The sequence below is a fragment of the Tasmannia lanceolata genome, unplaced genomic scaffold, assembly GCF_043159265.1.
Source record: "Tasmannia lanceolata isolate RefF3 unplaced genomic scaffold, GAP_Taslan_0.1 ptg000037l, whole genome shotgun sequence".
NCBI lineage: Eukaryota > Viridiplantae > Streptophyta > Magnoliopsida > Canellales > Winteraceae > Tasmannia > Tasmannia lanceolata.
In genome coordinates this window covers 27,221,291-27,290,665 of record NW_027518714.1, presented here as the reverse complement: position 1 = coordinate 27,290,665, position 69,375 = coordinate 27,221,291, and the positions used below count along the sequence as shown (strand labels likewise).

The window sequence follows — 69,375 nt, the reverse complement described above, 5'->3', positions numbered from 1 at the left end:
CAGACACGGTGAAATCTCCATTTGTTAATGGTTTTATTGCTAAATCAGACCCCACTTTAATATCATTTACTTTCTCTCTCACCCTCTGCAATTCATGGATTTTCTCATTCCTGAGATTTACTAATTTGTCAATATATGGGTTACAAAATTCTGCGTAGTCATAAAGGCTTTTGATGTATAACAGAAAATTACCCTTTTTATGTAAATATTAAGAGCAATGCTATAAACCATTTCATATACTCTATCTCCTTCGTCCAATTTTTTGAAAAATGTCCAGTTTTTAAATTGTACTACTGCAACAAATATGACTTACTATCTAATTTCATAGGTGATCATTGTTTTCATAACCAATGTTTAACTCTTTGTTTTCATAACCAATGTTTAACTCTTTGCTTTTGCCATGTAAATGTGACTGAAACATTTCAGAGTAGTATGATGATATTGTCCATCATTCAGAGTATTTGTAATTGGAAACAAAATATCTTTTTCCACTTGAAAAACCTGCAATTTTGTTCACAGGTGGATATTGGAGGCCTCCCTAGCATTTTCACCTGTTTGACATAGGAAAAAGAGGAGTCAGATTGTAATGGAGGAGGTTGTACAAGCTGTTGAGAATGTGATAAAAGAGTGGTGGGATCAAACATCAGGAAGTGGATCAGAGGAAGCGAGTTCGCTTCCCACATTGAATTACTGGCGAAGAACATGGGCGTTTTTGGATTATGCGTATGCATTGTACATAAAGGATAAAAAATATGTTTATAGCCATTGTTCAACTTGCTTCATATAGATTTGCGTCTTTTATTTCTGTCGCTAACTTTTAAGTAAATCAAGATCTTAGGTAGTCATGTTTGAACATAATATGAAATGGGTAAGGAAATTGGACTTTACAAATGGTTCATGGTGCAGGAAAAAAACAATCTATTTGCTGGTTTAGTCTCTCTATTTTGGAGTGCATGGAAAATATTCATAATGTCTTATAAGCTATATTCTTCTAATCAATCCTGACATTAATAAATACGAGCGAGACTATATAGAGATGACAAGCGCTTGCCCATGCCCTATTCTCTGCTAACATGCCAACAGCTAGGAATGCCCTGGGTCCGTGAGAGGCATCTGTTATTAAATCCTCTATTTATCGATGTTTTATCTTGAAAGGTTGCTTGTGTGCTTTAGGCGTGATGGGGTATGAAAAACAGCAGCTAATTAGCTGTCGACACGTGGCCCCAGGATGGCTCACCACAAATCCAGCGTCGGCCCAGGGGTGGTCTAGTAATTACCTAAGAGTAAGTAAACTTAAACCCGTAAGAGGCCGACACCTGTCCTGGGGTAGGTAATCCAACCACCCCAGGTTTCCCTCTATAAAAGGCCTTTCAGGGCTTAGACCGAAGGGTAATAACTTCTCAACCAACACTCTTAAAAACTCGCTCTGCACTCCTGCTTGTACTGACTTGAGTGTCGAAGGGTCTGTCCGGAGTAACGACTCCGGGTTGGTCTTCTGACCTCGTTTGCTCCTGTGTAGGGCTCACCTCCTTCACTTCGGCTCCTCGGGTCCTCCAGCTCAACTCTTACGTCACTGCCGTATCTGTTACTGATTTTAGGCCTAACAAGGCGTATACTAATCATTGATATTCCCCCTTGGAGTTGTGAAACGCAAGTGACCCATAAAGTTTACTTCTTGAAGAAATGGAAGGAAACAATAGTAAACCTTGCAATTGGAGTTGAGGACAAAATTACATTGCATTTGGACACATTTTTGTAGCCCAAATGTGGAGTTTTTGTTTTTGGGTAGTTGCTGCAAAATCGTATGAATGTTATCTATTTCAACATGTATTTTTCACTTTTATGTAGTAAAATACCTCAGCGCACGTGCACTTTTACTAGTTGGAGTGTATGGTGGAGTTGGAGGAGCGTTTCCTCCCTTTTTTCTCGTGTATAAGCTGATAAATTCGCACCCACTGGGATAATTCGCACCGTTCATAACGTGTGGCAGACTTTTAAACGTTTTTTTGACGTCAAATCATGTTACAAAGGTGCGAATGATCCTAAAGGGGGTGTGAATTTATTATCATTACACTTTGCTTTTTTTCTTTTTGCTAGACTTCCACTGTTCTCTTGTCTCTTCGCGTTGAGATATATGCCCACGTGGGCCAGCAGACGAGGTTCTATAAGATCAACGGTTTTGATTGCATATAGATATGAATCCTGAAATGATTCACCGTTGATCCTAACGGTAATGTCTACGTTAGTCTCCCTCGTGTACTAAAACACTATTTATTTTGAATAGAGTACTTTTTCTTTTCCCAGCCACCTTGCTCCTCCTACCACTTGATATACCAAAATTCCATGGAAAAAAATATTTTATAGCTGCTAATCATGGCCTTAATGGGGTTCGGTTCCCATAGAAAAATAAATGGATAATTACATTTACACCCCCTCTAGTTTCTGACATATCCACTTCCACTCCTATAGTTTAAAACGTGACAAATACACCCCTGTAGTTTCAATTTGTTTAAGGTTTGCCTCTTCAGCTGAAGGTTCGTCCATAGATTGAAGGGTTAGGATGATCCGATGGAGCTGATTTTTTGGGTACACCCTATCTATGTCAGGACTCATCAAATGAACGCTTTGGATCATCCAAATAATGTGGGTCCATACCCGAATCCAAACACTACCCAAAAATCATCCAAATAATGTGGGCCCACATTGTTTGGATGATCCAAAGCATTCATTTGATGGGTCCTGACATAGATAGGGTGTGCCCAAAAAATCAGCTCCATCGGATCATCCTAACCCTTCAATCTATGGACGAACCTTCAGCTGAGGGGGCCTACCTTAAACAAATTGAAACTACAGGGGTGTATTTACTATAGGGGTGGAAGTGGATGTGTCAGAAACTAGAGGGGGTGTAAATGTAATTTTCCCAAAATAAAACCATTGATTTTTATAGTCTTCCACCACTTGATAAACCAATATTCCATGGAAGAAAAAAAAAAAAACTTACATGGCTCCCAAAAAGGCCTTGGGATTCCTCAGGAAAAATAAAACCATTGATTTTTGTAGTTTGTTATCTTACACATTGGAAGGCCACATGGATCCCCCCACATGATATTGTACAAGATCAAAGATCTTGATTGCTCATACAAAGGATCATTAGTCTTGGTCCCGGTGATGATTGACTTCACAATCGTCCTTTTTGTCTTAATTAAGATGGGGTCTATGACCAAAAAAACTTGATCAGCAAGAAAACATTTAACAATAAATTGGTCGTAGTCGAATGTAACGTATTGTTGGGCCCACCTGTTCGGATGATCTAAACCATTCATTTGTTGGTCTTTGTCATACAAAGGTTGTGCCACAAAAATATTTTCCATTGCATGATCCTAAATTCCTAATCATCCCTATGAAATATTCGGTAAAAGTTTATACGGCGAAGACCGTGTTTGGCTGCCATGAAAAACTTTCCCATGGAATTTTAGTTTATTAAGTGGTGAGAGAGGGTTAGGGAGGGCTGAATAATAAGGAAAAGAAAAACTCTAATCAAAATACAATTTATATTTTTACCTAGTTTTTATCTGCTTCTTATCTTCTGATCGCTAATGCAATCTCAATTATCTTCATCTACTTCCTTCACTAGCCTTCTCTAACCACTTGATAAACTAATAATCCATGTAAAAAAAAAAACATGGTTGTGAAAAGTGGCCTCAATAAACCAAAATAAAAAATAAAAAATCAACGGTTTAGCTTAATCTTTTCTATTGGAGCTGGTGAGTTTTTATTCTTTCCCTATTTTTTTTTGTTTGTTAAAAATTGTATTTGAGAGTCTTAGAAGATCTATAATATTGCCTAACCAAACACTTGATTTTTTTAGGCTCTGTTCACTTGCGTTCCCGAGAAAGCAAATCCCTGGAAAACAACCTCTTTTTTCCTTGACAAGACAGAATTCTGGTGTTCACTTGCTTTCCTGAGAAAGTAACAAGCCTAGGTCGAAAATGTCAAGTAATGACATGAAAATTGCCAAAAATGATGTAGAAATGTCTCTTTTCTCACAAGTGTGGGAAACCAAATCCCACTATTTTGGTCGGATTTGCTTTCCAGGGAAAACTAGTGAAAAAAAGTTGGCAAGCAGTTTCTCGGGAAACCTTTTCCTGCATAGTTCCTGCGCACGTGAACAGGCGCGGGAAACCTTTTCCTACACAGTTTCCCTGGATTTCTTTTCCTAATGCCACGTCAGATTCCCGGGAAACCTTTTTTTTTCCTTTCCCGGGAAAACAAGTGAACATAACCTAGGGAATATTTTTTCCAGAAAAGAAATCCCTAAATCCAAATATGTCCTTGTGAAATTCAAAATATTCATTCTGCATGGCATTTTTTTTTTTTTTTTTGTGTGATTTTAAGAAAGAACTGACCCTATATAGCTTATAAAAATGCGGCATGGTTTGAGATAAATCGTGGCCCCACCCGCTCTGAGGCAATTGAAATGTTTCAATTTGTGGATCTTGGGTCCGGTTTGACGGGCCCCTACTGAATGAAAATTTCTCTACTCGTGAGTCAACCCAATAACTCGGACGATCTTGGAGCTAACCTGAATGGACATTTAATTGCTTAAGATAATTGACTACAAAAAAGAAACGGTTAAACTTTTGCTAATGTAATCCTTAATCAAGATTTGATAGATTAAGGGTCAAGATCATCCCACCAGGGTGTTCCTAACCGCATTTGGATGGACATGGTTGCCATTTGGATGAAAGAATCCAATTATAGAGACAGAGGCAGAAACAAAGGCGGGCCCTATCACTTCTCTCAAAAAGCATATGGTAAAAAAGAAATTTTGGGTCGCACAAGGGGAAATACTCTGTGCAATAAAGACCGTTGATCTTCCGATCAGATCAGCCATCAAATATTTCCCATTTAATAGGATCCTTCCAAAGGGTAGTTTTGCCATTTATGAAAAAAAAGAGAGTTGTTGATACCGTTTTAGAAGCCGCACTTCTACAGCTGTCGAGTACGAGTGCAAATCCCGCGTGCAAAATCTCTCTCTCTCTCTCTCTCTCTCTCTCTCTCTCTCTCTCTCTTCTGAAGCTTCTTACGTTCAAAAACCCTGTACGAGTGCAAAATCTCTCTCTCTCTCTCTCTCTCTCTCTCTCCTGAAGCTTCGTATGTTCAAAAACCCTAAAAATCTGAAAGACAGAAATCTAGGAGTGAAGGAAATCACACCTCTCTCTCTCTCTCTCTCTCTCTCTCTCTCTCTCTCTCTCTCTTCAGAAGCTGTAGAAATCTGAAACATTGAAATCCATGGCACCCCCAACAAAAGGAGAAGCGAATTCCTCCGGAAGAAGATACGGATGTAGGAAAATCGAGTTAAAGCTAATTGAGGATAGAAATCGGCGCAATGTCTGTTTCTCAAAAAGAAGATCAGGGTTGTTCAAGAAATCCACAAAGTTGTGTCAAATCTCTGGTTCTAAAATGGGTGTAGTTGTTTTCTCTCCCGCAGGTAACCCATTTGTATTTGAAAATCCTTCTATGGATTTGGTCTTGGATCTCTGTCTCAACAACACCAATTCCCCCTCCACCACCATGGAATTCACTGGGGTTCACATTGCCCAACTCGAGCATCAAGCCGAAGATCTCAAACGCCAGTTGGATGCCGAGATTGAAACAGAAACCCGTTTAAAATCGATTTTGAACGGTCATTATTTGGGGAAGATCGAAGGTTTTGATCATGAACATGGTCTAGTAAAATCCTCTTCTGACCAATTTGATGATGTTTGTAGGGTAGATCTCCCATTTTATGCAATTTTGGATGATCTCGATTTTGGAGAGATGGATGAATTACAGGGTGTTGATGTTGGGGAGATTAAGGAATTGGACGGTCAGGATTTGAAGGAGGCAGAGCAATGGAAACCCGAAGCAATGGGTCCCACCACAACGTCAGTAATGATTACCGGAAAATCCTCCTCCACCGAATTTGATTATGTTTGTATGGCAGATCTCCCATTTTATGCAATTTTGGATGATCTCGATTTTGGAGAGATCAAGGAATTGGACGGTCAGGATTTGAAGGAGGAAGAGCAATGGAAACCTGATGCAATGGGTCCCACCACAACGTTGGCAACTGGAAAATCCTCCACAGAATTTGATGATGTTTGTAGGGCCGATCTTCCATGGATAGACACTGATGAGGGCAAGAAATTTTGTGAAGAAATTTTGGAGGGATTCGATTTTGGAGAGACGGGGGAATTGGACGGTCTGGATTTTTCGGCCACGGAGAGCTCAGATGATGATGTGCATGAAATTTTTGGTCAGCTTCCTATGATCGATTGTCGTAAATTTTGTAATTGGGATTGATTATTCAATTTTCTTTTTGTTCAGTTTTGGCATTTTATGTAATTGATTTTTTATTTTGTTTGTGATGGATATGTTTTTCTTGTTCTGTGTATATAGAAAGTGTAAACAGCTTGTTATTTACGGGTAATTTTTTACATTTAATGGAGATAATTCTTTTGAGTTTTTATACCTTGGCCTTGATAAAGATCCACGTAAACCAGCTACCTTATCTCTTGCAACTGTTGATAAAGCTCATCACCAAAAATCCCAAAAACCTGTAATCTGTTGTAATATCCTAAGGAGATCAAACTCTTGTACTATTGTTATAAATACATGCACTCTTTGATGGAAACTCTCTTCATAGATTTCATTCTATTTTCATGGTATGAAAGGCAGACTTGACTTCCTACTAGTTCCTAGCCTGCGGGTCCATCACCAAGATTCAATCTCTGCAACAACCCTTTCTTTCCTAGAGAACTTCATTTCTACTTTATCTTCTCTCTTCTCACACCTCTCATCAGATCTCATTTTGACATTCACTTCTCTTTTCTCTACCATAGATACTACTTTTCTATTCTACCCTTTTGTCTTCCTCTTAGTAACCTATTCGTCTTCTTCTCTAGAGCACATCAACATTCTACTTTAATTTCAAATTTATTCTCATGGCCTCTTCAACTCCTGTCTCCTCTCACCATTGCTTCCGAGTCATCAGTTCTCCCTCTCCTCACAATGGATTGCTCACTAACATTTCCCACTTAGTATCGATCAAAGTATCTCTTATGGCGCAGCCAAATGCTGCCGATCCTAAAAAGCCAGGATCTTCTCAAGTATGTTGGCGGTACCCTACCTGCCACATCTCCTGTTATTACCCAAACCCTTACACAATCATGTCCTTTGAGGGTTTAGAGCTTGAGTGGAATCTTGGTTTTAGTTTTCTTTTTTTTAATATTTTTCAATGGGAAATTATAGCAAGAATTTTGCCAAAATCATGAGGAGAACATCACATGACATTTACAGAGCATTATTAGATCAATGGTGCAGATTTATTCAGCAGTGGACCCACCTTTTTTTCATTACAATCTAGGAGATCAACTGTCTTGCTTACACGTATGTGTTCCCCGTCTGGGTCCCAAAAATCATTTGATAGGATCGATCTTGATAATCATCCTTGTGGGAAGGACTCATTTCAAATTTAGACAAATGGCACAGCCCTCTCTAGTGTATTTGTCACTTCTCTTTTACAATAGGGTGGCTGTCCAAAGTAGAAAAAAGGGACCCATATATCATTTCCCCCAAAAAAATTATAAGTTAATGGAAAAAGGAGGGAGAGAGAATCCAATCACAACATTGTCCAAACCAATTAATCTGAACCGTTCATGCACAACCAAAATGGTCATGATAAAACACACATAAACTATACAATAACTAGTGTTAAAATTGATAATAAGAAGAAAACAAATTAAATAGAGATTGTATTAGGAATTCCCTTCCCAGTGATACCTAGTGCACTCACATTGGACGAATCAGCGTACAAAAGAGTGTACCCTGATACGTCTCTAGTCTTCAATCTAGAATCTCTATTCCTCGCCAATATTCGATTTTCCACCCGTAGGAGATTCTCCTTGAACTTCTCCATTCTCCGACGAACCTCTTCATTATCCGTCCACTCCGGCTACATCCTCTGACCTAAGTGTTTCTCGTCCGACATGCGCGGTGAGAGAACTTCAATCAACGCTACTCCAAGTGTGGTAGTGAATCACTGAAGCAACATTTTAAGTACTACTTATCGGGGTCCTGTAGGAACTCGGAGAATTCCGGTGTCCCCTCTAACTGGATGAATTTCCGGCATAATGTGGGACAGTTCGGAGGGTACCCTGCGTAGCCATACTGCCCAAAGTTGACGGAGGGTCAATTTTTATATATCTTTATCTTATGCTGGAGATGTCCATTTGAGATGGGATTATGGACATGTGTGTTTTCTAATGATTTTCTAATGGATCAAGGCAAGGAATTTGATGAAATTTTTTACGCTCTCAATTTTGGAGTGATGGATGAATTTTAGGGTCTCGATTTTGGAGAGATGAAGGAATTGAATGGTCAGGATTTCAATGCGAAATTACATAAAGAATTTTGCAAAAAACTCGAGTAGATCATCACAAGATATTTGCAAGCAATGGATCCACGGTGCAGGATTCAATCTGCCAGGTTTTGTAAAACGATCTCCATGCTATTAAGAAGAAGAGACTATTTCTTAAGTTATTAGCTTGATTGATCATCTCCATTCATTTTTCCTGCCAATGAGAGATTATTTCTTTAAGTCGAATATTAATTTTAGATTTCCTTTCTTTTTCTTTATGGGTGTATGCAAAAGAACAAAGAAACTAGAAAAAGGATTCTTCAATCCAAAACATATAAAAAAATTCCACCTTGTGCGGCATGGTCGTGATCAAATCTAATGATCTAATGATCAAGGTTCGTTGTAGGATACTGTTGATTTTTCAGTTCATCTTATGCATGGGATATTCCAATCACAACATTGTCCAAAGCAAATCAATCTCAGTTGTTCATATACAATCAAAATGGTCATGATAAAGCACACATTAACCATAGAATAATTACAACATAGTCCAAAAACCAATCAATCTCAACCGTTCATATACAATCAAAATGATCATGATAAAACAATGCATAAATTGTAGTATAATTACTGCTAATAAACCAATAATGGAAAAAAGAAATTAAATAGAGACGCTATTAGGAATTCCCTTCCCAGTAATACCCGGTGCACTCACATTGGATGTATCGGGCCCGGGGTACAAAAGAGTGTATGGAACCTTTGCCGGGCCCAACCTATTCTTCAATCTTGAATCCCTATTCCTCTCCAAGATTCGATTCTCCACCTGCCGGAGATTCTCCTTGAACTTCTCCAATCTCCGGCGAACCTCTTCGTTATCCGTCCACTCCAGCGACACCCTCTGACCTAAGTACTCCTCGTCCGACATGTGCGTTGATAGAACTTCAATCAATGCTATTTCAAGTGTGGTAGTAAATCTCTCAGGCAACATTTTTAAGTAGTATTGATCGGGGTTCTGTAAGAACTCGGCGAATTCCGGTGTCCCCTCAATTGGGATGAATTCCCGGCACATTGTAGGACGGTTCGGAAGAAATCCTGCGTAGCCATATTGCCCAAAGTTGACGGAGGCGTGGAGGGCCGAGGCGACCCAAATAAGGATGGTAAGGGTTTGGATCAAGTCCGAAATAGTGTTCATTTGGTACCACCACTTCTCGTCACGTTTGTCACCATGACCCACTTTTCGGATTTCTAACCACCATGCCTGAATTTCGACGTCTGAGATGACGGCATAATCGGTCGGATAGAAGATGGAGCAAAAATCGGTGACCCATGTCTTGATGGCTGTCCAGATCTCAAGGCCGTCTACTGCATATGGATAGTCCTCGAAAAGCATCCGCACGCCGGAAGGTTCGTGGGGGTCTTCAAGTGCCATTCTTCTGAAATTTTTTCCAGTTGGCTAAGTCGGAGGTGGAATTATACACAGTGGTTGTCCAAAGAGGTACTAAGCGTAATAAGATCTTGCTTGCGTTGGGTGATTCATTCATACTTAGGGGCCGTTCGGATACGCGGATTTTAGAATTTTGGATTTCCTCAAAATCCTAGATGGGAGACAAGAGAAGAAGGAAACCGTTCGTTTCACTTCTCTTTAGAATCTTGGATTTTAAGGAAGAAATCCAAGTTTTAGAAATCACTCCCCCAACCTGAGATTTCTTAAACCTGAAGATGTGGGATGATCTCCTACTCTCTTGCTGACGGAAAAAAGGGCGAGAAATCAGAAAACAACGGCTGGTCTCACTCTCTCGCGTCTCCCATCTACGATTTTGAGGAAATCCAAGATTCTAAAATCCGTGTTTGGATAAAGAGCCCCTTACCCTTTTATGCTTCTAGAAATCTTCTTTATGAGGCATGTAGTCAAAGTGCCAGTATTGATATTTGATCCAACAATGGGCGACTTTATAAGTCAAACAACTACTTAAAAATTATGTCCTACCCCTAATTTCTCCTACTTTCGCGGTTTGTCTTTGTAATAAAATCCCATCATTTCAAATAAAAAATATAATTTCTCCAACTTAAAAATATGTTTAAAACTTTGGGCCAATTTGTTGAATTAATTAGTTATATCCTCTTGCACTTTTCTTAGTGCATAAGTCCATTTGGCCCCTCTTTGGATTGTAAGAATTTTAAGAAAAACTTTATGAAAGAAAAACTTCTCCAATTTCATGCTTTTCAACTATTTGATTGCATATGAAAAAAGGAGATTTTATATGGTGTAAGCCCATACTTCAGTATTTTTCAAAAAGTAATGTACTGCTTACACAAAAGATGATTGAGCCCAAAAAATCATGTCCATAGGATGATCCTAGCCCTCTGATCTATAGAGGAACTACATGTTATGGAAACCTTTATAGATGGAAGGGCTAGCTAGCATCATCCTATGGAAATAATATTTTGGGCACAACCTATTTAAGTTGTGGCCCATCAAATGGACGGTTTGGATCATCCTATGGTGTAAGCAGTACAATACTTTATGAAAAATACTGGACAATATGGGCTTAAACCATACAAAAACTCTGAATATATATATATATATATATATATATATATATATATATATAGAGAGAGAGAGAGAGAGAGAGAGAAAACGGTTCCTACACATATGTGTAGAGAGTTCTCTACACACTAGCTTAAAATACAGTGGGGGCCCACATTGTTTGGGTGATCTAAGCCATCCATTTTAAAGGCCCTCACATAGATAGGGTGTCTACAAAAAATCAGATCCATAGGATCATCCCAACCCTATGATTTGTGGAGGTAAAATGGATGTCTTTAAACCTTCACAAATTAGTCCATTTTTTGCTTCCACAATTCGAATGGTTAGGATGATCCTATGGATCTGATTTTTTATGGACACCCTATCTATGTGAGGGCCTTAAAAATGAATGGTTTGGATCACCCAAATAATGTGCCCCCCACTGTATTTTAAGCTAGTGTGTAGATAACTTATCTACACATATGTGTAGGAATCGTATTCTCATATATATATATATATATATATATATATATATATAGAGAGAGAGAGAGAGAGAGAGAGAGAGAGAGAGAGAGAGAGAGAGAGAGAGAGAAGTGTTGGTGAGCTTAAGCGCCCAATCACATTGGGGCCTACTTTGTTAGGATGATCCAAAGCATTCATTTGAAAGGCCCTTACATAGATGGGGTGTGTACCAAAAATCAGCTCCAGAGGATCATCCTAACCCATCCATTTGTGGAGGTCAAAATGGACAGACATTATTTGTCCACAAATCTGCCCATTTTTGTCCTCCACAAATAGAGGGGTTAGGATGATCCTATTGAGCTGATTTTTGGTACACACCCTATCTATGATAGTGCCTTGCAAATGAATGGTTTGGATCACCACAGAAAATGTGGGACCCATGTGATTGGGGCGCTTAAGCTCACCATAAGTTTGGTGAGCTTAAGCTCACCAACACTTTCCTCATATATATATATATAACTTATACAGGCACGACCCGAGTTTTATTTAGAGGGACCTTCAATTTATGTTGATATCCCACTAAATAAATCTTTAACGACATCACTTCTCTCAAAATTGTGTATAGAAATTTTTTTCTTTTTGACAGATATTTTTTCCATTTTTTTTTAAATGACTTCCTTTTTCTCTGAAATGGCAGAAGTTTTTTTTTCCTGCAATCCGAAAAGGGCTTAATTAGAGGGTGGTTGGACCATGATTAAAAAAAATTATGATATTTTTCAAGGAAAATAATATTCTATTAAAATGTTAGTATCTGGTAGGTTTGCAATTTTTTTCTAAAGACAGGAAAATTTATAGAGATTATCTAATATAGTTAGTCATGATTTAAAAGGAAGGAAATTACTTTAAAGAAGATGAAATACCTCTTGAGAAGATCTGCAGGGAGAGCCTGTTCATCGAACCTCCAATCTTTGTAGAACGTCGAAGAGAGCTCCAGGGAGAACCTGCCGGGAAACATGGTCCTCTCTAAGATTCCGCCGGAGTTTAAGAGTAGGGCCCGGGCGAGTGCATTTATGTGCATGTTGTCCTTGAAGTGGGGGTCTAGCAATCTATGAACTGGGTGCATTGAGCTCAATTGTCTTCTTGTAGCGATAATGAAGGGCTCCACCACTGCATGAGTATGGAGCCTGAAATGGATTCCATCATACTCATTAACTCTTTAGACATGGCTGTTGCTATCAAAATCATATAGAGATTTTTGCTTATAAAATAAAATCCGCCACTATAAAGTGTCTATAGTGACTGAACAAAAATGACGGTTAATTTTCCTCTGCCATAAGTACTTATTCTTGTAATGTCAAAATAAAATAGATTTTTGCGTATATATCTCTAATTTACGAAGTATTTTCAATTACCCAACCTCTGCTTCTTTCGACGTTGTAAAATGAGTGTAAGTAAATATTATGCCCATTTCAAGTGGGAAAGGGTGTAAAATTTGTTTTACGGTCATTTTACGTCAAAAGCAACAGAGCCTCATAGAAAATCATGAAATGAAAAATAAGTTTTGAATAGAAAATCATGAAATGAAAAATAAGTTTTGAATAGAAAATCATGAAATGAAAAATAAGTTTTGAGGCCTCTCGGCGAGCAACCAAAGTTTGTTTTTAATTTTTGAATATAGTTATTTTAGTTTAATCATATTCATAAATGGGACATTAATACCTCTTTGGAAGTGATTACTTATAATAACCTTAAACTCTTTTACTTGCAAATAATCATATTTAATGTCAAGAGAGAAGAGTTTCTACACACTAGTGTTGATAAGTTATCAACACTCTAGCTTAAAATACAATGGGGGCCACATTGTTTGGGTGATCCAAAGCATTATTTTGATGGGCCCTCATATAGATAGGGTGTACCCAAAAAATCAGCTCCATAGGATCATTCTAATCATTCGAACCGTGGAGGCAAAAAATGGACAGAATTGTGAAGGTTTATACACGTCCATTTTACCTCGACAAATCGTAGGGTTGGGATGATCCTATGGAGCTGATTTTTTGGGCACACCCTATCTATATGAGTAGACCTGGCAAACGGGCGGGCCGGGCCGGATTTGACCCGGCCCGTACGGGTCCGGGTCAAACGGGCCGGGTCAAAGTGACCCGGAAAATTCTACGGGTCATTGACATTGGACCCGCACCCGGCCCGTACGGGCCGGGTCGACCCGCGGGTCACCCGGATTGTTGACGTTTTTTTTAAGAGTTTTTTTTTTATTTAGGGATTTGCTAGCCACCTTCTCCTGGGCTATTTTTCGGCTTGTAGCCTCTCCTTTGCTGCAAAGATTGGGTGAAGTACGGTCTGCGGCAAAGGTGGCTAGCAATACAGAGAATAAAGAGAAGTAATCATTACGGATTTTTAAAAGATTCTCAGAATTTTGTAAGTTTGAAATGAAAAATTACCGCAAAAAGGTCAGAAGTAAAATAATTACATATAAAATATGACAATTACCGAGAAAACTACGGAAAACAGTAAAACAATATGACAATTATAAGAAAAAAACAGTCTTTTGCACTTTTTTTACGGGCACCCGCGGGTCCACTCGACCCGGCCCACTTTTGACGGGCCGGGTGGACCCGCGGGTCAATTTCTAACGGGTCACCAATAGGTGACCCGGACCCGGAAATTTACGGGCGGGCCGGGTGGACCCGCGGGTCCAGGTCACTTTTGCCAGGTCTATATATGAGGGCCAATCAAATAAATGCTTTAGATCACCCAAACAATGTGGCCCCCACTGCATTTTAAGCTAGTGTGTAGATAACTTATCTACACTAGTGTGTATAAACTCTTTTCTCATAATGACGTCAAAACAATTTGATATAAGATTACAAATAATTTTTGGAGCTATCCAAAGAAACGCTAGCTCTTTCGAAATTAAGAAAAACTCCCAATGTCCCTAAATACTGCACCAAGCTCTTGTTCAGAAAAAATCTTAGCATTTTTCGTATTAACGTAGTTCAATTTTATTTGACTACAACAGACATAATTATTTTGGCAAAACAATTTCCTATCTTTAGACATACTTAAAGGGAATTTCTGTCAAAAAAGAGCTTAGTGTCGAACATCTATTAATATAAGTGCTATTAAGGGGCTTGATTGAAATATTTCTAAAATATAAGCAGTATTCAGGGACTTGTTTGAAATATCTTATAAGTAGTATTAAATGCTTCACATTCACGAGGATATTAACTTTAATTATTTCATGGGCTAAGATCCTCCCTTGCTTTCAGTTTTATTCAGCCGCCGATATCGAATGGTGTGGGACTGTGGGAGAGATTGTGCAACCAAAGAATGGTAGGTGGTTATGACTCCTAGGTGAATCCCCCTGATCTTGGTTGCTTGAAGTTAAACTTGACAGTTCTAGAGTTTTGTAACTAGGCCCGATTGATATTGGAGGCTTTCTTAGAGACGGGACACGTTCGATTGGATGGGCTTTCTCTGGCCCTATTGGAGTCATGGATTCTAACGAGGCGGAAGTGGGGGCTATTCTTCAGGGCATAATATTGATGGAAAGAACAGATTTGGACAATCTTGTTGTGGAGAGCGACTGCCTCAACGTTGTTAGATGGTTGGATAATAGGCATCCTCACCCTCGGAGATTCTCAGAGATGACAGATGAGATCCTGGACCGTATGGAGGGCCATCCTGTGAGGTTCCATCATATCCCACAATCGGTGGCGAACCACCATGCTAGTGTGAGGGTTGTCCATTTCTAGAGATTTTCGATTTCCTTCCCCTTTGATGATTGTATTTCTTGTAGCTATTTGATCCCCTTTGTATTCTCTATGTTCTCTCAACCTCCTCGGTTGTGAGATCTTTTCTTTCTTTTAATAAAATTCATTTTTTTATTATACCAACAAGGCTTTGCGTAGAGGCTTTTTGGTCTGAGAAAGAGGGATGGTAAGTGAAACAACCAATTACTCCAAAAGCTTAAGCTTAAAGAGTTGGCGTTACTTAATCATTTATATTTCAACACACTCCCCCTGACATGAGGCCCCCAAAACCCCTCACATGAGGCCCCCCATTTTGGGTTAGCCAAACACGGGGCACATGTGGCTCCTCTTTTGGGTTGGCTTTACATGTTGATTTTTTTTAAAATATCAAAGAGTTGTTGGGTTTTGAACCCAGTCCCTGCCGTGAAGCAAGTGACCTAATACCATGTGGAACAACCAGTAATTCAAAAAAGCGTAAGCTTTTAGAGTTGGTGTTATTTAGTCATTTATACTTCAGCCAGTCCCATTTTTAAATTTGAAATAAACCTCAATAATTTACTCACCAATGGCTTATTAGTTGATGGTGACCTGAGTCATTAACAACAACGTGAGCTTTGGCAAGGTTCCATAATGCCGCCGGGGTGCCTTGAGTTGCAGGGCAGATGACCATACTGTGTTCCTCCTCATCGTGCCCTGGCAAGCTCAATTCTATGGCCACTGGCTTCAAGGTGGAATCGTTCCTTAGAAACAAAAGCGTTCGAGTCGCATAAATGCACATCCCTCGAGAATTAATCCGGTCCAGATACGGCATGAGATAGTCGTGGTGATCCAGGATGAATATCCTCCATTGTTCCATTGCCTGCAACCAAAATGAGTGACTAAAATGTTACCATTTGTTTTTGTTCTTATGATGTTAACACTGGGTTTATCTTAAAAATAATGGCTAATCTTGTAAGAAATCCATAAGGTCTTTAATTGATCCGAGTAACCCCGCTGAGTTTCCTAGTTGACTCAATCAGTAGTTCTCCATTCATGGTTCCAATTGTCTTAATAAGTTTTCATAGAAACTCTCACAATTAACAATCTCAGCCCTCAATTTGTGGAAATCTTCCCACTGAATATTGAAAGGCTAATGTGGTCTAATGGAATTTTTATTTATTGCATGGTCTATTTATGATGGGACCCACCAGTGAACTATCCGGAATCATCAAAGAAGAGGACTTACTATTCTACTTTTGCCTACTCATAAGGTGCGTGTGCCTCGCAGCCGATCAAAGGCCGGATGATCCATGTTGGTGATCAGATTGATCGGATCATGTAGATCATTGGCCGAAAATTTCAAAGTCATGATTGGAGCACTCAGGACCGTCGGGTCATCGATCCGGCACTCAGTGCCGGATCGTAAGTGCCGGATCGTTGATTAATAGATTAAGCCTAGGCTATGCCATAAGCGTACCATGGAAGTCTAATCATATCTTTCACAGTGGGTAAACAAATATTCCATGAATTTTATTTTCATGGTTGCCAAACATTAGAGTTTAGGAAGAAGAGGAAGAAGAAGAAATCAGAAGCTTACACTTTGAAGAGTGAGGCCGTCTAGATTATGCTCAATGTGAGAGGCTGTAATCGAACTTCTTTTCCCTGTTTTGCTTTCTGGTGGAAATTGCTGCAATACAGCCAAAGATCAACAAATTATTATTTTTTCAAAAGTAGGCATTAGGCCTTGTTTAGATTCCAGGAAAAACATTTCTTGTGGAAAAAATTTTTCCTTACAAAATTTAGAGGGAAAGCTTAGCAGACACCATTACTAAATCTCCCAAAATTATTAAAAAAAAAGTGAGATATTTTTTTTATTTTTACCTTCAAGCTTTGGATTACTGCCGGATTAATTCCTGAAAGCATTTCTCGTCCAAATTCCTCGTCCTCTTTCCATGCCCAATTTTCCTCTGCAGATAAGAAATAAAAATATTTAAAGTATAGAGGGAGTGCCCTGTCAATAGTCAAAACGAGAGGAGGTGTAAATATTACTTCATTCAACAATGGGTCCACCCTATTGCTTTGCAGTTTGTTTTAACACACTTCATTTTTCCTCCCGGTCTAGATTTAGGGCTAAACTTTTCTAAACAATAAAATTTCCAAAAGAAAAAGAAATTCCATGATAAAAAATGGTAGATGATATTTTCACCCCATCTGCAATACGCATTCGCCCCCCTTATAATGTGAACAGTGGGCAACTTTAACGCTTTTTGGCGTCAAATCAAGTTAAAAGGAGGGCAAATTTGTGCTGCCGGGGGGGGGGGGGGTGAAAATATCTTCGCCCTAAAATAAGGTAAGTGATATATCCGCCCCTTTTGATTACTTAGGACAACCAGCAACAGGGTATCAATAATTACTGCAGAGGGACTGATGTACTTCACGTCAGAAGGATTCAATGGAGTTGATTGGCACGTACACTGCTGCTAGGTGTCCCAAGTAATCAAAAGAGGTGTATATATCACTTCCCAAAAAGTAATGTGGATTTTTTTTGTTTTTTAATCTGGCTCTTTTTCTTTTGATATAAAATGGGCATAAAACAAAATTTACACCCCACTTTCAACTTAAAATGGGCGAAAAGTTAGTTTCACACCCATTTTACATTGAAAGAAACGGTGCCTCTGGACTAAGTTTCATGAAAAAAATAGGCCAATCAAACATTAGAAAATTCAATTTTCCAAGGGAAACTACATCCAAGAAAATTTCTGGGCTAGGGGTCGCTAGGATGTAAGAAAAAAATTTATAGACTAGACACTATTTTCCAGCAGCCCTAGGCTAGCAAGGTGATGTTTCAATATGCTGATCCTTAGTCTACTTTTAAACTGTCTCATATATCTCCGATATTTTCAAAATATAGCGATTTTATCACAAAAATTTAATAAAACGATAAAATCATATAATAATCTCGAGGATTTTAAAAATATAGTGATGTTTATTTTTACGTATCGCGATAATATCACAATTTGTTTACAGTATTTGTACCATTTATTTATTTATATATTTTTAAATAGTTTTATTTTTACTATTTTTCCTATATAAACCTGAAAAAAAAAAATTATACATCCCGAGATTTCTCCCCTTCGAGAAATTCCCTAGAATGATATTTGTGACTTAGATTTTCAAAACACGGGTTATTGCTGCTGCTACCATTGTTTTTTGTATTTGTAATACAGGTTGCTTATCCATTTAATAAAAAAAGTTATGAATTCTGATACTAAAAGAAGAGACTCACTTGCTATAATTTGAGGTAGAGGGAATTTTCTGGGATTTCTTTTGCTTAATTTAACAATTTCTCGGAAAAGACGATCTGGGACCAAGTTCTTCAATTTATCTGCCGTCCAACTATCGATGACATTGCGTCGATCGTGCGAATACATCTCATATAATTGATCGAATGATTCAAAGTTTTTCCTGTCCTTCTGGAAGAAAGATTTGGCTTCTGGAATCAAGAAATGTACGATTGCTCCAATTGAATTTGATATGAATTCTGACATTTTCTTCGGACTAAAACGCTCATCTGGAGGAACATAGATATCCAAGTTGATAATTGAGGGCTGGCTCTCTGTGTGAGTGTCTGAACATAAAAAATGGTACACATTTTATTAGGAGGATTAAGAACAGTTGATCTTCAATTTTAGAAAAAAATGATAATAGAACTTATGGATTGTTCAATTTTCTTTCTACCCTTTGAAAATAGCCTCACAGCCTTTTCCCCATAATTTTGAAAATTTCTTAGAAAATACGAAAATATTTTCGATTTTAAGAAAAATTCAATGGCAAATGAGTTAACCATATGCTAAGATTTTTATTTTTCATGTAAAAAATTTCCAATAATGTTTTTTCATGCATCCAAACAGACCCAAATTTTTTTCCATAATTTTTCCCTTAGGCCCTGTTTGGATTGCAGGAATGTTTTGGAAAGGAAAAAATATTTCTAAATTTTTTTTTTTTCATCTGTGAAAAAGATAATTTGAACCAAACCTGTTCAATTTTTATTTGGATGGACCTTCAACTTATGATAATATCCTTCGATGTTAACTATAATCATATCATTTCGCTCTAAATTGCGGAAAAAAATTCCCAGAATTTTTTTTATGTCAGAAATGTTTTTCTAAATATACCATTAGATCAAAACAACCACTATAATTACAACAGAAAAGGAAAAAATTACCTTTACTGTTAGGAGGGCGACCTGTTCTTCCTCGACGGGGATACGGGTATGCCGAGGTCCCACCCAGTACGGGCCTGGCATGTCCGTGGCCTTTATCAGGATTTCCAAGATCATTGTAGCAATCATAGTCATATATCCGCTCCCATTCCTTTCTCTCCCCTCTTCCATCTCCTCTCAAAGCGACTAGCTCTTCCCTTCTCAATTCTCTTAGGGCCACCGGTGTTTGATTAGGAAGATAACTCTACATTCACATAATTATAATTAGGTGAAATTCAATCGTCACGGACCATTCAATCTTGATCCGACGCTTGTTACATGTGGGGAAGTCACTTCAAACAGATCTTCCATTGGAACTATTGATCTAATTAGAAGCTAATTCCAATTATGTAACAAACCGTGCGGTTCATTCACATAAACATACTCAACCCCTAAGTTACTTAATATATCATTATCGTTAAACTTGAAATAAGAATCTTAACTCCTTCCATTTACCAATTCAATGATGCTGGAGAAATTGAAGAAGATTTTCAAAAGAATCATTGCCGCCCAGAAATCCTAAAAACATCTTATATAGGTTGGAGGAAAAGAATGGGAAAAATTCATTGTTTACATATGATCTGGTCAGAAGCCCAATCAATGGGCCAAATCATCGATCTAGAGACGACCGTAGGGTCGAGATGGACAAACTCAAATATTGATCGATGGACAATAAAAGCACAATGCATGTTAGCATTGGCTAATGTGCCCATCAATCAATGGAGCATAATAACGATCGACAAATATATATGTCCATCGATCTTTGGCTGTGGCAAAACAATGGTGCCATACGTAGTTTACTTACTTTTACTAATGTTAACTTGGGCCGTTCTCAACCCAAAGCCGATGAGTTCAACCCAATTTTGGCTCGGATTGGGTTGGGTTAGGGTTGGCGAAGCCAAACCCAATTTAATTTCAGGTTTGGTTAGGGCTGAGGCCTTGGGCAACCGATCCAACACAGACCAACCCAATTTAATTGGAAAAAAAACAGGTTAGATGGGCTGGATTAGGTTTGAGAGTTAGAGGCAGGTTGGGTTAGGGTTGACCATTCTTGACTCGATGCCCAGGTTGGGTGGGGTTTGGGTTAAGAATATTGAAGTATAAATGATTAACTCTTAACAGTTAAGCTTTTGGAGTAATTAGTTGTTTCACATGGTATCAAAGCTATTGCTTCCTGAGAGGTCCTGAGTTTTAAACTCAAGAACTTGTTGATAATAAAAACCCACGTGTACAGCCAACCAAAAAGAGGTCCACATGTGCCAAAGCCCACGTGTACGGCCAACCCATAAAAAAAGAGGGACCACACGCGAGGGGTAGTGTTGAAGTATAAATGATTAAATAGCACCAACTCTAACAGCTTAAGCATTTGAAGTAATTCGTTGTTTTATTCTTATTCCACCATATCTTAACTTAGATAAAACATATAGGCAGGGAAAATGTTATACCGTATGAGAGAAGAATATGCGGTCGATTTCCGTCTTACTGATGGGATAAACCCATGAATGGCAATCAAAGTGGATATTCCGATTGCCCGAAATTTCAAGAGTGGCAGAATGAAGGAAGAACTCATGATTGTGCTGATTTTTTACTATCAAAACTCCCGGAATTCCGAACTCTGGATCCACATGGAATGTGACATGGTAAGTTGTGAAACGTATGCCATTTTCTTTGCTACTCTTGCCATCTTTCAAATTTGATTTTTCGCTCAATTTCCCTCTCCCTGTATCTGGGAAGAAGAAGGTTGCAGAAGAATTAATATAAATAAATATGTTAATTAAGCCATTTTTTAGAAAAATTCAATAAAGTTATCAAATTTTTGGTATAACAAATGAGAAATGACTATCAAGACGGTATACAATATTCATGAAAGAAAAGTAAAAAAAGGCCATTGTGCGTGGGGCATATGTTATGAAAACGTCGTTCTGAAGCTTGATCGAGACAAATAAATGGAGAAATAAAACAAAAGCAAACACAAGTTATTTACATGGTTCATCACATTCGGTAGCTACATTTAGGCCATGTTTGCTAACCATTCAAAACTATTGCATGGAATATTAGTGGGTCTAGTTGGGAGAGATGGGTTGAGAGGGAGAGACTTGAGAGTGTGGGAGTCTCGAGAGAATGAAAAGCCTTGGATAAACATGGAAAAAAAAAAAAACCCAATTTGAAGTAGTGTATTTTTTCATCGTTTTTTAATGATTTCCATGTTCTCTCCATATGTGGATGGGCATATAAGGGATTGGGTACCCTCCCCTTAACGGCTAACTTTTAACAGTGAGATCTACTCTGATCCCAACAAATGGCATCAGAGACGGGGTGTGGTAAACTCTGGTGTGCCCTCGAGGACAAAGAAAATCCCTATCAACGAAGATCTTCAAATTCCCACGTTGCTCCTTCGTTGAGGGGGGAGATTGTTGGGGTTTAACGCGAAAGCAAAGATCAAACACCTCCTTTGAAGCCCATCTGTCACAGTTGGTTCCACCAAGATTTCATGGCATAATTTCTCATGGTTGCCAAACATGCCCTCAGTTGAATGGTACATATTAAATGTAGGAAAATGATATGGAGACCGAGAGGATGGGGAGAGCAACAATGAGATTGCATCATGTGTGCGATAAAATATTACTTTTTTGTTGATTTTCCTAAACCTAAGTAATGCTCATGTCACTTATGATTTTTTGGCGGGAACCCATTTGTTCGGTCCCCTTCTCGGTGGTACTCTCAGTCATTACTCTAAATATTAAGACGGTTAAGAAAAAGGTTTAAAGAACAAGATGACTATCAAGAATCAAAATTCCAAACTTAAAAAAAAAACTACTTACTATTGTCAATTTGAGTGCTACTATAAAGCTGAACAGAAGCCGATTTTCCGGGACCACTTCGGCTGAAACTCCGGCGAATGACAACATTACCCTTAATAACGTGATGACCTTGTAAGTCATGGCCGGAATTCAAACATTCTTGGAGATTGCGACACCACCTCTGTTGCATTTTTCAAGCCTCTGCTTCACTTAGAAACAAAATTCACTACCGCTTAGTTCTTTGGTACTATCTCAATCTTTCCTTATGATTTTATAGAGAGAAGATGTTGGGTATAAAGAATGCTTGAATGCCAAGAAAATTAAGAATATTGTTTTTGTATATAAATACCTATATAAATAAAAAGAAATGTGCCAACCTTCAGCGTTACTCGTGCATCCGATTCCATTTCTTCCTTGTTTGGCATCGGACCTTTTGGGGCCCACAATTTCCCCATTAGACTGAGTCGATGCGGTTGCCTCGGTCATGACAGCAGGTTTCCATCTGGAAGTTATCTAGTAAAATCCAGGATTTACAATCCTAGATTATAAAATCCATGTATACAAACACCCTTTAAAATTTAAGAAATGGAAAATATAATGCAGCTGACTGTGACTGAGTTGACTCGGCGAGTTAAATGAGTTAGGCCATTTCTTGTACCCCGCATCTTGAACTGGATTTACTATCATCGGGCTTAATTAGAGGAAGTCTCACCATTGGCCTTCAAATGGACGGGTAAGAAATCAAAAAATTACGATAACCCAATGACAAAGCATTTCGTTCATTCGTTGATACCTCATCCACAGCGGTGCCTAGAAGATAAAAGATTGGGATCATTCAACTAGGGGCCCTCAGTTATCCTTTTACCCGCTCAAATATTTTCCAAAGGTAAAATATGGCCATGCATCATATAATAGCTAAAAAAAACATATTGTCTAATAGAGAAGTGGCCAGTAGAAGCCTACCCATATTATCAACATTGGCAGAAAATGAAATTTTTATTGCGGTAATGAAAAGGAAAAAAAAAGGAATTAAACTTCCAACTGCCCTAAAACAACTTTAAATTCTTTGAATTTCATGTGCGAGGAATGGGATCTCCATGCATAGTCTCCAGCCCATAAGTCCCAGGATGGACAACTTGAGTGACTTTGTAGGGTCCTTCCCCGTTTGGAGTTAGTTTTTCTGAGTCTCGCAGAACTGACATCTCAGTGCGTCTGAGAACTAATTCACCAACCAGGTAAGTCCTCTCCTTTAGCTTTGCGTTGTAGTACCTGACCACCTTTTGCTGATAGGCAGCCATTCTGACCTGCGTCCTCTCCTTCAGCTTTGCGTTGTAGTACCTGACCACCTTTTGCTGATAGGCAGCCATTCTGACCTGTGCATGTTCCCTTGTTTCTTCCAGTAAGTCAAGGTATGCCCTCAACCCGTCATCGTTGTTCACTTCATCCACTTCATTGAAGTTTTTTGATTCGTTGGGATGGAATCCCAATCTTGGTGGGGATGACGGCCTCCGTTCCGAATGTTAGGTTGAATGAATCTCTAGTTGCAGCTTAAGAGTGGTACGGTATGCTCAGAGCACATTAATTTGGCAGCTCGTTGTAGACACCCCATTTTGACCGTACCCTAAACCCTCCAAGTTTGAGCCAAAATCCAACCAAATCAATCAACTAGGGTCCCAAATTTCACCCTAAGCTAGGGTAGGATCCCATCTAGCTCCCTGTAAAATTTTGTCGAAATCCGAGTGCGTTTGCCTAGCGAACGAACCAAATAAGTGTCCGTAGTGTAAACCAGAAAGGGGGTTGAATTTATCCGGTTAGGGGGACGAATTTATCCTTGAAAGGACGTGTATGGCCGAATAAGACATGATTCGGGCGTGCGCCCATCACTTTTTCGCGCAAAACCGCGCGCCCATCCGGTGGTAGTGCCAATATCACTTAGAAAAATTCTTATAAAAAAGGATTTAAGTTCATTTTTTTTTAAAAAAAGGGGTTTTTTTTTCTTCATTTTCTCGGAAAATTTGAGCGAGAGAGAGAGAGAGAGAGAGAGAGAGAGAGAGAGAGAGGGAGAACAGATTTCATTTTTTCCCCAAATTCAAACCCTAACCAATACTCTTCTTCTCCGATCATCTTTTCGACCAAATTCCGGTCAATCTCCGTTATAACTCCGACTAGCCACCGCACTCTTCCATCCCTTGTCTTCATCATCAACCCTTTCATTTTCATCTCTCTGCATTTTTTTTACTTTTATTTTTTAGATCTCTTTTAGCTCCTTTCCAAATCTCAGATCTGAATTATAAGAAAATTCTCTTAGGTTTACAAATAGAATCAAGGGAGAGAGAGAGAGAGAGAGGGGGCTGGAGAGAAAACTCTATTTTTTTTTCATATTTTCTCTTTCCGGTCTTCTTCTCCGGCGAAGTCGCCGGAGCTCTATCCGTTCATCTAGCCAGTCATATTCTTAGCACTTCATTCTCTTTTCTTCCATTGCTAACCTTCTCCTTCATAATCTCCTTTTTCTACTTCATCTAAACCCTAACTCAAATTTCTAAGCCCTAGAAACCTAGATCCGAACCTTAATCGTAAGATTTTCCCCTATTTCTTCTCCAGCAAGTTGAAGCTCCGGCCGGTTATCATCACTATGAAACTCTGGATCTGAGATTCTTGAGCTTGGATTTAGCTTGTTCTTGCTGAGATTTGTTAATTTGGAAAAGGAAAAGGAGAAATACAAAGTGCTGTGTGGAAGTGGCAAAAAGAATAAGAAACCCGATCTTCTTCAACGGTTTCAACAAAGAAACTCTTCTCAGGTATCTTTTTAATGGATTAGAGCTCTAATTGGTGGATTCGGCTTTTGCTTTTGCCAGGTAAGTTACTGTATGCTTTTCTCATTTTGTTGAGTGTATTTTCATAATTGTGTTCAATCCCGTGTGTTTTGATTGCTTGTAGTTTTGATCTTTTTAAGATTTTAATTGACATATTTGATCTCTAATGTCTCAGGTTGTGTATTTTAATTTCTCATTTGTTCCAGATTTAAGTTCTTTTTATGCGCTGAAATATGTAGATTTCATTTGAGAGATGTGATGTTATATGTAAGATCTTATTTGTTTTAAGTGAGCAAGGCTATAACCTTGTAGAGCAGGTCCTGTTTCCTGAACAGTTTTGTATCAAAGTAATTTCCATTTTGAGTATGTTATAAGATTGATCCCAAAAGTGTATGAAGAATGACATTTGAAGCATGCTATTTCTGATCGTTTCGCCAAGAAGAATTAATTTCTGAACTATTTTTCCAGTTTATGCCCTGATCACATATTGGTGAGTAGATAACTGAATGGAATTGAGCTATTCACTCTTAATGTATACATGGTTATCTCATAAACTGCTGCTGTCTTTCATAATAACAAATGATGTTCACTTCTATTAAGATAGCTGTTTATATGAAAGAACATTAGGCTGAATTCTTTTATGAATACAAAACATATGGTGTATTACTTGCTGATACATATAAAGTGATGTCAAATTGGTTGAATTTCCGTGAGCATTTATTTTTTAGTTACATCATCTTTTAGTTATATCCACGGGTGGACAAATACGTTGGTTTCTGTTAGTTTGTTTGAATTATCTCATACCAGTGCATGTGAAAATAAAGTAGAGCTGACTGGGTTTTGATCCAAATTGCATTAAGATGGAATGTTGTATGACATTTTTCAATGATCCTTATTATGTTACTATTCTTTTTAGAAGTGAAAGACAGATTTATTCCAGGTGCTATTCTTGTTGTTGCGTTGTTCTGACATATATATTCATATACTTTAGGCAATTGATAATAAATCTGAACAGAAAGGTCTTGCTCATTCTTGTTAAGAATGTCAATAGGTGGATTGGTGATTTGGTGTTTGAAACTTGATGCCAAAGTTCTTTCCTGGGCGATGAAGGCGATAGCCCAAGCCCAGTCTTAGAGGAGCTTACCTGATGTGGTAGTACCCTCTGCTCTTATCTCCCTTTCTTTAGGTAGAGAGTTTGTAATCTTTTAGATGCCCTTATACTTTAGGTAATCCATTCATCGCAGGCGCAATGAAGGCGATAGCCCAAGCCCATCCTTAGGAAATTAACTAAGTCCAAATAGCGTTTTCCCCTCTCATTTAGAAGACTCTCTAAGTCTTTTAGGCATATATCTTGGTTTTTTTTTAATTCTCCTTTTCATTGCAAGGGCAATGAAAGAGTAATCTAGAGCCCCCCTTTTAGGAGACAGGCTATGTCTCATGTAGGAAAAGTTATACCCTTTAGAGACAAGCTTTGTCTCATTAGTGAGTTCACCCTTAGGAGACATGCCATGTCTCGTCAGCACCTCTCTTGGAGCCCACTTCTGTGTCTAAGAGACTTGCATGGTCTCACTAGCACCCTTCTTTATCTCATTTTTTTTAGGAGACAGGCTTTGTCTCATTAGCACCTCCTTCTTAGAATCCTAATTTCAGAGTCAGTCCTTAGCATATGAATCTCTCCTTAGTTAGAGAGTCAGTCCTTCAGTTTTCAGAGTCAGTCCTATCATCATAGGGGTTAGATTTCCGTCCAACCTCTCGTCAAATCATGTGATTTTTATCCACTCTTGCAAGGCATAGGATGCTGTCCAACCCTTGCAGAGTCGTGATTCTGTTCTTTTCCCCCGCAAAGCATAGGATGCTGTCCAACCTTTGCGGGATATCAGGAGTCTGTCCTCCCCTTCTGATGATAGGATGCTGTCTTCTTGAGTCAAAAACATCAAAAACATCTGAAAAACAAAAAATCTTAAAAATTCTTGAGTCATTTAGGAGTAGTTAGAAAATCATTTCCGAACTACGTTGGCTTGATCCCTTTCCATAGGGTACGTAGTGCAGCTTGAGATCTTTATCCCAAGTCCAACCAAACTTTTAAAAATAAACATTTCAAATATTCAAAAAATATAAAATTCTTCAAAACCTTTTCAAAAATATCTTCCCCTAGAGTTAGGAGTCTGCCCTAGCTATTTAGGTTGTTTTAGAGTTAGGAGTCTGTCCTGATTTGTTGATATGGTGTGTCCCGTCGCGTGAGTGTCGCTAGAGTTAGGAGGCCTCAAGTTGATCGGTTAGACACTTAGTTGAACCGATGGCTAGACTAGGAAGCATATAGTCAGCCCATGGCTTTCTTTAGGATGCACGGCCTAGTTACACATAGGATGTAGGGCCCACCTGCATCAGCTTAAGGCTAACCAACTTGCATTAGTTAGGGCATATGGAGAGTCCTAAAAATTACAATTCACATGAACTTAAGCAATTGTATAAAAAACTTTAAAAAATCAGTCGAGTCTAGTGGATCGAGTCTAGGATAGCGGGTCTAGATGGTTAGGCATTGTAGTTTAGAATAGGTCATCGAACTACGTTGACTCCGATTCTTTCCGAGGCCGGGATACGTAGAGCAGCTGGGATGGACGGCCATCTTGGTCCGAGTCAAGTCGCATTAGAGTTAGGATTTGTCTTGTCCTGTCATATATAGGATTGATTTGTGTTTTATGTTTTGATGTGTTTTCTTACTTTCTTGTACTGATAGTATACCTTTAGCTGTAGTTTGCATGTGTATGTCCACCAGAACTTAGACACCAATTAGGTATGACATTCATAATCTAGTTATTCTCAGGTGACACTTATTTTATTTCTTTTTAAGTGTGTTCATTAATCGTCTCCGAGACATGCATGATTAGGTAGACGTCTTCTCGAAGATATTCGTTCCCATTTCATATGACTTTCACCCAAAACTCTTCAAAATCAATAATAAATGGCATAAGAGACCAGGTGCTTGCACTTGGGCGGACGAGGTGCTCTTTGGACCTTCCGAATTCGTAACCAGGCACGAACCTTCTTTTATATCTCTGGTTATCCGTTGCAACAGAGCATAGTATGGGATCCTTGGCCCACTTCCTTGGATGGCGACTCTTCTTTGTTTAAGGTACGCCTCGAATCTGGGTTAGTCCCCGAATCGAGAGGTATCTCACCTTTTATCGCCACTCATGCTGTGAGGGGCACTTCTTTCGAGAGTTCCTTGGTAGAGCTCTCCATTCACGTGGATGATCCTGAGACTTCGCGTGGGGCACGTCCCCGCCGCCCCCCTCTCGGATCGGGGTCCACAGGCTGGCGACTCTGCTGGGGATACTCTTTCGAGAATTGCCTAACTCTGTTAAGATGCCATTTATTACTAACTTTGAAGAATTTTGGGCTAAAATCATTATAAATGGGAATTAAATCGCTTAGAATCCAGGGGCACCAAATAGGTGTTTAAAACAAGGGATTCCCACACTGCACAGCATACATCATTTTGTTCTTTATTTTATTTTATTGATTTTATTATTATTGGCTCCATGGGATGGATACAGTACATGCCAGATGGGATGTCATTACCCTATTGGGATTGTTGTATCTATTACCAAGCTATGCGGCGGTGCTGCAGCCGTAAACACTAGGCGTACTTGTGTTTACAGCAGCCGATGAGCAATGAAGCATACTATGTATAACACTAGGCGTACTTGTGTTATACATTTTAAGTATGGATCATAAGCATAGTACCCGATATATTGAGTCCGGAGCTCTACTTTCATTTTACATATATTATGTACATGAATATATTTGCTGACTTAGTAAAACCCAATTAGGATCTGTATGTGCTTATATATATTGCATTCATATAAGGACGAACATGTGTTGCTGACACATGTTGAAGCCTGGATTTAGGAACCATGTCCTATCTATAGATTATTGTAGTTCACCTTATGTGGCTACAATGCGGTCCTAGTACACTCACATGTCTGTCTTGAGTCAAGCTTCTTGACTCTGCTAGATTAGAATTAGGGCTGGTGCCCCTGGTTAGGGTGTATATATATATATATACATATTTATATTGATTATTAGATTAGGGCTTACTCCTTTGTAATGTTTCCTATCTAATCCAATCAGTCATATCCTTTGAGATTTAGATTTGGTCGATGATTCTACTTGTCATCGTTATGACCATGGTCTTTTTCTGATCTTTTGATCATAGATCTGATTCATATCTTGTATCATTGATCTATATCCTATACATTGATATTTAGATTAGGGCCTACCTCTTAGTTAGGTTCTTCTTCCTAATCTGTCAATTCTTTCTATTTATCCATTCAGTGGATACTCATTAGATTATTGGCTCTTTATCCATAATCTATCCCTTGATCTATTGTTCATAATGTTGATCCATGTTTTCCATCGTGTATTTATATTATTAGATTAAGGTTTACCTCTTAGTTAGGTTTTCCTTCCTAATCTAATCAATTATCCCTATCTATTCATTCTTTTAGATTATGATCAGATCGATGACTTCTAATCATCATTCCTATGGTCACGATCCATCCTTCGATCTTTTGGTTGCAAATTCAACCCATCTCTAAATGTCGTCATTCATGGTCAGCCCCTCACATCCCTCTGATGACCATATTCTATTTTTCACTCATGAGCCTATCTTGCCACCATAATTTGAGTGCAAGTATCCTTGCTGGGAGTCTTATACTACCGAGTTTATCCATATACCCTTATGATGACTTGTGGGATCTCTTTATATGGCCGTCATGTTGCCGAATTTTACCCAACACATTTTCAGTGTGATTGCTATCCTTTAGTGATATTGATAAATCATGTGTTTATCTTACCATGACCCTTCTTACAATTGTTATGCTGTTGGTTCTTACCCGAGGGAAAGATGTGTTTGTAGTATCTCTTGTCTCAACTTGTGTGTAACATTTCCATGATATTGCCTCATACTAAAATTGGTGTTTGTCATTTCCATGACAGGAGTCTTAGCCATTCCCTTGCAGTTCACGCCAAAAGAGCCTTATTTCTGAACCTATTTGATCTTGTTAACCTTTGAGGATAAGTCACCACTTTATTTCATTTGTTTCCCCTCAACCTAGATGGCCGAGCTAACTTCGAACAAAAAGCTATCCGTGGCTGAAATGTGGGAAATAATACATTCTTGGAATAAAGAAATAACTCCTATGAAAGACGAAGCTAAGGAAAAACCTATAACTTTTGAGGACTCTGTAGTCCAAAATCATCCTCCTGTGACCCTTGATCCTATCAAGGCCATGATAGCACATATTGGTGATTCCGAAGAAGAACAACTTACTGTCGTAGGAAAGGAGAAAGAATTTGCTGACAAGGTTGAGAAGCTGTCCCCTATGATCCCTATTCCTGTCTTGGTCCCAGTATCACATATTGATAATTCCAAGGGCAAGCAACATGTCGAAGACAAGTGTCTCCCATCTCCCACCTCAGCAGGGAAAGTGAAAGAACGTGTTAAAGAAATTGAAGAATTGAACTTTGATCACCAAAGCGTGAAGAATCCAAGAAACGATAGCAAATCAGTTGTTGATTCTAAGAAGATCAATATTATTGAGTCATCTCATCAAGCACCTTAACCTGTCATGCAGAGGTCTGGTCCAGGAGATGAGAACCCAGCACAGAAGCCTAAGAAGAAGTTCACTCCATTACCGAAACCTCCAGCGGTCATTCTTCGAAAACTTGTTAAGGATGGACAGTTGAAACTCATGGCTCAGAAGCCACCTCCTAAGGTTCTTCCAAGGTTCTACAACAAGGAGGAATACTGTGAATATCACCAAGGCCCTGGTCACATCACCAATCGTTGTCGCTCCCTCAGATTTGCGATCCAGGACCTCATAGATAGGGACCGTCCTATTTGGCCCGGATTTAATGCTAATCAGAATCCTTCACCTAGATGTGTTGATATTCCTCCAGTTGTTGCTAAAGCTAATTTGACAGTTGAACCTTTTGAAGATCCTTCCATCATCATGCATCCCATTTTTGAGTCAGAGCGTTCTTCATCTTCAAACTTGGGAATGATAGAGCTTGAAATGTCAGGAGGTGGTTATATGCCAAGAAAAATACTGTCGATGCCAGTTATTGAAGATCAGCTGAAGCCGGGTCGACAGGACCTACACCAAGGTTGAACCCCTAGTTATGGACATCATGGAGGAAGGAGTACCACCCATAACCTTTCAATGCCAGTTCATTTACCATCGAAGAAGTGTCACGTGTTGTTTGTCTGTCGTTGAGTGTGCACCAACTTTCTTCTCTCAAAGTTGGTAAGTCTTATTGTGTCGATGTAAAAAAAAAGAAAAAAAAAAGAAAAAGAAAAAAAGTGTGTGTCTTGTTTGTCAGTTGTGTTCATTCACAGTTTGTTGTTTCCATAATTTGTCAAGTTCAATGTAGAGCCCATTGAGGTGCGTCGAAAAAAAAGAGTTACTGATATACTTAAGAGTCTTCAATTCAATAAAGTTGTTGATTTCATATCGTTGATATTCTATGATTCACTCTTAGATCTAATGTTTAAAATAAAACTAAAGACACTCTTCTCGGATGAGAATGCAGACGAAATTCCCCTCGAGATCTGAAACATGATCAAACGGGAGGAAGAGCGTCGAGCATAGCCACTCAAAGAAGAAATCGAAGCTATCGATAGTGGTATCGAAATCTGAAACTCGGGAAAGATGGATTGGCAAAACTTTATCTCTCGAGGAGAGCGAGGAATTGATAAACCTGTTTATAGGGATTCAAGGTGGTCTTGCTTGATCCTATGAGGATAAACCAGGTGAATGCCTTGTTGTGATGAAAAGCAAGACTCCATCAGCTTTAGATATCGGTCGAAAAGCAAAGTTCAAGAGAGTGAAGCATCAGACACCCAGTCAAGCTGATGAGAAATTTAGCAAAGACTTTGAGAAAATGAAGTCATCAATTCGAGCCTTAAAGAGCACTTGGGCCACATCTTTTAAATAAAATTCTAAGTTGGAATATTTCAAGAGAAGAGACAATTCTTATGTCCAAAAGAAAGAAAATATCTAGAAGAAAGGAAAGCATGAGAAAAAGACAAAAAGGAGAAGGGAATGTGTCCCTAAGACAACTCCTTAAGAATATCAAAGATCCAAATGATGGAGTCTGTGAAACAGATTATATATGAGATTAGTCTTTAGCATTTGGAGACTCATGAGAGTTTTGGAATCTGGAAGATGGATTCAAGATCTCCAAGATGAAGAGCGTAACATTGTGATTGAAGTCCTGCTTGCAAATACCGCCAGACTCATCGACAAAAAAATTCAAAATCTTGAACCTTAAACAGTCAAAAGCTTGTACATCAAAACACCAGGAGGCCATCCTTGGACGTTTGAGCCTTTATAGCCAAAATCCCAATGTTTAAAAACATCCTTTTGTGAGCCCTTTGAGCCAACATTTTAAAACCAAACAATTCTTTCAACCATATTATAAACCAGGGGCATTTTATGCACCCGAACTACGCGGACCTGATCCCCAACTCTTCGGGGGTACGTAGGCAACCTGATCAACTCAGGTTCGGTCAAACCTTTGGGATAAAAGCTAAATCATCCCTCCTTCAAAATTTTGAAGCTAAAAAGCTAAACCATTCTTTGTAAACCCCAAAGCGAACTACGCGGATCTGATCCTCCATTTTTGGGGTACGTAGGTAGTCTGGCAAGACCAGATTTGGTCCAAATCGTTTGAACTTTTGATATCTAACTCTTTTGAACCTAAGCCTACCTAGAAAGTCCTTCTGGTGAAACAAGCAAAGGTTCAAGGCAATTGAAAACAAAAACAGAAAAGAAATAAAAAGAACGAGAGTCTGAAGACCCACTAGGTTGAAAACCCGAAAGGGTGGCCTATAGTCATGTATTTGCTAAGTCAACAACTAAAGGGGTTGGCTTATGCGAAAGTGAGGGTAGCGGTCTGATGGGTTGAAAATTGAAGAGACAATCCAGTCAGGGGCAAAGACTTTCCAAAAAGTGAGCTGATAAGCATGGAAGGAGTTTCCTCGGTTATGAAGAACTCTGACGTTTGAATACTGTGAGAATTCCAGGCAAAAGCTGAGACAAATGGTTTGCTAGACCAGAAACCTAGAATGCAATAATCATGAGTTCCCACCAGAGGAAATTCGAAGAGATGAAGAAGCCATCACTACATAGGGCAGGAACTTGGAATCCAAGTAGTGTCAGTGAGATTTACTTTGACACCTTTCTAAATTAGGGGCATTAAGACTGAGCAATCCAAAGGGGGTAATAACCATGATAGAAATCCTGATGGAGGAAATTAGAACTTCTTGACATGGTTTTCGAAATTATTCTGAGAGCGGCTAGCTTTACCATTTAAAAATACACATCAGGTCTAAGGGTGAATCAAAAGTGAGTCGAGTCTCTCGAATAATGCACGTCTTCTTTGATAGAGTCCTTAAAAGTCTGTTCCTCATTCATATTCGTTTTCCTTCAAGGTCCAAGTCGTCTGGCACTGGAAGAATGGGTGTATACATTCTGAAGTGAGAAGAAGTGAATAGACCCTGGTTTAGGTATCAGAAAAAGGCAAGAAATATCATGTTCTGACAGGTTGAATATGTCAAATTTCAAGTAGTAGGTGGTAAAAAGAGTGAACCTCAAATAATGGCCAATGAAAAGAGAAATTTTCTGGCTCAGTCATCATCCTATCTTTATTCCAAAGAAAAAACCTATGCAAACCCAAATTTTCCTACCTGTAGACACCCCATTTTGACCGGACCCGGGTTCGCGAGTGGTTGTGCGCAACCTTATCAAACCAGTGAGTTAGGGTCTCAAATTACCCCCTAAGCTAGGTTAGGGTCCCCCATAGGTCCCTGTAAAATTTTGTCAAAATCCGAGCATATTTGATCAGTGAATGGATCCAGGCAATGGTCGTAGTTCAAATCTGGAAGGGGGGCAAATTATCCGCACAGGGGGGGTGTCCTTTTGAAAAATAGCCGAGGTTTTGCCTTTTGTCTAATAAGACAAAGCGGGAGAGGTGCGCCTAGTAATTCGCGCGCCTTATCAAGTAGGGGTAGTGCCATTATCAGCAACCTTCTTTTTATATATCCAAAAAATCAGAAAAATTAAAAAGAAAAAAATCACTGTTCATCTTTCGTTTTTTTTTTACAGAGAGAGAGAGAGCGAGAGAAGAGAGATTTTTGGGTTTTCCTCCGCCGATCGTTTTCTCCGGCCTCGTCGGCAGCCATCACCTTACCCGATTCCGGTCACCATCTTCACCATCTCCGCCACCTCCACTTCATCTTTTTTTCTTCTATTTCCTCCACCGCCATCCCTCCCATCTCCAAGCCGGCCATTCGTTGTTGGATTCTCAGATCTGAGATCTGAAATCTCAGATCTGAGATTGCAGATAGAGAAATCCGAGGCAAAGAGGAAGAAAGAGATCTTCATTCTCTTAAGAAAGCAGAGGGAGAGGGAGAGAGAGAGAGAGATTGGAAAAGGGGGTTTTCAGATCTGCTTCTCCGTTTAAGCTCGCCGGAACTCCGGCCGAGAGTTTTTGTCTTTTTCCTTCTTATTTCCTCCATCCAAATTACTTTTTCTTGATTTTAAACTCAAAATCCGAATTTCTATTGTGTAGATCTGATTTTTTGTTCTTTTACTTGCCAAAGACCTCAGATCCGTTAGTTTTGCTTTGAAAATTTGGCAAACTTTGCTTGATTTCAATCAAGATACATCCCCTATCTTCATCCCCAATTCTATAATTTTCGTTTCTTAGATCTCTCTTTCGGTTCCCTTGCAAATCTCAGATCTAAGTTCTAAATCTCAGATCTAAAGTTCCAAATCTCAGATCTATGTTCCTTTCATGTCTAAAACCCTAGATCTACTATTCTTCTCTTCCGATCTTAGATCTGAAATTCTCTGGCTGGTGCAGATTTAACTCTTGTAGGTGCAAATCTCATTCTCGATCATTTGCTTTTAAGTATATTTGCAAGGGGAATTCGGATTGTTGTATCCTAAAGAATCTGCAGTATTTGTGAATCTCCGGTGTGGAATTCATCCGAAGAAGAAAATCAGGTTGGAATTCGCCTCAAATTTTCTTTTGATTTATGGTAAATTCTCTCAAATATTCATTTGATTGTGTGAGGTTATGGATTGGTCGGGAATTTATAGTAGTCTCTTATAATAAATGATAATTCCCTCTTGGTGAGCATTCAGTGATACATATTCATGTGTTTGTTTGTGGAAATTTATTGAAATTTAGTTGCTCATTTTTATTAATCATACGATGTCGCATGGTTATTGGAATGAGATGAGAAGTAGATACTAAGCTATTGATTTACCTTTTCTGGAATCTTTGTCTTAAATGTTGTTTTCTAAAAAAAAATAAAAAAAATAAAAAAAATGATGAAATATATAATATTTGGTTGCCCTCAGTACATACTTTTTTAAATTTTGAAATCATGAGTTGCCTTCAGCATGCTTTATTGCATTTTTAATGTTTTGTGAATTCATTACAGGTTCAGTAGTTTTTTCACTTCTCTGAACTTATGGGAAAAGATTGTACAAGTCATGAGCTTATAATTCCAACTTGATTACTCTTTTTCTTTTTAGCTGATTTTCCTTGTAAAAACCATTATTGCAAATGTAAATTGGATGTAGTATTGCTTCTATGGATTACATTTTATTTATTTATTTATTCTCTATTGATCTGGGTGTTTTAAAAAAAAATTGCTTTAAAGCTATAATAATTCCAAGGATCCTGTTGGCCATAAAAGATGGGGTCGAGGAATATCAATATTATCACTTGCACAGGTGTAGATTAATTTCTCTTGTCTGAATGATATCCTTATGACTCAATAATTTTCTGGTATTTATTTCTAGTCACTCAATGAGCACCTGTTATATTTCTCAAAAATCTCACTCCATGTAAGAAAATATTTAATAGTAGTTGGTTCATATAGGGTCCTCATTTCTGGAATTTTACGTAAACTGCTGCAAGGTATTTTCAATTACAATTCAGCCATGGCTAGGTCTCCTGTTTCAGCACAGTGCAGCCTTGTTTTAGCACATCTCACTTTCTGTTTTAAGCACAGTGCAACCTTGTTTTTAGCACATTTCACTCTCTGTTTAAGCACAGGGCAACCTTGTTTTTAGCACATTTCAGCCCTTAAGTTAGCTCCTGTTTTGCACTAAATCATTCTATGATTTTCATAAACCAGTCCCTGTTTCCATAAATCATCCCCTATTTTTTCCACCAAGTCATTTTTAAAGCTAGTTGGAATTTAGCTTTAAAAATGATAAAACTGAGACAACTATTGGTAAGGTTTAAGCCAAAATATGTGTATTAATGATTGTAGTGATTAATTGTGGTGAGTATATGTTTGAGGCAAAAATGAATATTCTACACCTGGTAATCAAATTGATAGTTTTTATGCATGTCATATTGCAAGAAGGAAGGATAGATGGGTAGACAAATGGACCATAGGTCTCATGTCATGTTCTTTTTGGATCAAAGTAAGTTTGCATGACGGTTATATTGAGAGGGCAAGGAGAATTGGGGTTACTAATCATGAATGCTGAATTGTATGGGCATGCCTCTGTGAAATATATCCATCTTAAGGGATTGGCATCTTCATTCATATGTTCAGATGCTGATTCAGATATATACGTTTTTTTTTATTCTTGAAATTGGGTGATTAATTCACTTGTCTGCAATGTTATTCTTGAAATCCATGCTTTAAACAGGTAGGCATACAATCTGCATGTCTTATTTTGACGGGTTCTACACAGTTTGGTTTTAATAAAAGTACACCACTGCTGTCCCACTGCTGTCCCGTAGGTTATGCACTCGTAATGGTGGTTCTTACTTGGTTTAAAAGCACACAAATCTGTTTCTGTTTGGCACAGGTTCATACGCACAGATTTGTTCATGATTAACACCGTATATGCACACAAATCTGTTCTCCAGCATGCTCGGTTCTTGTATAAATCTTGTTCATTTTCATTACAGATTTGATCTTCAAAACTGCCCAGTTTAAGTACATTGTTGCCCCTGTTTTGGCACGGTTCTGTGATTGGTTATGCCCCATGTTTAAGCATTGTTCAATCCCGGTTTTGTGCAGATTCAACCCATGAATCAGCTCATGACTTGATACTTATTTTGGCATAAACCCATCCAGAAATCTGTCTCAGTTTTGTACTGGAATCTGTCCCAGTTGTGCGCTGGAATCTATCCCATTTTTATTTTTTTTGTACAGGAATCTGCCCTTTGTTTTGGCATAAAATCTACACATAGTTTACACCAGTTTTAGCACAAAATCTGCTATAGATATGCTCCTTGTTTTATCAGATTTAGTCCATAAATTTACACATATGTGCAATCCTCACACCACATTGGCATTTGGAACACCCTTATGTGCAGTCTTCACTTCACTTTGGCATTTGAAACACTCTTATGTACAGTCCTCACTTCACATTGGCATTTAGAACATTCTTTTACTTTGATATGTGTATTACTCACTTCATTTTAATATTTGCAACCCTCTCGCACTTTAATAGTAGTAGCTATCTCTACTTTGATATTGGTAGCCTCATTTCACTTTGACAATATCGACCATCATATCTTAGATCTAGTTGCACTTCATTGCTTACCTATATTAAATAACTATTTTTTTTATATAAATTGGAAATATCATTTGATGCATTTGTATAATCTGTTAAAAATTTTAATATTCTTCTCTTGTACTAAGCTTTGAGTTAGGGTTTGAAGACGGTAATAAATAGTGTTCAGGTGAGACTCTCTTGAGGTTCATAAACTTGTCTTTTATTTAAATAAATTATTTTAGGAAAGAAGGAGATCAGATGACTACTCTATTCGATATTATCGACATGAGTACTGTGTGATCTCAAGGCGGGCTTAGAAATATTATCCTGTGTATTTGTGATATCAGATGATTACTTTAGCATCATCTGATTTCACTCCCATATTGGGGCAGTGGTACTTGTGGTTGGGCATATAAGTGTTTAATGTTGTTTTTTTGCTTTATTAGGCTATCCAGCGGCTGGTCAGGACTAATTAATGTTGTTTATCATTCTATGATTGCTATTATTACAGATTGTGTATTCTTTAGTTATAAGTCTTTCTTTGCTTAGTACTTGATTTGTTTGTATAAGAATTGAATGGAAATTTGAGATGGCCTAGTAGCTCTTTTCTGCTCTCTTGGTAGACTAGCACAGTCTTTTAGACTTCTTTAGATACTAGAACCTGTACTAGGAGACATACTCTGTCTCGTTAGGCAATCCTCCTTTGGAGGCAAGCCTCATTTGTAGAATCCTCTCTGAGATTGCACCTCAGTTTGTTCCTTTGTTAATTAGAGACCAATTTGGTCAATTAGTTGTCTTAGCCCTGCTTACCCCTTGAGGGCAATGATAAGGTTACTTGGAGCCCATCTTTGTGTGTGTTTGCGAGACCCGTCCGGTCTCATTCTCTCGTTAGTCCTCTTTGTGTGCTTTTTGATTTTGGAAGAACACCCTACTCGGCTTGGCTTCATACCCTTTCCCTTATGGGTATTGGGTTGCACATTTGTTGCACCCTAGGGCTAGGTAGCTGTCCGGCCCGGTTGGGTGTTTTACCTTTGCCAAATATGCACAAGGTCTCTTATTCCTTTTGCTTGTAAGCTTCTCCTTAGTCGATAGTCCATTCGCATAGGAGTCAGCCTTGATTAGAGAGTCTTTGACTCATTCATCCTTTAGATAGTGTGATTAGAGAGTCTTTGACTCATTCGCCTTTTAGGTGGCGTTATTAGAGAGTCTTTGACTCATTTGTCTTTTCAGTAGTGTTGTAGGAGAGTCTTGGACTCATTTGTCTTTCAGGTGTTGTTATTAAAGAGTTCTGACTCATTCTTTCTCTTTTAGAGAGTCTTTGACTCATTTATCCTTTAATCGGTGTTTTTGGAGTCTTTGACTCGTGTTTCCATCTCTTAGAGAGTCTTTGACTCGTATATCCTTTAGTTGGTGTTTTTGGAGTCTTTGACTCGTGTTTCCATCTTTTAGAGAGTCTTTGACTCGTATATCCTTTAGTTGTTGTCAGTGGAGTCTTTGACTCGTATTTTCATCTCTCTTAGAGAGTCTTTGAATCGTGTTTCCTTTTCTTTCAGAGAATCTTTGGTTCATTTATTCCTTTGGTGATGTTATTAGAGAGTCTTTGACTCATTTATCTCTTTCGCAGCTTTCTTAGAGAGTCTTTGACTCATTTGTACTTTTAGTTGGATTTATTAGAGAGTCTTTGACTCGCCTTTCCTTTTGCAGTCATTAGAGAGTCTTTGACTCCGTTATCTCATTTTCAGTGTTATCAGTTACTCTTATTAGAGAGTCTTTGACTCATTTGCTCTTATAACGGTGTTATTAGAGCATAGTTTCCCTTATTCACCCTAGGGTTTGTCCCTAGGGTGTTATTTTGTATATTCCTTCCGGTCTTTGGCCAAAAGGGTGAAATCATCAGAAATTTTAAAATCCATAAGCATTGAAATCATTAAAAATCTCAAAAACATTAGAAACTTAAAACATAAAAAATAGTTGATTTGCTGTAAGTGTTTGTTAGTTTGAGAGTTCGTTTCGAACTACGTTGGCTTGATCCTCTTCAACGAGGTACGTAGCGCAGCTCGGGATTTATATCCCAAGTCCAGCCAAACTTTTGTAAATAGCGTTTTAAACCTTTTTGAATAAACAACATTTGATTTCAAAAAGCTCTTCATTTAGAGTTAGGACTTTGTCCTAGATAGAGAGTTTAGAGTTAGGGTTTGATCTTTGTTTTGTTGTGTGCTTGTTTGTGATTGCTTTAGAGTTAGGGGTCTGTCCTAGAGTTATAGGAGCGCCTCCGTCCGGTCAGTCGGCGATACACATCGCCGAGTGATGGCTAGAGTAGGATACGCTAGACTACCTTTGGTTTTCTTTAGGAAATACAGCCTAGTTACACAAAGGTTGTAGGAACTACCTGCATTAGCCTAGGGCTAATCTGCATTTAGTTAGGGCATATAGGGTGTCCTAAAATTCACAATTCACTGGAATTTAAATAATCGTACAATAAACTTTAATAATTGGTCCGGTCTTTTAGATCGAGTTTAGGATAGAGGGCTAGGTGTCTTAGGCATCATAGCTTAGAATAGGCGCGAAGAACTACGTTGCCTTGATTCTCGTGGAGGCGGGGATACGTAGGCTTCTTTGGATGAATACCAGATCATCCGAGGACTCGGGCTAATAATTTAGAGTCTTAGGATTTATTATGTTGTTATTATATGTTTTGATGTGTCTTCTTACTTTCTCGTACTGATCATATATCTTTTGCTGCAGCTTGCATGTGTTTGCACATCAGAACTTAGACACCCATTAGGTTTGTCACTCATAACCTAGCTATGCTTAGGTGGCACATCTTTCATTTTATTTTATGTGTTTATTATCTTTATCCTCAGGAAATGCATGCTTAGGTTGACGATTCTTGAGGATTGTTCCCATTTCAGATGATTTTTACCCAAACTTCTTTGGAGTTAATAATAAATGGCATAAGAGACCAAGTGCTTGCACTCGGACGAATCGGGGGTGCTCTCAGACCTTCCCCATTCGTAACCAGGCACGAACCCATATATATTTCTGGTTATCCATTGTACAGAGGATTTGATTTTAGGGTTCCATGGCATATCCATGGATGGCGACTCTGAGTTTATTTCAGGTATGTCTCGGTTTCGAACCTCGGTTCCGGATCGAGACATATCTCTTTCTTTTATATCGCCACTCGTGCTATGCTATGAGGGTGGCATCCGTTTTGAGAGTTTCTTGGTAGAGCTCTCCTTCACACGTGGATGATCCGGATGGTGTGGGGACCCGTTCCCTCACTCGCCTATCTCGGATCGAGGTCCACACTACCTATCCTGGTTCTACTTTCCTTGGAACTCTTGTCATGGAAATATAATACACTAGGGGCATCTTTTATGACTTGCGTCATAAAAGATATCGAATGCACAAAGGCAATCAGTGCCAATGTTTATAACAAGTTGAGATAAGAGAGATATGAGCACGTCTTGAGCCAAATCTCTAAACTCCTCAAATGAGCCCTTTTTCTAAAAGAGTCAACTTTCAAAGAAAATCAATTTTCCCAACGGAGTTTAGAATTTGTTCCCACAACCTTCAAACTTCAGCAGAATGCTTTTCACCTGTCAAAGAAGGGCTAATATCCAAATCCCTACAAGTTATCTGAGTCCAATTCTCAGCAAGGAACTCGTACTCCCAATTTCCTCGGCAAGAGGCGATCAGTCTAAAAAAAAAAAATCATCATTCAAAATCAATCAATTCTCAGCAATATCCTTGTCCTTCCAAGGCTCTTCGTGGTTTACTATTCAGGTATACCATGGACCCTTGCTTCCTGAGTGGCTCTTCATGATCTGTCCTTTAGGATATATCATGGACCCACTATCCATGCTCATTTCATTCATCTCTATTAGTTGTTGTTATTCTTGTTGGGCTCTTCGTGGCTTATTACCACGGACCCCAAATTTTGTACTAGGCTCTTCGTGGCTTATTGCCATAGACCTTAGATTCATTGCGTGGCTCTTCACGGCTTGTTGCCTTGGACCCTCGATTATTTCTTGGCTCTTCATAGTTTACCATTTGGGTACACCATGAACCCTTGCTCTCCGAGTGGCTCTTTGTGATATATCCTTTCAGATATATTATGGACCCACTATTCATAGTCATTCTATTCATATCTTTTACATGTCATTATTTCTTCAATGCTGGGCTCTTCGCGGCTTATTGCCATGGACCCCAGATTCAATGCTTGGCTCTTCACGGAGTATTGCCGTGGACCCTTGATTCCTTTCTGTTGGGCTCTTCATGGTTTCTTGCCATGGACCCTAGATTCATTGCGTGGCTCTTCACGGCTTGTTGCCGTGGACCCTCGATTACTTCTTGGCTCTTCATAGCTTATGGCTATGGACCCTTGATTCCCAGTTTTCTAACTTACCAACAACAACAATATCTTTCTCGTGAGGCTCTTCGTGGCTTATTACCATGGACCCTCGATTCCCGTTTACCTGGCTCTTCACGGTTTATCACCATGGACCCTCATTCTCTGCAAGGCTCTTCATGGCTTATTACCATGGACCCTTGATCAAAATTTCTATTCAACTGTCGATCTTTCTTGTCTAATTTGGTGAAAAGTTGGACCGCAGCTCTATCTAGTTATTTTGTTGCTATTAATGAAAAGTCAAGTCATGGTCCGTCGTTCCACAGTGTACCGACACCCAAGTGCGGAGTCAGGAATGCCTGTGTGACCGATGTGTTACTCGAGTTATGTGTCTGTTAGGAGGCTATCTCACCAATATGTTTTGAATGCTGAGTTATGCGTCCAGTGTTTTACCAAATTAATTTTAAGTCATGTTGAATGTGAAATTTTAAAAACCAAATTCTCCCTGAGAGCATCCACCCCGAGTGAAGAAACAATTTTCTCCCTGAGAGCATCCACCCTGAGTGAAGAAACAATTTTCTCCCTGAGAGTATCCACCCCGAGTGAAAAAGCCATATTCTCCCTGAGAGCATCCACCCCGAGTGAAGAAACCGAATTATTCCCGAAAGCTTTCGCTCCAAGCGTCGAACCCAATTTTCTCTTTGAAAAGCATTTCGCTCCAAGCATAAAATCAATTTTGTCTCTTTGAAAGCATTCGCTCCAAGCGTAGAACCCATTTCTTCCTGAAAGCATTCGCTCCAAGCGTGGAACCCAATTTCTCCTGAGAGTTTTTCGTCCTGAACGTAAAATCTAAATTTTCCTTGAATAGTGTTTGCCTCGAGCGTCGAAAGAACCAAGACCCCTGAGGCAACCATTCCATCTGAAGACCCCTGAGGCATCCCTTCCATTTCAAGACCCCTGAGGTAACCTTTCCAAATGAAGACCCCTGAGGCATCTCTTCCATTTAAAACCCCTAAAACATCCATTCCATATCACAACCCCTAAGGTATCTGATTCTTCCAAAAGTCCAATATCCACCAAATCGTCTTCTTCATTCTTCTTTCTCTTCAATCAATTTTGGGCCAGTCAAAATGTGCTGTCTGTTCAGCTTTGACATTCGCGCGACAAGCACGCTCTGTCAAAGAGGGGCATCTGTAGACACCCCATTTTGACCGTGCCATAAACCCTCCAAGTTTGAGGCAAAACCCAACCAAATCAATCAACTAGGGTCCCAAATTTCACCCTAAGCTAGGGTATGATCCCATCTAGCTCCCTGTAAAATTTCGTCGAAATCCGAGTGCGTTTGCCTAGCGAACGAACCAAATAGGTGTCCGTAGTGTAAACCAGAAAGGGGGTTGAATTTATCCTTGAAAGGACATGTATGGCCGAATAAGACATGATTCGGGCGTGCGCCCATCACTTTTTCGCGCAAAACCGCGCGCCCATCAGGTGGTAGTGCCAATATCACTTAGAAAAATTCTTATAAAAAAGGATTTAAGTTCATTTTTTTTTTTAAAAAGGGGTTTTTTTTTCTTCATTTTCTCGGAAAATTTGAGCGAGAGAGAGAGAGAGAGAGAGAGAGAGAAAGAGAGAGAAAGGGGATCTGAGAACTTCATCTCCGATCATCTCCGGTTGCCATTTTCCGGCAAAAGTCATTTGCTACCATTCCATTTCTTCCTATCTGCAGAGAGAGAGAGAGAGGGAGAACAGATTTCATTTTTTTCCCCAAATTCAAACCCTAATCAATACTCTTCTTCTCCGATCATCTTTTCGACCAAATTCCGGTCAATCTCCGTTATAACTCCGACTAGCCACCGCACTCTTCCATCCCTTGTCTTCATCATCAACCCTTTCATTTTCATCTCTCTGCATTTTTTTTATTTTTATTTTTTAGATCTCTTTTAGCTCCTTTTCAAATCTCAGATCTGAATTATAAGAAAATTCTCTTAGGTTTACAAATAGAATCAAGGGAGAGAGAGAGAGAGAGAGAGAGAGAGAGAGAGAGGGAGCTGGAGAGAAAACTCTATTTTTTTTTCATATTTTCTCTTTCCGGTCTTCTTCTCCGGCGAAGTCGCCGGAGCTCTATCCGTTCATCTAGCCAGTCATATTCTTAGCACTTCATTCTCTTTTCTTCCATTGCTAACCTTCTCCTTCATAATCTCCTTTTTCTACTTCATCTAAACCCTAACTCAAATTTCTAAGCCCTAGAAACCTAGATCCGAACCTTAATCGTAAGATTTTCCCCTATTTCTTCTCCAGCAAGTTGAAGCTCCGGCCGGTTATCATCACTATGAAACTCTGGATCTGAGATTCTTGAGCTTGGATTTAGCTTGTTCTTGCTGAGATTTGTTAATTTGGACCTTGCTCCGTTCATTCGTTTCAACAGAAATCAAGAGGAAAAGGAGAAATACAAAGTGCTGTGTGGAAGTGGCAAAAAGAATAAGAAACCCGATCTTCTTCAACGGTTTCAACAAAGAAACTCTTCTCAGGTATCTTTTTAATGGATTAGAGCTCTAATTGGTGGATTCGGCTTTTGCTTTTGCCAGGTAAGTTACTGTATGCTTTTCTCATTTTGTTGAGTGTATTTTCATAATTGTGTTCAATCCCGTGTGTTTTGATTGCCTGTAGTTTTGATCTTTTTAAGATTTTAATTGACATATTTGATCTCTAATGTCTCAGGTTGTGTATTTTAATTTCTCATTTGTTCCAGATTTAAGTTCTTTTTGTGCTCTGAAATATGTAGATTTCATTTGAGAGATGTGATGTTATATGTAAGATCATATTTGTTTTAAGTGAGCAAGGCTATAACCTTGTAGAGCAGGTCCTGTTTCCTGAACAGTTTTGTATCAAAGTAATTTCCATTTTGAGTATGTTATAAGATTGATCCCTAAAGTGTATGGAGAATGACATTTGAAGCATGCTATTTCTGATCCTTTCGCCAAGAAGAATTAATTTCTGAACTATTTTTCCAGTTTATGCCCTGATCACATATTGGTGAGTAGATAACTGAATGGAATTGAGCTATTCACTCTTAATGTATACATGGTTATCTCATTTACTGCTGCTGTCTTTCATAATAACAAATGATGTTCACTTCTATTAAGATAGCTGTTTATATGAAAGAACATTAGGCTGAATTCTTTTATGAATACAAAACATATGGTGTATTACTTGCCGATACATATAAAGTGATGTCAAATTGGTTGAATTTCCGTGAGCATTTATTTTTTAGTTACATCATCTTTTAGTTATATCCACGGGTGGACAAATACGTTGGTTTCTGTTAGTTTGTTTGAATTATCTCATACCAGTGCATGTGAAAATAAAGTAGAGCTGACTGGGTTTTGATCCAAATTGCATTAAGATGGAATGTTGTATGACATTTTTCAATGATCCTTATTATGTTACTATTATTTTTAGAAGTGAAAGACAGATTTATTCCAGGTGCTATTCTTGTTGTTGCGTTGTTCTGACATATATATTCATATACTTTAGGCAATTGATAATAAATCTGAACAGAAAGGTCTTGCTCATTCTTGTTAAGAATGTCAATAGGTGGATTGGTGATTTGGTGTTTGAAACTTGATGCCAAAGTTCTTTCCTGGGCAATGAAGGCGATAGCCCAAGCCCAGTCTTAGAGGAGCTTACCTGATGTGGTAGTTCCCTCTGCTCTTATCTCCCTTTCTTTAGGTAGAGAGTTTGTAATCTTTTAGATGCCCTTATACTTTAGGTAATCCATTCATCGCAGGCGCAATGAAGGCGATAGCCCAAGCCCATCCTTAGGAAATTAACTAAGTCCAAATAGTGTTTTCCCCTCTCATTTAGAAGACTCTCTAAGTCTTTTAGGCATATATCTTAGTTTTTTTTAATTCTCCTTTTCATTGCAAGGGCAATGAAAGAGTCATCTAGAGCCCCCCTTTTAGGAGACAGGCTATGTCTCATGTAGGAAAAGTTATACCTTTTAGAGACAAGCTTTGTCTCATTAGTGAGTTCACCCTTAGGAGACATGCCATGTCTCGTCAGCACCTCTCTTGGAGCCCACCTCTTTGTCTAAGAGACTTGCATGGTCTCACTAGCACCCTTCTTTATCTCATTTTTTTAGGAGACAGGCTTTGTCTCATTAGCACCTCCTTCTTAGAATCCTAATTTCAGAGTCAGTCCTTAGCATAGGAATCTCTCCTTAGTTAGAGAGTCACTTCTTCAGTTTTCAGAGTCAGTCTTATCATCATAGGGGTTAGATTTCCGTCCAACCTCTCGTCAAATCATGTGATTTTTATCCACTCTTGCAAGGCATAGGATGCTGTCCAACCCTTGCAGAGTCGTGATTCTGTTCTTTTCCCCCGCAAAGCATAGGATGCTGTCCAACCTTTGCAGGATATCAGGAGTCTGTCCTCCCCTTCTGATGATAGGATGCTGTCTTATTGAGTCAAAAACATCAAAAACATCTGAAAAACAAAAAATCTTAAAAATTCTTGAGTCATTTAGGAGTAGTTAGAAAATCATTTCCGAACTACGTTGGCTTGATCCCTTTCCATAGGGTACGTAGTGCAGCTTGGGATCTTTATCCCAAGTCCAGCCAAACTTTTAAAAATAAACATTTCAAATATTCAAAAAATATAAAATTCTTCAAAACCTTTTCAAAAAGATCTTCCCCTAGAGTTAGGAGTCTGCCCTAGCTATTTAGGTTGTTTTAGAGTTAGGAGTCTGTCCTGATTTGTTGATATGGTGTGTCCCGTCGCGTGAGTGTCCCTAGAGTTAGGAGGCCTCAAGTTGATCGGTTAGACACTTAGTTGAACCGATGGCTAGACTAGGAAGCATATAGTCAGCCCATGGTTTTCTTTAGGATGCACGGCCTAGTTACACATAGGATGTAGGGCCCACCTGCATCAGCTTAAGGCTAACCAACTTGCATTAGTTAGGGCATATGGAGAGTCCTAAAAATTACAATTCACATGAACTTAAGCAATTGTATAAAAAGCCTTAAAAAATCAGTCAAGTCTAGTGGATCGAGTCTAGGATAGCGGGTCTAGATGGTTAGGCATCGTAGTTTAGAATAGGTCATCGAACTACGTTGACTCCGATTCTTTCCGAGGCCAGGATACGTAGAGCAGCTGGGATGGACGGCCATCTTGGTCCGAGTCAAGTCGCATTAGAGTTAGGATTTGTCTTGTCTTGTCATATATAGGATTGATTTGTGTTTTATGTTTTGATGTGTTTTCTTACTTTCTTGTACTAATAGTATACCTTTAGCTGTAGTTTGCATGTGTATGTCCACCAGAACTTAGACACCAATTAGGTATGACATTCATAATCTAGTTATTCTCAGGTGACACTTATTTTATTTCTTTTTAAGTGTGTTCATTAATCGTCTCCGAGACATGCATGATTAGGTAGACGTCTTCTCGAAGATATTCGTTCCCATTTCATATGACTTTCGCCCAAAACTCTTCAAAATCAATAATAAATGGCATAAGAGACCAGGTGCTTGCACTTGGGCGGACGAGGTGCTCTTTGGACCTTCCGAATTTGTAACCAGGCACGAACCTTCTTTTATATCTCTGGTTATCCGTTGCAACAGAGCATAGTATGGGATCCTTGGCCCACTTCCTTGGATGGCGACTCTTCTTTGTTTAAGGTATGCCTCGAATCTGGGTTAGTCCCCGAATCGAGAGGTATCTCACCTTTTATCGCCACTCATGCTGTGAGGGGCACTTCTTTCGAAAGTTCCTTGGTAGAGCTCTCCATTCACGTGGATGATCCTGAGACTTCGCTTGGGGCACGTCCCCGCCGCCCCCCTCTCGGATCGGGGTCCACACTCGTCTACCCAAAACCCCTTAGCTTCGTCCAGCCTCAAGCATGAAAATGAAGAAAAAAATTCATTCCAATGGATCCACTGGATCAGTGTTTCCGAATCTCAAATACCTAGACCAATTCTTCTTCATTCATTTTCGTGGGACCAGGACCTTCTATTAGAATATAGGAAGGGAAGGTTCACGACTTGAGCAGTTAGAGATTTCTCTAATTCAACAGATTGTTCAGATCGATACCCATATCGAGTAGTTGGCCGAGTAGCGGCATACCCACCATCTCTGTCAAACTCCTGAAAATTGCCTATAACTAAGTCAATCGACACTCTATTAGAGCCCTAGGAATGGGAGGTTCGAAGGTCTGGGCTCAGTTCATTAGCGATGTCAGCAAGGGCTAGAGGAAGGAAGGGGCACGGATTCAACAACTACACCGCACAAGCAATAGCTTCGGCCCAAAAGTATTGTAGCATATTTTTACCGTTCAACATACTATGTGCCATGTTAAAGATTGTGCGGTTCTTTCTTTTGGAAACACAACACCTTAAAATTGGCCCCGCCAACTCGTGCAAGTATCGAAAAACGCTTAAACGGGTAGCGATGACTAATACCCATCAACCCGAAAGGGTGGAACTGAAAGAAGGTTATCCCCTTTCGGCAAGATAGCTATGCGTAGCGGAAATTTGATTCACAAAGTTCTTTAAATTTTCCTTTTGATCTTGCTTTTGCCCAAGATCGTAGAGTCTAGATTAGTTATTATTATCAATCTAAGATCAATAATTACCTCTTTGAAGAATAAATTATTAAACCACGCTGCTTGATCTACTTCTTGAACGGTTGCGACCGTTTTGAACACCGCGAACCCGCATGTTGAACCGATGTATTCTTTTGCTTTGTTCGATCAATTGTGGATGTGAATAACTCTTGTTCACCTCTTTAGGATCTGATCTAATCAGTACCCAAGTAGTAGAGATTAGAAAACTAACTTGGATGCCTTTTTCTTTTGATCTTTGGTGTGGTTTTTCAACAATTGAGAGAGAGATGAAGCAGGATGTGAAAACGATTTTTCAAGGGGGAGAAGGGGGGACGAATTTTTGGATCTCTACTCTTAGAATTCGCCCAGCCCTTTCTCCCATTTATTCTCAAAGAGTTTGGTTTGTTTAGTGCTTCTTTCTCTCATCCAAATTCTATCCAAATTGGAAGACAAGTTGTAATGAAACTCCTTGAACAATTGGGACTCCTCCCAAAACCGACTCTTGGCTGTGTGGGACACCTAAATCTCCTTGGGGGGCATGATTTTGAGTCACTCTCCAGCTCCTTGAGAGCTTATCCACTAAGAGTCCATGTTGGAAACGAATTGCTTGAATTCTAGAAGATGCATTTGAACAATTCTATCTCCAAGAGGAGTTCTAATGCAACTCAAAGTCCATGATCCATTGGGAAATGTTTTCCCAAGTCTCCTAACTGATTTGCGTGTGTGGTGGACCCACCACACTTTTCCCAATTCGTAAGACAATTCCAATTCCCAATTCCATTACAATTTGGCTCTCTTTGCTAAACCGGTTTGGGAATAACTGTCATCATTTGGATTTCATATTATTGTTCTTATTATTAATCATATTAATAATATTTAATAATGTATAATAAATGAATAATTAATTACCCATTTAATTAATTAATAACTCACATCCAATGAGAGTTATTTGGCTCCAATTTTGTTCTTGAAAAATTCTCTAATAGTCTCTTGCTAGTTAACTAACAAAGACATGTATATATATATATATATATATATATATATATATATATATATATATATATATATATATTATCACATTGATCTAACGGATTATAGCCGTCTGTGCAATTACATAAAATGCGAAACCCTGATCCGATGTTATCGGGTCACTCGAGTTATGAGTGGGATCATCGCAGGGATCCGACGGCTGATCCTGCGGAACCCTATAGTGGGTCCTACTGCTATCTCGCTCTGTAGTTAAACTACACTCGTATTAGGTCAGTGGCCTCCATCGATATGTAACCCTAAAGATGACCGTCATATCATCTTACCCGTAATCACATCATGTATGTGCAAGTCCTTTCTCCTTGACTACATCTACTGAGTTGAGTCATAAGGGGGTGGACACCTCTTAACCCCGGTATACCAGTTTGGTCAAGTGGTGTTCAGCCTCCAAATGCATTTGTGAAATCCTTTGAAAACTTTTTAATGTTTCATAAAATATTCCGATAAACCTTTTATCAAATCTACCTGGCCAGGCTATTTAATAGGCCTACCACGCTGACAAAATTGTAGATGTCAATCCCTAAATTTTAGGGTGAAGAATCCCATTTTGAGTATGACTATTGGTCTCGTGGGTTTACTCTAGCGTATAGCACTACCCGAATGTGACTCTATACTATAATCACTCTAGGATAGACTAAGACCCTAGAACGGGCAGACAGACCAATAAGATCCCCCAGGTCTAAGGATATGTGAAAGGTCATGTTTGGTAGAACAACTTTATACTCTCTTGTTGTAGACACTCCATTTTGACCGGACCCTTTTCCCCAAAATCGAGTAAATTCTAAAGTCGAATAAAGATTCTGAGATTAAATGAAATACTCAAAACGTGGCTCCCGAAATCAGTCTTTAAAGTTGAGTAGATGTCCCAAAGTCTAATAAATTCCTGAAGGAGTAGGCCCTAAATGCCAATAAAATCCAAAATTTCATTAGCTCGGTGTGCTTATGGAGAGATACAAATATTTCAAGAGATAGTTAGTATTCCAAGCAGGGTGCTTGCAAAGTTTCCGGTAAATCGGACAAGAAGCAGCAAATGGGATGGGTTAAGTTTGTGTCATTGGTTAAAACAGATGCAGAAGTGGGGTGGATTATCCAGCATGAGTGTGCCAGTATCAGCATTGTGTGCAACAAAGCAAGTCCTAATTGATACAACCCCATGTCCTACCCGAGCCACCCCCAGTAGGGAAGTAGAATAATCCTAAAATACATGAGAAGTGGGCTGTCTAGAGGAACAAAAAAATGTTCTCATAAAGGGGAGATCAACTTATATTGGAGGGCATTTTAGGAATTTAATGTGATTGTTTCCTTGAAGGGGTAGTTGCTCTAAACCATAGGATTAATGAGGACAAGTGTATGGTCAGGGTGAGATAAGAGGAAGATTCTCTTATATGGTTTGTAAAGATAGGCATCATTTAATCTAACAAAATGGAAGAGATTAAGGGTGGAGATTAGGCAAGGTAAATGGGCTTTGCAATGAATGGTTTAGATCATACCCATGAAAGCATTTCAACTATAAAAAATTGAGAGAGAGAGAGAGAGAGCTGGTGTGGACCCCGACCCGAGAGAGGCGGGGGACGAGCCCCCGGAGAATCTCTCTCTGGAATCATCCATGTGAATGGAGAGCTCTACTAAGGAACTCTCGAAAGAAGTGCCCCTCATAGCATGAGTGGCGATACAAAGGGAGATACCTCTCGATTCAGGGACTAGCCCGGATTTGAGGCTTACCTTAAACAAAGAAGAGTCGCCATCCAAGGAAGTGGGCCCTGGATCCCATACTATGCTCTGTTGCAATGGATAACCAGAGATACAAAAGAAGGTTCGTGCCTGATTACGAATTTGGAAGGTTCGAAGAGCACCTCATCCGCCCAAGTGCAAACACCTGGTCTCTTATGCCATTTACTTATTGATTTTGAAGAGTTTTGGGCAAAAGTCATGTGAAAGGGGAACACATATCTCCGAGAAGACATCTACCTAATCATGCATGTCTCGGAGATGATTAATAAGCACACGTAAAAAGAAATGAAATAAATGTCATACCTAATTGATGTCTAAGTTCTGGTTTGCAAACACATGCATGCTACAACTAAAAGTATAGGATCTGTACATGAAAATAAGAAAACACAACAAAACACACAACACAATTCAACTCTATATACGACTCAACAAGACGAATCCTAAAACTCTAATGCAATACTTGACTCGGACCAGAATGACCATCCACCCTGGCTGCTCTACGTATCCCGGCCTCGGGAAGAATCAGAATCAACATAGTTCGATGACCCATTCTAAACTATGATGCATAACCATCTAGAACCGCTATCCTAGACTCGATCCACTAGACTCGACTGATTTTTAAAGCTTTTCGTACAATTGCTTAAGTTCATGTGAATTGTAATTTTTTTAGGACTCTCTATATGTCCTAACTAATGCAAGTTGATTAGCCTTAAACTAATGCAGGTGGGCCCTACATCCTATGTGTAACTAGGCTGTGCATCCTAAAGAAAACCATGGGCTGACTATATGCTTCCTAATCTAGCCATCGGTTCGACTAAATGTCTAACCGACCAGGGCTCGAGGCCTCCTAACTCTAGGGACACTCACACGACAAGACACAACATTTCAACACAAACAGGACAGCCTCCTAACTCTAAAACACCCCAAGCATCTAGGACAGACTCCTAACTCTAGGGGAAGATCTTTTTGAAAGGGTTTTGAAGAATTTTTGTATTTTTGGAAGGTTTGAAATGATTTATTAACAAAGTTTGGCTCGACTCGGGATGTGGATCCCAAGCTGCACTACGTACCCTGTGGAAAGGGATCAAGCCAATGTAGTTCGGAACAGACTTTCCTAACCACTCCTAATGACTCAAGACATTTAGAATGTTTTTTATTTTTCAGATGTTTTTGACTCAAGAGGACATAATCCTATCATCATAAGGGTTGGACAAACTTCTAATATTCCGCAAAGGTTGGACAACATCCTATGCTTTGCGGGGGAATTGGACAGAATCACGACTCTGCAAGGGTTGGACATAATCCTATGCCTTACAAGGATTGGATAAAATGACTTGATGAGAGGTTGGATAGAATCCTAACCCCTACGATGATAGGATAGGCTCTTGAAAGACTAACTCTCTAACTAAGGACAGACTTCTAGCTAAGGACAGACTCATATACGAAAGGATTGACGCCTAGTGCACAACCCTAAGAGGGGAGTGCTAGTGAGACTAGGCTAGTCTCCTAAAAGAAGAGGAGATAAAGACGGGTGCTAGTGAGACTGAGCAAGTCTCCTAAACACCGAGGATAACTGGGACAAATGAGACAAAGCATGTCTCCTATGAGCGCAACTTTGTACCGAGACATAGCTTGTCTCTTGAAAGGGTATGACATTTTTCTACATGAGACATACCTTGTCTCTTAAAAGGGTGGGTTCTCTAATGAGACACAGCCTGTCTCTAAAGGGTTGACCTTCATACTGAGACATAGCTTGTCTCCCTAAAGGACCCTTGTAGACACCCCATTTTGACAGGACCCTTTTTCCCAAAATCGAATAAAATCCCAATCCTGAAATTCCCGAAACCAAATCCAAACGCAAGAAAAGTCCAAAATTTTATCCAATTCATCTTGTCCTTCAGTAGATATAAATCTCCCGAAAAATGGTTACTGCTCTAAGGAATACTCCTGCAAATTTTCAGAAAAATCGAACAAAATTTGGAGGAAAAGACAAGACAAGTTTGTCCCATTATCAATTGCGCTAAACAGAAGAGGGGTCAATTATTGAAGTGGGGGTGTGCCACTACCAATACCCGTGTACGAGCAAATAAAGTAGACAAAAAGCAAGTGGGGTGTGCAAATATCAAGGCAAGGGTGTGCTAATATCAGCACACTCTTTTCTTATAAGAGGCCCATCGACTAGGGTTTTAGGAAAGCCCCCATTTTCTAAAAAAAGAAGGGAGAGCCTCATTTTTGGGCAGCTGCAAGAAAAGAGAGGGAGTAGCAGAGAAGGGTCTTGAGCTCCATCGGCCACCATTTTCGCCGGCCAACTTTCTCCCCCTTGCCACCATCTTCCATAGCCACCACCACCAAGCTACCACCACCAAGCTACCTCTTCCTCTTCCACCCTTCTTCTACCTTCACCATCTCCTTAAGAATTGGTTTAGGAATTGAAGAATTGGTTTAAATTTCAAGGGTAGATGAGTTACAGAGAAGAAAGAAGAAGAAGGAGGAGATCGATTAAGAGCTTCTAATTTTTCTTGGAGGAGGAAGAGCTGATCCAATCCGCAAGGGTAGCATCGAGATTAGAGATCCAAAGCTAATCTATTTGACTCAAGACTCAAGTAATCTCTTCCTTTCTCTCTAATTCAAATCAAATAGGCGAATCATATTGTTTAGAATGATGTAGGTCTGCAATTTTGGTTTGGTTATTGTGGATGGCTGAGATCGCTTAATCTGTTAGACTTCTTCGTGTAGTTTAATTGTAGGAGTTAAAAGGGGTTGGATCTCAATTGGTTCAAATTATTAAAATCCAGTTGTGTATAAAAAAGAAGCCCCATTCCTTGACACTGTCTCTGGGCTATACATCAACATAGCCATGTCTAATGATTCCATAGAGTCTTTCCTATTTTGATTAATTCTATGGAGTTTTCTTTGTATCCTTACCCCTTTACCCTCCTTGTCCTCCTCCTTATACTAGGATTTCTCATAGGGGTTTAGGGATTTCTCTTTCTTTAGGACCTTTGTTTCTTATAGGATTCAGGGGTTCTACCTTGTCTTCTTTCGGGACTACTCTCCTCATGTTCCTAGGGATCCTACTCGAGCTTCGGGATTCTTTCGACTATAGGGACATTTTCTTGGGTTTCTTTTTCATTCAGAGTCATTCTCCTTATGTTCCTCGGGATCCTTTACGAGCTTCAGGATTCCCTCGATTACAAGAACACTCTCGTCGGGTTTAGGCGATGACGGACGACAACCTCTTGAGCCAAAACCCCCTTTCGATCAAAAGGGATAAAAATACATAAAAATCAAATAACAAAAATCCAAAAAACATCAAAAAACACTCAAAGCGTATTTCGAAATGCTGTTTCGAACTACGTTGGTTTGATCCCTTTCCACAGGGTACGTAGGCAGCTTGGGATTTTCGTCCAAAGTTCAGTCAAACTTTTCAATAAAATCATTTAAACCCTTCAAAAAATCATTCAAACATTTTCTAAAAAATCTTTCAAACCTTTCACACCAAAAATCAAAATGGGCAAGGATGAATGATTACCAAGTCACTTGGAGCCTTCCTTTCATTTCATTTCCGATATTGATCGTGGTTTTCCGGTTTTATCGGTTTTCTGACGTTTTATTAGGTTTTGGGACGGGCGACGATGTAGCAAGGCCCCTTCACAGGGATTGTCCTCGCTGAGCCCAACAATAGGCTATGACGATCGTGAGACTTATCCGATCTTTAGCAGTTCAGGATCGCTGAGCTTGATTCATTAGAATCACTCCCTGAGCCTATCGTGCGCTCCCTTTTCTTTTCCCTGGCATTCTTGGTCCTCATGTACCGTTGATTTTTCGATTCATTTCTTTCCCTGTATCTTTTAGCTCATTGTGTGTTTATCTTTGACTTCTTATGTGCTACTGTTAGCTTGCTTACTTTCCTAGCATGAGATTGATTATTATTTTCTTAGCATTATCTCTTACATAGGCTCGCATGCTAGTGTGTTTATCCTATTGCTTTGGTGGTTTACTGTTGTGCTTATCTGTCCTCTCACCTGCTTAGTTGTAGCATTTATTCATCTTATCTTGATTATCTGCTTAGCTGTAGCTGTGCGTGAGGATGTTACTGCTTTCCAAGATGTGATGGGTTAGGATTAGATGCGGTGAGTTAGGATTTGGATGTTTATTTTCTTTTGCCCATCCCCGGGTCATGCATGCTTAGATAGACGTTTTCTCGGGGATACTCGTTCCCATTTCACATGATTTTAGCCCAAAACTCTTCAAAATTAATTAAAAATGGCATAAGAGACCAGGTACTTGTACTTCGACGAATTGGGGGCGCTTAACACCTTCCCCATTCGTCATCAGGCAGGAACTTTTGTATCTCTGGTTATCCATTGTAACAGAGTATTTCATAGGATCCAAGGCCTACTTCCTTGGATGGTGACTCTTCTTTGTTATAGGTACATCTTGGTTCCTAGCTAGTCCTTGAATCGAGAGGTGTCTGATTCATATAGCCACTCATGCTGTGAGTGGCATCATTTCGAGAGTTCCTTGGTAGAGCTCTCCTTCACATTGTGGAGATCTTAGAGGACTGACGGGGGATCTCGTGTCCCTCGCTCACTGTCCTCGGGATCGGGGTCCATAGGCTGGCGACTCTGCTGGGGAATTTCTTGGAACATTGCCTAACTCTATAAAAATGTCAATTTTACTAATTTTGAAGAAATTTGGACTAAAATCATTTTAAATGGGAACCTTTTCCGTTAGAATGCTAGGGGCACCAGATAGGTCCGTAAATAAAACAAGGGCTCACACACTCGCTTCCATCATTTGCATATATTATCTATTTTGTGGTTACTTTCTGTTGTGGATGTGCTATCAGACTACTTACCTCGGAGAGATACTATGAGTAGGAGCCGTGAGGGCTATACCCGCCTTCTAGAGTCACCGCACTAGTAGTATACTCAGCACCTGGACACTTTGTGTGTAAAACGGATATACTTTGTTTACTGGAGGGAACTCACGGTATACAAGTAACTATGAAACTGGCCAGGTGAACCTCGCAGCTTTACACTTATATATATATATATATATATTGCATTGTACTTCTGTTTGCATATATGAGCGAACGTGTGTTGCTTTCACATGTTGAGCCTGGAGTTAGGAGCCTTGTCCTACTTATAGACTAGGGTAGCTCACCTTATGTGGCTACAACACGGTCTTAGTACACTCATCTGTCTGTCTTGAGTTAAGACTTCCTTGACTCTGCTAGATTAGACTAGGGTTGGTGCCCCTGGTTAGGATGTATATATATTTATATGTATATATTTATTTACTAGATTAGGGTCTGCTTATTAGTTAGGTTTTCTTTCATAATCTAATCCATTCTCCCTATCTATCCATTCTCCCTATCTATCCCTATCTATCCATTCTCCCAATGAAAAGAGAAATTTTCTCGCTCAGTCATCATCCTATCTTTATTCCAAAGAAAAAACCTATGCAAACCCAAATTTTCCTACCTGTAGACACCCCATTTTGACCGGACCCGGGTTCGCGAGTGGTTGTGCGCAACCTTATCAAACCAGTGAGTTAGGGTCTCAAATTACCCCCTAAGCTAGGTTAGGGTCCCCCATAGGTCCCTGTAAAATTTTGTCAAAATCCGAGCATATTTGATCAGTGAATGGATCCAGGCAATGGTCGTAGTTCAAATCTGGAAGGGGGGCAAATTATCCGCACAGGGGGGGTGTCCTTTTGAAAAATAGCCGAGGTTTTGCCTTTTGTCTAATAAGACAAAGCGGGAGAGGTGCGCCTAGTAATTCGCGCGCCTTATCAAGTAGGGGTAGTGCCATTATCAGCAACCTTCTTTTTATATATCCAAAAAATCAGAAAAATTAAAAAGAAAAAAATCACTGTTCATCTTTCATTTTTTTTTTACAGAGAGAGAGAGAGCGAGAGAAGAGAGATTTTTGGGTTTTCCTCCGCCGATCGTTTTCTCCGGCCTCGTCGGCAGCCATCACCTTACCCGATTCCGGTCACCATCTTCACCATCTCCGCCACCTCCACTTCATCTTTTTTTCTTCTATTTCCTCCACCGCCATCCCTCCCATCTCCAAGCCGGCCATTCGTTGTTGGATTCTCAGATCTGAGATCTGAAATCTCAGATCTGAGATTGCAGATAGAGAAATCCGAGGCAAAGAGGAAGAAAGAGATCTTCATTCTCTTAAGAAAGCAGAGGGAGAGGGAGAGAGAGAGAGAGATTGGAAAAGGGGGTTTTCAGATCTGCTTCTCCGTTTAAGCTCGCCGGAACTCCGGCCGAGAGTTTTTGTCTTTTTCCTTCTTATTTCCTCCATCCAAATTACTTTTTCTTGATTTTAAACTCAAAATCCGAATTTCTATTGTGTAGATCTGATTTTTTGTTCTTTTACTTGCCAAAGACCTCAGATCCGTTAGTTTTGCTTTGAAAATTTGGCAAACTTTGCTTGATTTCAATCAAGATACATTCCCTATCTTCATCCCCAATTCTATAATTTTCGTTTCTTAGATCTCTCTTTCGGTTCCCTTGCAAATCTCAGATCTAAGTTCTAAATCTCAGATCTAAAGTTCCAAATCTCAGATCTATGTTCTTTTCATGTCTAAAACCCTAGATCTACTATTCTTCTCTTCCGATCTTAGATCTGAAATTCTCTGGCTGGTGCAGATTTAACTCTTGTAGGTGCAAATCTCATTCTCGATCATTTGCTTTTAAGTATATTTGCAAGGGGAATTCGGATTGTTGTATCCTAAAGAATCTGTAGTATTTGTGAATCTCCGGTGTGGAATTCATCCGAAGAAGAAAATCAGGTTGGAATTCGCCTCAAATTTTCTTTTGATTTATGGTAAATTCTCTCAAATATTCATTTGATTGTGTGAGGTTATGGATTGGTCGGGAATTTATAGTAGTCTCATATAATAAATGATAATTCCCTCTTGGTGAACATTCAGTGATACATATTCATGTGTTTGTTTGTGGAAATTTATTGAAATTTAGTTGCTCATTTTTATTAATCATACGATGTCGCATGGTTATTGGAATGAGATGAGAAGTAGATACTAAGCTATTGATTTACCTTTTCTGGAATCTTTGTCTTAAATGTTGTTTTCTAAAAAAAAATAAAAAAAATAAAAAAAATGATGAAATATATAATATTTGGTTGCCCTCAGTACATACTTTGTTAAATTTTGAAATCATGAGTTGCCTTCAGCATGCTTTATTGCATTTTTAATGTTTTGTGAATTCATTACAGGTTCAGTAGTTTTTTCACTTCTCTGAACTTATGGGAAAAGATTGTACAAGTCATGAGCTTATAATTCCAACTTGATTACTCTTTTTCTTTTTAGCTGATTTTCCTTGTAAAAACCATTATTGCAAATGTAAATTGGATGTAGTATTGCTTTTATGGATTACATTTTATTTATTTATTTATTCTCTATTGATCTGGGTGTTTTAAAAAAAAATTGCTTTAAAGCTATAATAATTCCAAGGATCCTGTTGGCCATAAAAGATGGGGTCGAGGAATATCAATATTATCACTTGCACAGGTGTAGATTAATTTCTCTTGTCTGAATGATATCCTTATGACTCAATAATTTTCTGGTATTTATTTCTAGTCACTCAATGAGCACCTGTTATATTTCTCAAAAATCTCACTCCATGTAAGAAAATATTTAATAGTAGTTGGTTCATATAGGGTCCTCATTTCTGGAATTTTACATAAACTGCTGCAAGGTATTTTCAATTACAATTCAGCCATGGCTAGGTCTCCTGTTTCAGCACAGTGCAGCCTTGTTTTAGCACATCTCACTTTCTGTTTTAAGCGCAGTGCAACCTTGTTTTTAGCACATTTCACTCTCTGTTTAAGCACAGGGCAACCTTGTTTTTAGCACATTTCAGCCCTTAAGTTAGCTCCTGTTTTGCACTAAATCATTCTATGATTTCCATAAACCAGTCCCTGTTTCCATAAATCATCCCCTATTTTTTCCACCAAGTCATTTTTAAAGCTAGTTGGAATTTAGCTTTAAAAATGATAAAACTGAGACAACTATTGGTAAGGTTTAAGCCAAAATATGTGTATTAATGATTGTAGTGATTAATTGTGGTGAGTATATGTTTGAGGCAAAAATGAATATTCTACACCTGGTAATCAAATTGATAGTTTTTATGCATGTCATATTGCAAGAAGGAAGGATAGATGGGTAGACAAATGGACCATAGGTCTCATGTCATGTTCTTTTTGGATCAAAGTAAGTTCGCATGACGGTTATATTGAGAGGGCAAGGAGAATTGGGGTTACTAATCATGAATGCTGAATTGTATGGGCATGCCTCTGTGAAATATATCCATCTTAAGGGATTGGCATCTTCATTCATATGTTCAGATGCTGATTCAGATATATACGTTTTTTTTATTCTTGAAATTGGGTGATTAATTCACTTGTCTGCAATGTTATTCTTGAAATCCATGCTTTAAACAGGTAGGCATACAATCTGCATGTCTTATTTTGACGGGTTCTACACAGTTTGGTTTTAATAAAAGTACACCACTGCTGTCCCACTGCTGTCCCGTAGGTTATGCACTCGTAATGGTGGTTCTTACTTGGTTTAAAAGCACACAAATCTGTTTCTGTTTGGCACAGGTTCATACGCACAGATTTGTTCATGATTAACACCGTATATGCACACAAATCTGTTCTCCAGCATGCTCGGTTCTTGTATAAATCTTGTTTATTTTCATTACAGATTTGATCTTCAAAACTGCCCAGTTTAAGTACATTGTTGCCCCTGTTTTGGCACGGTTCTGTGATTGGTTATGCCCCATGTTTAAGCATTGTTCAATCCCGGTTTTGTGCAGATTCAACCCATGAATCAGCTCATGACTTGATACTTATTTTGGCATAAACCCATCCAGAAATCTGTCTCAGTTTTGTACTGGAATCTGTCCCAGTTGTGCGCTGGAATCTATCCCATTTTTATTTTTTTTGTACAGGAATCTGCCCTTTGTTTTGGCATAAAATCTACACATAGTTTACACCAGTTTTAGCACAAAATCTGCTATAGATATGCTCCTTGTTTTATCAGATTTAGTCCATAAATTTACACATATGTGCAATCCTCACACCACATTGGCATTTGGAACACCCTTATGTGCAGTCTTCACTTCACTTTGGCATTTGAAACACTCTTATGTACAGTCCTCACTTCACATTGGCATTTAGAACATTCTTTTACTTTGATATGTGTATTACTCACTTCATTTTAATATTTGCAACCCTCTCGCACTTTAATAGTAGTAGCTATCTCTACTTTGATATTGGTAGCCTCATTTCACTTTGACAATATCGACCATCATATCTTAGATCTAGTTGCACTTCATTGCTTACCTATATTAAATAACTATTTTTTTTATATAAATTGGAAATATCATTTGATGCATTTGTATAATCTGTTAAATTTTTTAATATTCTTCTCTTGTACTAAGCTTTGAGTTAGGGTTTGAAGACGGTAATAAATAGTGTTCAGGTGAGACTCTCTTGAGGTTCATAAACTTGTCTTTTATTTAAATAAATTGTTTTAGGAAAGAAGGAGATCAGATGACTACTCTATTCGATATTATCGACATGAGTACTGTGTGATCTCAAGGCGGGCTTAGAAATATTATCCTGTGTATTTGTGATATCAGATGATTACTTTAGCATCATCTGATTTCACCCTCATATTGGGGCAGTGGTACTTGTGGTTGGGCATAAAAGTGTTTAATGTTGTTTTTTTGCTTTATTAGGCTATCCAGCGGCTGGTCTGGACTAATTAATGTTGTTTATCATTCTATGATTGCTATTATTACAGATTGTGTACTCTTTAGTTATAAGTCTTTCTTTGCTTAGTACTTGATTTGTTTGTATAAGAATTGAATGGAAATTTGAGATGGCCTAGTAGCTCTTTTCTGCTCTCTTGGTAGACTAGCGCAGTCTTTTAGACTTCTTTAGATACTAGAACCTGTACTAGGAGACATACTCTGTCTCGTTAGGCAATCCTCCTTTGGAGGCAAGCCTCATTTGTAGAATCCTCTCTGAGATTGCACCTCAGTTTGTTCCTTTGTTAATTAGAGACCAATTTGGTCAATTAGTTGTCTTAGCCCTGCTTACCCCTTGAGGGCAATGATAAGGTTACTTGGAGCCCATCTTTGTGTGTGTTTGGGAGACCCGTCCGGTCTCATTCTCTCGTTAGTCCTCTTTGTGTGCTTTTTGATTTTGGGAGAACACCCTACTCGGCTTGGCTTCATACCCTTACCCTTATGGGTATTGGGTTGCACATTTGTTGCACCCTAGGGCTAGGTAGCTGTCCGGCCCGGTTGGGTGTTTTACCTTTGCCAAATATGCACAAGGTCTCTTATTCCTTTTGCTTGTAAGCTTCTCCTTAGTCGATAGTCCATTCGCATAGGAGTCAGCCTTGATTAGAGAGTCTTTGACTCATTCATCCTTTAGATAGTGTTATTAGAGAGTCTTTGACTCATTCGCCTTTTAGGTGGCGTTATTAGAGAGTCTTTGACTCATTTGTCTTTTCAGTAGTGTTGTATGAGAGTCTTGGATTCATTTGTCTTTCAGGTGTTGTTATTAAAGAGTTCTGACTCATTCTTTCTCTTTTAGAGAGTCTTTGACTCATTTATCCTTTAATCGGTGTTTTTGGAGTCTTTGACTCGTGTTTGCATCTCTTAGAGAGTCTTTGACTCGTATATCCTTTAATTGGTGTTTTTGGAGTCTTTGACTCGTGTTTCCATCTTTTAGAGAGTCTTTGACTCGTATATCCTTTAGTTGTTGTCAGTGGAGTCTTTGACTCGTATTTTCATCTCTCTTAGAGAGTCTTTGAATCGTGTTTCCTTTTCTTTCAGAGAATCTTTGGTTCATTTATTCCTTTGGTGATGTTATTAGAGAGTCTTTGACTCATTTATCTCTTTCGCAGCTTTCTTAGAGAGTCTTTGACTCATTTGTACTTTCAGTTGGATTTATTAGAGAGTCTTTGACTCGCATTTCCTTTTGCAGTCATTAGAGAGTCTTTGACTCCGTTATCTCATTTTCAGTGTTATCAGTTACTCTTATTAGAGAGTCTTTGACTCATTTGCTCTTATAACGGTGTTATTAGAGCATAGTTTCCCTTATTCACCCTAGGGTTTGTCTCTAGGGTGTTATTTTGTATATTCCCTCCGGTCTTTGGCCAAAAGGGTGAAAGCATCAGAAATTTTAAAATTCATAAGCATTGAAATCATTAAAAATCTCAAAAACATTAGAAACTTAAAACATAAAAAATAGTTGATTTGCTGTAAGTGTTTGTTAGTTTGAGAGTTCGTTTCGAACTACGTTGGCTTGATCCTCTTCAACGAGGTACGTAGCGCAGCTCGGGATTTATATCCCAAGTCCAGCCAAACTTTTGTAAATAGCATTTTAAACCTTTTTGAATAAACAACATTTGATTTCGAAAAGCTCTTCCTTTAGAGTTAGGACTTTGTCCTAGATAGAGAGTTTAGAGTTAGGGTTTGATCTTTGTTTTGTTGTGTGCTTGTTTGTGATTGCTTTAGAGTTAGGGGTCTGTCCTAGAGTTATAGGAGCGCCTCCGTCCGGTCAGTCGGCGATACACATCGCCGAGTGATGGCTAGAGTAGGATACGCTAGACTACCTTTGGTTTTCTTTAAAAAATACAGCCTAGTTACACAAAGGTTGTAGGAACTACCTGCATTAGCCTAGGGCTAATCTGCATTTAGTTAGGGCATATAGGGTGTCCTAAAATTCACAATTCACTGGAATTTAAATAATCGTACAATAAACTTTAATAATTGGTCCGGTCTTTTAGATCGAGTTTAGGATAGAGGGCTAGGTGTCTTAGGCATCATAGCTTAGAATAGGCGCGAAGAACTACATTGCCTTGATTCTCGTGGAGGCGGGGATACGTAGGCTTCTTTGGATGAATACCAGATCATCCGAGGACTCGGGCTAATAATTTAGAGTCTTAGGATTTATTATGTTGTTATTATATGTTTTGATGTGTCTTCTTACTTTCTCGTACTGATCATATATCTTTTGCTGCAGCTTGCATGTGTTTGCACATCAGAACTTAGACACCCATTAGGTTTGTCACTCATAACCTAGCTATGCTTAGGTGGCACATCTTTCATTTTATTTTATATGTGTTTATTATCTTTATCCTCAGGAAATGCATGCTTAGGTAGACGATTCTTGAGGATTGTTCCCATTTCAGATGATTTTTACCCAAACTTCTTTGGAGTTAATAATAAATGGCATAAGAGACCAAGTGCTTGCACTCGGACGAATCGGGGGTGCTCTCAGACCTTCCCCATTCGTAACCAGGCACGAACCCATATATATTTCTGGTTATCCATTGTACAGAGGATTTGATTTTAGGGTTCCATGGCATATCCATGGATGGCGACTCTGAGTTTATTTCAGGTATGTCTCGGTTTCGAACCTCGGTTCCGGATCGAGACATATCTCTTTCTTTTATATCGCCACTCGTGCTATGCTATGAGGGTGGCATCCGTTTTGAGAGTTCCTTGGTAGAGCTCTCCTTCACACGTGGATGATCCGGATGGTGTGGGGACCCGTTCCCTCACTCGCCTATCTCGGATCGAGGTCCACAGGCTGGCGACTCTGCTGGGGAGTTCTTGAAACATTGCCTAACTCTTTAAAAATGCCATTTTTATTAACTTTGGAGAAATTTGAGTTAAAATCATTTTAAATGGGAATTCTATCGTTAGAATCCAGGGGCGCCAGACAGGTGCGTAATTAAAACGAGAGATTCACACACTACACATCATGCATTATCATATTTGTTATTTCTTTCATTGTTTTTTCTTCTTGGCTCCACGGGATAGATTCAATGCGTGCCCGACTGGGATGTCTTTACCCTGATGGTACTGTTGAATCTATTTCCAAGCTATGCGCCAGCGCTGCAGCCGTAAACACTCGGTGCACTTGTGTTTACAGCAGCCGATGAGCAATGAAGCATACTATGTATAACAATCGGTGCACTTGAGTTATACATATTAAGTATGTTTCATACGCATAGTACCCGGTAGATTGAGTCTGGAGCCCTACTTTTTTATATATATTATGTATATACTTACTGACCTAGTGAAATCTAACTAGGAAGTACCCGTGTTTATATAAATATATTACATTCATATAGGGTCGAACATGTGTTGCTCACACATGTGGAGACTAGAGTTAGGAGCTTTGCCCCATTTGTAGACTAGGGTAGTTCATTTTATATGACTACGACACGGTCCTAGTACATTTATCAGTCTGTCTTGAGTCGAGATTTTCTTGATTCAGCTAGATTGGAATTAGGGCTGGTGCCCCTTGTTAGGATTTGTGTGTATGTGCATATACCTATATATACTGATTATGTATATTAAGGTTCTCCTCTTAGTTAGAGTTCCTTATTTTTTCGTAATCAGTTATATCCCTTCGATATTCAGATCTAGATCTAGTCAGTGGCTTTTTACCGCCATTTCCTTGGCCAGGTTTGGTCCTTGATCTCTTGATTATAGGGTTTGACCTGTTGTTGTATATTCTCACCTTTGGTCAGTCTTTTAGTTGATCACCTTTCTCTGGTAATCATTGTTCATATATCTTTGATTGAGTTACGAGGATCCCTTGTCTAGCGTCGTTATGCTGCCGAATTTTTCGCAGAATATTTTGAGCATAATCGCTATTTCTTAGAGTTAGAAAACCGTGAGTTTGCCTTTTCTTGACTTTCTTGTTTAGCCGTTATGCTGTCGAATTTTTCGCAGAACATTTTGAGCATGACTGCTACTCTTTAGAGTCAGTTTGCTTAGTTTGGACCTTGACCTCCTCGTATAGCCGTTATGCTGCTGGATTTTATCCAAAAACATGTTAAGCATGATTGCTATCCTTTGGAGTCGGTCTACCTTATCTGGATTCCCATGTATACATCATTCAGTAGGATTAGATCCTTATTTGTCAACCTGTTATGTCTTAGATCTGGTTGATGGCTTGTCCGTTGTCCCTATGACCATGATCTATCATTTTGATCTTCTAGATCGTACAGTTGATGATATTCATCGCCAGATTTAGATCCGGTTTGCGACCTACTTTTGTCATTTTGTGGCCGTGGTCTATTGTCTGATCTCTTGGTTATCTCTCATCTTTGATGAAAAATTCAATGTCCCCAATTGTATCCTCCCCTTTAAATTGATCATCAGGTTTATCCTTATCATTTGCTTATGGATATTTCCTTTTTCTCATGATCTTGTTTTTTGTCTGGGTTTTAGGTTTGATCATGTCAAACAATGTATTGAAAGATTGGATTAGCGAGGCTATCAAAGCTCTCCCGCGGGAGCATGAGAGAAGTACGGTTGATCGATTTATAAGCACATTCAATCATCTGAGCGTATCTGATGTGAATTGGAAATTTCTCCAAGCAGCTGCAAAATTCTGGGATCCTACCCTTCATGTTTTTCGATTTGGTCCTTTTGAATTCTGTCCAATCTTTGAAGATTGGTGCGCCTTGTTAGAAATTCCACCTGAAGGACTCTGGATTCGACCTTTAAGCATGGACTCTCCTTCCCTCTTCAATGAGCTATTTCAAAATGATATTGTTGATGCTCTACCTTGTTTCAAGGGCACATACGTGGAAGTTTATGATCTCATTAAACTTTTTTCTAAGAACATTGACCCCGCTAACTCCCATTTTCAGAGTTGTCGGCGTAGCGCTTTAATCTTTGGAGTTTTTGCGCGTCATGTCATTCGTGGAGACTCCCGTGTCGCCCCGTTGGCTTTGCTCGGGGTAGTAGACCAAATTAACAAAGGAAGGAATCCTGTTCCTGTTATGCTGGCAGAAACTTTTTTTGGACTAGATCGTATTGACCATCAAAAGGTTCAGAATAGTTTCTATGGGTGTGCCAAATTGTTATACATATGGCTTTGTGAAAAACTCACTATCCTCCAGAGAAAAAGCCACAACAAGTACACCTTGAAAGATTTCTCATCTTGGCAACCAATGGCCAACCAACCACAATCCATCGATGAGTGGCGTAATTGGTTGCACCATGTGGAAGAAACCCAATTTTGTTGTGTGAGTCATTCTTGCTTGCGAGTTATCACTAGCACTTACCCATATTCCTTTGTATATCTTATGGGGTTAGAAAAGTCAAGCTTTTATGCACCAATCCGTTTTCTTCATCAGATCACAGGGCGCCCTTGTCCCCCTGGGGCTGTAACACCTCCTTTGTGTGAAAAATTGTCTCCTGATCTCATTCAGTCCATCATAGCTGCTTGGAGAAATAAGGTCATGAAAGAAAGATTTGCTTTAACATCTAAGGTCCGACGTGGAGAGTTACCCGGGGAGCTTGCGATCAAAAGAGCTCGAATTGGTGAACCATGAAAATCTTCGGCTCGTGATTGTCATTTCTTTTATTGTTTTTATTTGTTTTACTTGAATATAATCAGAGTCAAAAATTGTAAATCTGATTTCATTATAGATGAAAATTTAAAGAAAGAAATTTTACTTGATACATGTTATAGACAGTCGGTAATTCAGGGTTTCATCATTTTTTATGTAACCAATTGCTGGCGTTGTAATCTGTCAATATAATCAATACAAAGGATGTTTGTTTTTCTTTCCTCTCTATTGGTGCAAATTATCTTATTTCATTTGTCAATCATTTAATCTAGTTTGTTAACTTCCAATCAGGATTCTGAAAGATAGCAACCATCGCTCCCAAAACGGACTCCCAAGCTAAACCCGCCTGGTCTAGACCTACTTCAGTGTCTAGACTTGTTCGTCACTTTGATTCTCCTGTGTCATCCGCAGTACATTTACCTCCTTCACCAGAGTCTTCCGGTTCCTTTGAAGTGAACCAAATGGCTGACTCAACTGACCTTCTGCTCAGTATGCAAGAGATGATGAAGAATCTCACCCGAGACATGGCGGGGATGAAAGAGGAGATGGCCAACATGAAGACCCAGATAAGTGATAAGACTTCCACCTCTAGACCTGTACTTCAGCATACTCGTGCTGCGTCTCCGGAAGCGCGTAGACCTGATATCTCGCCCTTTGAGGTTGATATAGATGACGCCCAATACGCTGCAGAATATTGCGCTCCAAAGGCTGATGGAGAAAAAGAGAAATTTGAAAAATTTGAGAAAGAAATGTTCGAAAAATTTAGCAAGATGGCTCATGAGATGGAGCAGATGAAGGTACAGGGGCCAAAGAAATTTGATGTCTCCGAATTAATACTATCTTCAACAGTATCTCTGCCGCCCAACTTCAAGGCTCCTGATTATGACAAATATGACGGAACCGGGTGCCCGCGTAACCACATGAGGTGGTTTATCATTTTATCCCAGCAGTACGGTCTGAGCCGTGAACAGATGGCGCAGTTGTTTCCGATCTCTTTAACAGGGATTGCGAAGAAATGGTTCTGACTGAAGCCGGAGGAGGTGAGAACCCTAGAAGATATTTCGGAGAAACTGATAGAACAGTTCTCAATGGAAGAAGGTATTGAGGTCACGAAGAGAGACCTAAAGCAGTTGAAGCAAGGTCCTCAAGAGACCTTTACTTTCTTTATCAGGCGTTGGAGACGCAAATCTGCTCAGCTGAGCCAGAGAATGTCTGAAACAGAACAGATAAAGCTGGTTCTGAAAAGTTTGTCTCCTCAGTACTTTCATTTTCTTGCTCCTCAGCATTATCCGAGTTTTGATCATCTGATCAAGACTGGTACTCAGACGGAAGATGCCATAGCAAAGGGTCTGAGAGCAAAAGTTTCTACAGAGATTCGAGAAGGGAAAAGACCTATGGTCCAGCCCAAGGAAGTTCATGCTGTCAGTTATACCAGGCCTGTGGCCAAGGTTGTTACAGAAGCTGCCAGAGCACCCAGGAGAGGTACATTTGACAGGAAATTTGATCCTCTTCCATATCCTATAATAATGATATTCAAAAGGCTTATGAAAGACAGGAAGATCCGGCTCCCGGATATCAAACCTCCACCCAATCCCTTACCCACATTCTGGAAGATGGACCAATATTGTGAATATCATAGAGGTCCAGGGCATTTGACTGAGAATTGTTTGGCCTTGAAGCATGCCATTCAAAATATGATTGACAAAAATGAATTGGCAGTGGAGAGACCAAATGTCACTCAGAACCCACTTCCTAACCATCATGCCATGCCTCCTCCTACTATCAATGCAATTTTTGCTAGTGAGCCTCTGCTTGATCCATCAACCCTTATTTGTGCCATTACCACAGAAAAAACCTATATCATGAAGTTTGATGATAGGGAGCTGGAAGGGGCAGAAAGGAGAGAGCGTTACGTGATTTCCTTCGATGACGACGAAGTTGCTGAGTCATCATCATCTCAATCTTGTGTATTTCAAACTGATAGTGTCGGAAATACATGGACAGCTCCGTATGTCCTAAGGGCTGAAGACTTTGAAGAGGGAATAGGCAGTAGAGAGTCATATGTTGTCCGAATGGAAGATGACGAACTACTATTGTTAAATGACCATTGTGATGAGATGCGTCATATGACCCGAGGTGGGCGTGTATTCAAACCTCCAGAGTTGAGTGTAGAAAATCCGGCAGAGGTTGCGTGAAACGCTGAGAATCAGAGACAGAATAAGATCAGTAAGGTCACCGCCGATGAAGAAGAAGAGAGCTTGTTAAAGCAGTTGAAAAAGACTCAGGCCAATATTTCCGTATGGGGTTTACTCATGGCCTCTGATGAACACATTTATGTGTGAATGGTAGTGGTAGGAAACATGCATATTTTTATCATTTTAAGCGGTACTACTAAGGTATTTGCTTGTTTTTGGTGTTTCAGGATATTTCTGAATTTTCACGGAAAATGGAACTAGTGTGAGGATTTTATTGGCCCAACAAATGAATGATTCGGGTGGGTGAAACCAATTTATGATGTGACCCACAGAATGGACAGCATGTATTCCCAAAACATTGAAGCATAGAGGAATGACATTTGTGGTTTATTCATTG

General features: G+C 39.2%; 1 protein-coding gene across 1 annotated transcript; it reads right to left on the bottom strand.

Annotated features, from left to right (window-relative positions):
* Positions 1-8,904: 8,904 nt before the first annotated feature.
* Positions 8,905-22,469, bottom strand: LOC143860748 (putative linoleate 9S-lipoxygenase 4). Its single transcript, XM_077371562.1, has 9 exons — positions 22,220-22,469; positions 20,843-21,123; positions 19,362-19,602; positions 18,423-18,764; positions 17,018-17,103; positions 16,734-16,823; positions 15,721-16,016; positions 12,311-12,574; positions 8,905-9,834 (listed from the first exon to the last, which is right to left on the bottom strand). The coding sequence occupies exons 1-9, from the start codon at positions 22,386-22,388 to the stop codon at positions 9,063-9,065; spliced, it is 2,541 nt and encodes an 846-aa protein (XP_077227677.1). The 5' UTR covers positions 22,389-22,469; the 3' UTR covers positions 8,905-9,062.
* Positions 22,470-69,375: the final 46,906 nt, after the last annotated feature.

Bases quoted from the DNA above. Each gene is read 5' to 3' on its own strand.
- LOC143860748 (XM_077371562.1), bottom strand. From the start codon at position 22,388: ATGCAACAGAGGTGGTGTCGCAATCTCCAAGAATGTTTGAATTCCGGC. The intron at 16,017-16,733 runs GTAAGCTTCTGA...TTTTGGTTGCAG, and splicing joins ACGGCCTCACTCTTCAAAGT to GCAATGGAACAATGGAGGAT. The intron at 9,835-12,310 runs GTATTTCATCTT...AAAAAATTTCAG, and splicing joins CCTGCAGATCTTCTCAAGAG to AAGAATGGCACTTGAAGACC.